The sequence below is a fragment of the Molossus molossus genome, unplaced genomic scaffold (genome assembly GCF_014108415.1).
Source record: "Molossus molossus isolate mMolMol1 unplaced genomic scaffold, mMolMol1.p scaffold_m16_p_3, whole genome shotgun sequence".
In the NCBI taxonomy this organism is placed as follows: domain Eukaryota; kingdom Metazoa; phylum Chordata; class Mammalia; order Chiroptera; family Molossidae; genus Molossus; species Molossus molossus.
Genome location: NW_023425366.1, coordinates 10,539,015 through 10,606,962, shown reverse-complemented (window position 1 = coordinate 10,606,962; position 67,948 = coordinate 10,539,015). Strand labels below are relative to the sequence as shown.

At 44.2% G+C, this 67,948-nt stretch overlaps 1 protein-coding gene across 1 annotated transcript; it reads right to left on the bottom strand.

Moving 5' to 3' along the window:
* Nucleotides 1-7,215: 7,215 nt before the first annotated feature.
* Nucleotides 7,216-59,118, bottom strand: DAB2 (DAB adaptor protein 2). The gene is made up of 15 exons (XM_036280751.1): nucleotides 59,075-59,118; nucleotides 29,294-29,484; nucleotides 28,002-28,141; nucleotides 27,283-27,381; nucleotides 25,456-25,587; nucleotides 24,870-24,950; nucleotides 24,347-24,373; nucleotides 24,059-24,112; nucleotides 23,598-23,660; nucleotides 18,136-18,771; nucleotides 17,000-17,162; nucleotides 12,193-12,825; nucleotides 11,524-11,627; nucleotides 10,846-10,916; nucleotides 7,216-8,863 (listed from the first exon to the last, which is right to left on the bottom strand). The coding sequence occupies exons 2-14, from the start codon at nucleotides 29,382-29,384 to the stop codon at nucleotides 10,851-10,853; spliced, it is 2,289 nt and encodes a 762-aa protein (XP_036136644.1). The 5' UTR covers nucleotides 29,385-29,484; nucleotides 59,075-59,118; the 3' UTR covers nucleotides 7,216-8,863; nucleotides 10,846-10,850.
* Between the last annotated feature and the right edge of the window lie 8,830 nt (nucleotides 59,119-67,948).

Here is a 67,948-nt window from a genome sequence, read left to right as displayed (position 1 = left end):
TAATACATAGAAACAAATACAAGGAAGCAGCCAAAACGAGGAGACAAAGAAATAGGTCCCAAATGAAAGAACAGAACAAAACTCCAGGAAAAGAACAAAACAAAATGGAGATAAACAATCAATCAGATGCAGAGTTCAAAACACTGGTTATAAAGATACTCAGGGAACTTAGTGAGAACTTCAACAACATGAGAAAGGACCAGTCAGAAATGAAGGATGCACTAACTAAAATAAAGAATAATTTGCAGGGAATCAATAGTAAAGTAGGTGAAGCCAAGAAGCAAACCATTGCTTTGGAATGTAAGAAAGCTAAAAACACCAATCAGAGCAGCAAAAAGTAAAAAGAATCCAAAAGGCAAAAAAAAAAAAAATGAGGATAGGGTAGCCAGGCTGGTGTGGTTGAGCACTAACTCATGCACTGAGAGGTCGCTGGTTTGATTCCTGGTTGGGGCACGTGCCCGGGTTGTGGGCCAGATCCCCAGTGGGGGGCATGCAGGAGGCAGCCGATTTATGTTCTCTCCTATCGATGTTTCTGTCTCTCTCTCCCTCTCCCTTCCTCTCTATCGAAAATCAATAAAGAAAAAAAAATGAGGATAGTGTAAGGAGCCTCTTAGACAACTTCAAACATACTAACATTTGTATCATGGGGGTGCTAGAAGGAGAAGAGAGAGAGCAAGAAATTGAAAACCCACTTGAAAAAATAATGACAGAAAACTTCCCTAACTTGGTGAAGAAAACAGACATACAAGTCAGGAAGCACAGAGAGGCCCAAACAACATGAACCCAAAGAGGCCACACCAAGACACAGCATCATCAAATGTAAAAGGTTAAAGACAAAGAGAGACTCTTAAAAGCAGGAAGAGAAAAACAGTTAGTACCTACAAGGGAGTTCCCATAAGACTGTCAGCCAATTTCTCAAAAGAAGCTTTGCAGGCCAGGAAGGGGTGGCAAGAAATATTCAAAGTGATGAAAAGCAATGACCTACAACCAAGATTACTCTATCCTGCAAAGCTATCATGTAGAACCAATGGACATATAAAGAGTTTCCCAGACAAGAAAAAGCTAAAGAAGTTCATCACCACCAAACCAACATTATATGAAATGTTGAAGGGTCTTCTTGAAGAAGAAAATAAAACATATGAACAATAAAATGGCAATAAATACATATCTACAAACCAAATGAACAAGCAGAACAGAAACAGACTTATAGATACAAAGAATTTTTTGTTGGTTGCCAGATGGAAGAGAGTTTGGGGGGATGAGTGAAGAAGATGAAGGAATTAAGAAGTACAAGTTGGTTGTTAGATTGAAGAAGCTCAAAGGGAAGGGTGGAGAGGGTGGGAAGAGACAAACCAAAGAACTTATATGTATACATGCATAACCCATGGACACAGACATGTGGGGAAGGCAGGAGGGGGTTGGGAGCAGGGAGGAAGGGGTCAATGGGGGCAAAAAATGGGGGACATCTGTAATACATTCAACAATAAAGAGAAGTTAAAATAAAACAAAACAACACAAACAAACCTGCTGTTGGGTCAAACTTGAATTAGAGTGGACTAACTGTGAGGCTGAATTGATGTGTTGCGTTTAGAATTAGAAAATTCAAACTTTGAAGTGATACTTAATCCATCCTGAAAGTGAGCTCTGGAAAGGACAAATGGGGATTAACTTGCCAAATTAAAAACGAATGAAAACATATCTTTTTCCTCCATTTTGGGGACGGGCGTATTGATTATAGGAAGTGTAAGAAGACTGCTAGAGAGGATGGAATCTTGGTGAGTGTAAGATAGGCCACCGCAAGGGGAATGAATGGCGTTAGTTTGGGAGGCAATGGAGTGGTTAAGAGGTTAATTTGAGGTTAAGTGCAAGGACACTGGAGACTGGGGTGGGATTTCACGTAGCGATGTACTGGCTCGATGACTTTGGGCAGTTCCTTAAGTCTTCTGTGACTCAGTGTCCCCTTCTATGACATGGTGGTGGTGCTGGTTGCAGCCCATCTCATGGAGTTGATATGAAAATCAAATTCTTGATTATAATACATTCAGAATAGTGCCTGTAGGTGATAAATGCTGGGTAGGTTGCTGTTATTTTTACTTTTGTTAATCCTCACCCGAGCATATTTTTCCATTGATTTTTCAGATAGAGTGGAAGGGAGGGGGTGTAGACAGAGGAGAGAACGAGAGAGCAAGAGAAACATTGACGTGAGAGACACATTGCTTGGTTGCCTCCCACATGACCCCGACCAGGGCCGGGCATCAAACATGCTCTTGACCAGGAATCAAGCCCAAGACCCTTCATTCCAAGGGCTGAGGCTCCAACCACTTAGAAACTGGCCCGGGCAGGTTGCTCTGATTATTCAGTGATTTCTGTGACCAGTCCTGAATCCACCATTGTTGTTCAAACCCGGCAGTATTGTGTTTGCAATGAAGTAAAATTGAGAATTAGAAAGCATTTTATTATTTTTTTTACTTTTTTTTTTTTATCCTCACCCGAGGACATTTTTCCATTTTTTGTACAGATAGAGTGGGAGGGAGAGAGAGGAAGAGAGAGAGAGAAACATCGATGTGAAAGGGACACATCGAGTGGCTGCCACCCGCACGACCAACCAGGGCCGGGGACAAACTGCAACCGAAATACGTGCCCTTAGCGGGAACCGAACCCGGGTCTCTCCGGACGTAGACGGACGCTCCAACCGCTGAGCCAAACCGGCCAGGGCGAAAGCATTTTATTTTTTAAATGTTATTTTATTTACTTATTTTTTCCATCACCATTTATTCCCTCCAAGGTCCTTCCCATCCCCACCCCCACCATCCCACAACCGGGAAGTAAGAGCTCAGGAGTTTTACAGTCCTCAATATCCTTCCAACGGAAATGGCACAGTCCTCTGAGTTCAACTTAGGTTATGTCAACATTAAAGCCTACTTGCAGAGGCTTTGGTTCTGATTTTCATCGTCTCCGATGGTCCTCCTGGTACTAACACACAGAACAGTCAGTCCTCGGCTTTCGCTTTCTAGTCCAGGTCCCTCACCACGGGCTTCTCCTGGCTCCTCCGTGGGTATGCTGAGTTCTGCCCACAGAGTCCAAGACTGTGATCTGCGTTTAGAGGTGGGCCGACCTTGGGCTAAACTCTCATCTGGGCATGTGGGAGTCACACTGGCTAGTCTGTCCCCCACTTCCAAGACCTTCGTGCCCAGGCTGGCTCCCTGGGCTTGCAACCCACGCAGCTCGAAGGGCCAGCACGCAGAGGATCCCTACTCGCTTCAGGCTCACTGTTGCCACCTTGAATTTCTCAATTTTATGTTTGGAGTTCTGTTTTGAAAGCAAAACCTGATGGGAAAATGAAGCGTACCCGTGAACAGAGGAAATAGGCATGGAAAAGGTCACCCCATTTGCACACAGTGTTCATGTTGCCCTGTGAACTCGAAATTCAGGCGAGTCTAAGGTGTGTGGGAGTTCAGTAACTCCAGGCAACAGTGATTACAAGGTTCGTGCATCATGTCCGTGACCCAGTACCAGCTCTGAGAAGTCACGCTGTTCCTTTGAACCAGAACTTGCTACCGACACAAAAAGCAACGTAAGTGCCCAAGAAACACCGTCAGACAGACCTTTCTTACTGTTACTTCCCTGCATTAACCATCTCCTTACGCTGAAACTAATGACAAAGAAGGAAACAAAAGGATAAGAGAACCCACTCACAGTCCCCTCTCTTTCTTTCTTTTTTTTAAATCCTCACCAGAGGACATTTTTGCATTCATCTTCAGATAGAGCAGGAGAGAGAGAGGAAGGAAGAGAGAGAGAGAAACATCAGTGTGAGAGAGACACATCGAGTGGCTGCCACCCACATGACCCCAACTGGGGCCGGGGACAATCTGCAACCAGGGTACGTGCCCTTAGCGGGAACTGAACCCGGGTCTCTCAGGTCTGTGGGCCGCCGCTCTAACCGCAGAGCCAAACCGGCCAGGGCGTCCCCCTCCTTCTTTACGCACCGGTAAAGCAGGGTGTCCTGCAGGAGGCGGCGGTGGCAGGAAGTGAATGCAACAGCGAGTCAGCTGGTGCAGGGTCTCCACTGGTCTGGCAGGCGTGAAGGACACGGGCATGTCGAGCTGTGAAATGCAAATGGTGTGATGCCCGCGATTCCACTTGTGAGTAAAAGATTAGTGGTAAAATTCAAGCGACCACTTCAAATGTCCATTTTTCTTTCTTTACAACATCAAACAGCTGATAAGATACATCCGAATGCGGAGCGATTACAGAAAGAGCAAAGGAAGTCCGCCCTTGATGTCCGGAATGGCACGCTTTCCGGCTTTGTGAAAAGTGGAATTTTACTTTGCCCTGGGCTTCACCAATGATCTAGCCAGCCATGCCTCTTCCGGAACTGCCTTCACTATAGAAGCTGATAGAACCGTACACAGATTTCCCAACCCCCCTCACACCTAGCACTGACCCCGAGACATAGCTGCAGTCTACTGGGAACCCTCGGGAGAAATGCCCAGTGCGAGGAGAAGACACTGAACTGTACTGTGTTCCCCTTTTCTGCCTCCTTGTGTGGTGCTATGCAGCCATTTTGTGACCATTAGGAGCCAAAAGGCTACAAAAGTGGGAGTGAAAAGCTAGGAAAAAGTCTGTGTCCTTGAGAGCCTTGTTGAGCTCGAACCAGCAGCCATTAACCTCGATTTTTATGTGAGAAGAATTCCCTGCTACTGGTTTCAGGCACGGTGAGCCTTTCCGTCAATGTAGTCCATTTTTCCTAACACGCCAGCTGTCCAGGGTCTTTCACCGAACGAGGACAAGTCCTCCTGCCTCTGGCCCCGTGGCTTCCACCATCAAGGCTCTAAACCAGTCTCTCAGGGAGGAAGGCAGGGAGGCAAATGTCCTCTCAACTCTCCCAGGTCATATCCAACCCTAACACGAGGTTCTGTGATGATCAATCCGTGTGAGCAGTACCAGGTGGGGGCGGCCTCGGGCACCTCAGAAACACCCACAGCTGAGCTGCGGCTCATCAGGGCGCCGTGTCCTTTTAGAATGGCAGTCACTTCCCTGTCTTACAGAGAAGGCAAAATAATGGTGATTGAAGTCAACCAGATGGAAAGGGAATCGGCAGACGCGTTCATGACTAACATCACGAGGGACACTGGTCATGAACACTTTCAGGAAGGGTTGCTTTCCTCTTCCTTTTCAACCGCCTCATCTCCAGGCAGCAGAGGCCCGGCTCTGTGCCACTGAGTAGCTCATACTGTCATCTTCCAGAGATGTCCTATTTCAGCACGCGGGGGAGGGTCAGTGATCAAGTACACAGTTCGAGAGAAGTAGGAGCAAACAGGAGCCCGGTCCCTCACTGGGTCACTCGACACGGGGCTGGTGCTTGTCCACCAGCATTGCTGCCGTCAGGACACGTCAATGGGCTGCGGCAGGGACACAGCCCTGCGTGTGCTCCTGTCTGGCCTATCAACTCAGAGCATGAGTCTTGGTTATTTTTAATTGCAGGGAACTAGTTCAAACCTCTTCCAGTAGGAATTTGGTGTTTTAGTGTTTAGCAATTTCCCCCAGTGATAAGAGCTTAAATATTTGCCAGGGACTTTTGGGGAGCTCCTATCTCTGACCGGAAGACTTTGTATGGGACCTTTCTGGGAATGTGGGTCAGAGTCCACCGACTCCCGAGGTCGCGAAGTGCTCCCCCTGCCTTCAGCAAAGGGAAGGCAGCTGTGCTCTCTGGCTCTCTGGACACCGCAGTTCACATTCTGATGGAAGGGTTGAAATCACTGACGGAAAAGATGTCCCTCCCACAACGCAGTGTCACAGTCAAACACCACGGCAGCCTGAAGCGGCAGCGTGGATTGCGGCCACGTTGACGCGACTGCCGTTCTGGGTGCGATGCAGCAGGGCGGCCGTGTCTGCAGAACGGAGTCATGTTGTGTGAACGCAAAGCACCTCGCGGTGCAAGATTGTCTTGAGAAAACCAGCAGCTCCTCTCTTTGTATTGCCTTTATGTGAGAAATTTGGGCGTGTTCTGCCGGCTCAGGTTCAGCTTTTAGCTGAGGCCTCTCTGATGCCTCACTGAAGCCCTCTTCCTGGTGGAACAGGGTTCCCCTAAAAGCTGAACTTCAGGCACACAGCTGTGAGCAGCACCTGTGACTAAAGAGACGATAAAGAAGAGGCCTGTTTCCACTCTGCTGGGACATTCCCTCTGCTTGGTCAACAGTGCTTCCGACTATGCTGAAGCCAATGCCTTCCCCTCGGACACAGGAGCAAGGGTGGACCTCTGGCACGGTCTTACAGATTAAGCCACCTGGAAATGGCTCCCAGCTCAGCCGGTTAGACACACTGCAGAGCCCCTGGGTGTGCCAGGTAATTTGCGTGACCCCTTTTTATCAGCATCGGCAACCTTCTCCATCTGTGGCTTCAAGGAAGCTGCTTTTGTGTGGAGTGTGTTTCTCTACATTCTACTCACTGTTGTCAGAAAGAGACCAAACATTTCAGGTAAGGGGAAAGGTAAGACAGTAAGATGGAACATTCTGTAGCAGTAACCAGCAATCGGTGACACCCCTGCCACCAACGCCAAGTTTGTCTTATTCTTAGAGAAGTCAAGCGTAAGACTTGACTAAGACTTCTGGACCCAAGCAAGGCCTGCCTGGGGGTCACCTTCCTCATACATCTAGGTCTTCTTGAAAAGAATGAGAGCCTCGAACTTTTATACAAGGGAGTGTTTTTAAGTGCCCCAGTGCTAAAGATGTCTGATCCCCTGCCAGCCCACCTCCTACAGAACCTCTCCAATGGCCTGCACTGGCCTGGGCCAGTCCACGGCTGTGTCTTGGAGAGGTCAAACACGAACAAGAGTAGGACAATGGTAAAAGGAGTGTACCAAGAGTTCACTATTGAGTGATTTTTATTCCTGAGGTCAGTTGAGGTTGCTCCAACCCAGGTACCTGGCTTGTCCACCGGACCCCCATTTAACTCCCAGGAAGGGGGGATGTAGGTGTGAAAGAGGAGAAAAGGCATTGAAAGATGTCAGACGATAATTTACCTGTGGCCCTATTTAATGCATTTCCACTGTCTCTTCATCTTTGTGACTATCCATATTGTATCATAGCTAACCTTTCCTTGCCTTAGACAGGTGTACCTTGGCCCTAACACGTCAACACAAAACAGGGTTATATATTAGAAAACTGATGGTAACACATGAGATGCTGCCATTCCAGTTTATTGAAATGAGTAAATTTATAGCTTTATTTGCATACAGAAAAGTGCACAAGGAAACAAGTATGTATAAAACAATTGTGTGGCTGATCATCACTTTTAAAAATTTTTCTACTTTCAAAAATTCAACTACCTAGAAATAATTACCTCCAGTTTAGCACATTTAGGTATTTGGACATACAAAATACTGTTTCAAGTCTGTGTTGATGATGACAGAGTAGAAAGCCAGATGGAAAATTATGCCAAATAGAATGAGCTGTTACCATGAAACATAAAACCACAGGACTTCAGCTTGGACTGGTTGGGGCTAATCAACAGAGGTTCACCATCTTCGTTAGTCACCCTCTTCTTCCACCTAAAGGTTACGTTATACGGTTGGTTGATTAACACCCACAAGAACCTGAGCATTAGGGGTCAAGGGACAACATTAAAAACCCGACATAAACAAACAAAACTCATTCTGGCAAGAACAAACCCTTCAGAACTGTACTAACAATAGGACCGACAATGTACCAGGAACGTTTCCAAGGTTATGAAGAGAAAAAATATTTCAGACATTAGATGTTCAAGGGTAGAAGCAAATAACTGTTCTGCAGTTTTGTTTCGTTTTCCTATTTATCTGCCAGCTAACTATGAGATTGTGGCTTCCCGGAAGTTTTCCAGTTACTTGATCGAGGTCCAGCATGACCCCAAATCAGCACCTAGCGTGTTCGGCACGACCATCTCTGACGGGGTGATATGTGGTTCTTCACCGCTGAGTCGGGGCAGGTTTTCTTCGACAGCCGCCTCTCTGCTGGAACTTCAGCCCAAGGATGGTGCCCTAGTCCACAGGAAGCATAAAAGCTGTCCCATTTGCAATTCCAGTTACTGGGATTAGCATTGCTGAGAAGGTGGCGAGAGTTCAGGTCTGTGAATCATTAGATATTTGCCCCATAAAAGTCCACGTCTTGTGAAAGGGAGGCGAGAGCACATGAACCCGGAAGCAAAACTGACGGGAAAGAAAATCCGAGGGAAAAGGGAGCAGAGACATGAGGTGTTTCCCTCCAGGAGCCAGCACGCTGGAGAAAGAACACCTGTGCCCTTGAGAACAGAACCATCTTCAGAAAGAGGAGAAGTCCTAGCTTTCCAAAGGTTCTTGGGTGTGTCGGGCTCCAAAGTGCCTATGGAGAAGTTGGACTCGCTTCCATTTGACTTTGGAAGGGATGGTCTAACGCAAGATTTCAGACGGTGCCTTGCTCTACTAGAAAGTTTAGGTTTTATGCTCTGAAACGGAACCCCACACATGAACAGTAAAGATTTTAACATTCATTCAAAGCAGTCTGATCTGAGGGGTTGTGGTGGTGCACCGCCCAACCAGAGGGTACATGGTAGAATGTTCTAGAAAGTTTTAGGGACACAGTAGGCAGGGGTTCAGGTAGGGAAACTACTTCATTCATATTTAAGCTAGAGAGTGTAGGTTCTTAATTTATTTAAAGCCATAGATTCAGTTTAGCTTTAACCTAAACAGAAAGTGAGAGACATTTTATAAGAGGCAGCAAGGAATAAGGCAGCAGATAATATGTCAAAGCCGAAACAAGAACAGAAGTCAGGACTCCATCTGCTATCAGCTTTGTCCTTGACGACTAAGGCCAACCTTTCTGTTCCTCTGCATAGCCAGCAAGCCAAGTTCCTAGAGAAGCATGGAGAAGGATACAACCTATGGTTAGAATCTTTGGATTGAATATCAATGTATTAAATATCAAGTCATTATTTAAAATGTCAGCGATAGTATCTCCTAGGGCTGATGCAAGGAGATTCAATAAGATAATAAATGTAGAACCTGTAATAAAGCAACCAACACGAGTGATCAATAACGTTGGCTACTCTCTCCCATGGTATTTCCCCTGCTTCCTTCGTGACCTACAGAACACAGGGCCCCCAAAGAGAACTCTAGTCAATTCACTTCAGTGCACACAAGCCTCCCACACTCCTAGCGTAGTTCATTTTGTTCTATTTGCTCAGTGCCTCCCCTGGAGAGGAGGGTGAGAATAAGTTTCTGCTAAGACTTCTAGCCCTTCCATTTATTACAGTGTCTTATTAGCACGAGAAATCACCTGGACACCGGATGAAAATCAAGCTTCTCTTCTCAGCACTAGACGGATCTTTTAGGGCTGGGGTGGGGCCCTGGGATTTGCCTTTTTGATAATCTCACCCAGTTCTCTGAAGCAGATTTTATGAAAAAGCACTTCAAGAAACACAGTAGCTGCAGAAATGGATGGAGGGGAAATGAGCCAAATGGCAAATAAACTCAATATTACTGTTGTCAGATTGGAGATGGTTCTTTTTACTGTTTCTGTTGTTCTCCCCAACCAGCGATGCCCCCTCCTCTAACATGCAGACAAGTCTCCTTTCCTCCACTATCTGCAACCTTTGGCTTCAAAGTTGCTTCCACTCCTGTTGAGAAAGGGCCCTGCGGAGCCCTCCCAGTGGCCCAGCCTCGGGTAGCTGCACCAGTAGCTCCCGCAGGGTGAAACCCACCGGCAGGAAGAGTCAACCTGAGATTCTTCTGCACTTGACGCTGCCTTTGAAGGAGGTATTATTGGCAACGCTACCACTTTGGGATTTCATGCCGTCAGACTGTTTCAGACTAACTTGGAAGGCCCTCACAAAGAAATCAGTACTAATCTGGGAGGGACAAGTGTTAAGATCACCATCTGTTTAGCTGACCTATTTGGTGGCTTCAGAAGGTCCACAGATTTTGAACCTTCTAGAGCAGTGATTTTTCAACCTGTGTGCTGCAAGAATTTATAAAACATGCAGTACCTGACTATTTAGTCAGGGGCACTGACCTCTTCTCCCTTAGATTGTCACATGAAGAAATGACAGCAGCCAACACAACAACAGCTGTCTGGTGTGAATGAATCATAATTATACATATTTTTTAATTTAATCAAAATCACCTATATTTTTTTGTCAGATAGGCAAAAATATATATTTTCGTGTGCTACAGGAGTTTAGTAATTAGTTTATGTGTGCCATGAGATTAAAAAAGTTGAAAATCACTGTTCTGTAGGAACCAAGAAATTACCAGGATGCTTTGCAATCTCGTAAATGTGAAGGTTAAAAAAAAAAAGAATACACTTGAAAGCTGTATGTGTTATGTTGTGTTTACTTCCATACAGAACTGAAAAACAAAAACAAAAACAACCCCAGGATATGATAGAAATCTATATGCCTAGCAGTCTACTACTATTTTTTTTTTTTTAGAAATCCTCACCCGAGGATATTTTTCCATTTATCTTCAGCTAGAGTGGGAGGGAGGGAGGAAGAGAGAGAAACATCGATGTGAGAGAGACACATCGATTGGTTGTTTCCCACATGACCCCTACGGGGCAGGGGAAAGAACTGCAGCCAAAGTACATGCCCTTGACTGGAATCGAACCCGTGACTCTTTGGTCCTCAGGCTGATGCTCCAGCTGCTGAGCCAAACTGGCCAGAGCTATTACTATTTTTGATATATATAAAAATTATATTCTTAAATGCCTAGGCTAGTCATTATCAAAGTAGCTAAGTGTAGATTTCCCCGTTTATTACTTCTAAATGACAGAGATTTAACCTCCCCCAATTCTAAAATTAAAGTGCCCCCCTCACCCGCTGTACCACACTACTTACAGAAGTTAGGCAAAAGGACTTCCAAAAGGATCCCTATATATATCAGGAGATGCAGGCTGAGGAGAAGACATCTATGGAGATACAACCAACCAGTCAATAAGTATAATTATAAAAAAAAAAACAAAAAAAACGCTTATCATAAAACAAACAAACTTATACGTAAGACTTCTCTAATTTCTTTAAAAATCACTTAGGTCCCAGAAGGCTCTACAATGACTTGTGTTTCCCAGCATGTAAATGGTGGTGTATATTTATTATTTCCATTAAAACCAAGGTTCAGGTAAATGATGTTTGCCTCCCCAGAATGGGAAATATTATTTTTATGAGCTAAAGAATCATGGGTGGGCAATCAGGAACTTAAACCTTTGAAAGCTTTATTTCTTAAGATAGTATTGCGGTTTGATTTTCTCCCAAAATGCTTTCATAAGCCAGGTTCAGTGAGATACACAGGGCTTTAAGCTACACGACATTCATTTCTCAGGTTCAGAACAGGCATCCCTGCGAAGTTATCTTCCCCCAGTTGGAGTGGATGTTTACACCGAGCTGGTTCTCAACGACAGATCTTATTCAAAGGTCCTCTACCGTCCAGGAGTCCTGACGCCTACCCGCAAAGCTCCCTGAGGAGGCGGGAGACCCGGCTCGTACTGGGACTAGCATCTTGTAGCAGTGGATACTTACAGAGGCTTGAGATGAACTGAAAGAGTTTTTAGGGTTCTCAAATGCATTGTCAGAAGATTTGGTAACTGGCGGGGCACCTTGTCTGGGAGCTGGCTTTGGTGGTTCTGGAAGGTGAGAAACCCGAGTGGTCAGGAGACAAGCTCTCCCCAAATATAGGCAGAAGTCCCCGGTCAGGCTTATCTTAGAAAGTAAGTTCTGTACTTTGGAAATTAACATTAATGGGACAAAAATCACCACCACCAAATCCTAGGACTCCCGATTATTACAGGCACATTCATCCCATCTCAGAGGAGGATGCCATGCATAGTTATCGACTTGAAGTGGAAGAGAGTCAGAATTCCCTCCCCGAAGGCGGTGGAGCCTGGTTGAGGCTTTATTATAAGGCCTCCAGGTGCCCTGGCCCGGCCCATGTCAACAGCCCTTGGCAGCCCTTCTAAGATTTGCCACCAGAGGGCAGCATAGGGCCAGCCCTTAGAAAGAGCTAAGGAATAGCTTCTCAAGGTAAATGGTTTTCTACAAACCCACTGATTACAAAAAAAAAAAAAAAAAAAAAAGCAAGAGTAAGGCTATTGATGGATGGGAGAGGGTTCCTCGGAGGGCCCCCCTCTGTGGGCCCCAGGACAGTGGAAATGCTTGTTGGTATGGTGGACAGAGACGTGGGCAGCTCACCGTTGATCTTCTTCAACAGCTGGTTGGCATCGAAGTCGTCGTGGTCTGCGGTCTCCTGGGGAATGCCCACTTTGCTGTTGAAGTAGCTGGAGAAGGCACTGGAAGTGCCCGGGGAAGCCTGGTCTCCCTTCCTCGCGGGCACCACCGGAGGCTGCCGCAGCTGTAAGTCCTTAAACATCTCCTTCACTTCCTTGACTTCTTTATCCCCCAGCGGGTCCAAGGCAACGAAGGCGTCGGTGGAGGTGTCCTTCGGAGGCCCAGTTCGGGGCGGGGGCTGCGGGGGAGTGACCAGGAGAGAGGAGAGCATGGGAGGGGGCTGGGCAGACACAGCCGGAGCTGGGAAAATATTGCTCTGGAAAGGGTTGCCCAGGGGGCTCGCTGATGACCAAGTATTGGCTGACACGGATGCTGAGGGGCCCCACACGACAGGGGCTGCCGGGGACGCTGAGGCTGCAAAGGATGAAGGCTGGTTCCAACCTGCCACCGCTGGGCTTGTGGTGAAAACCACCGGCTGGCCGAACCCTGCAGGCTGACCCCCCATCAAGGCTCCTGGGACCATTGCAGAGGGCTGACCGAACACGAGGGCGGGCGGGCTCCACGGGCCCGCCTGGGGCGGTGTGACTGGTGCGCCACCTGGAGGGAGCGAAGGAAACGACATCTCAGGAGACAAGCTTGCAGAGGATTTTTGAGTTTCAGGAAACACAAGGCAACTGGAAGCTTTTCTATAGCATCTGTGGCAAAGGCCTCCATTCAGCATTGAGGCCTCCGGGCAAACGAAGGCTCAGGTCACTGACCCCAGGGCAGGACAGCCGGCACTCAAAGGCAGATTGCATGCTGAAGCTCTTTCTGCACCGGTTTTCCTCATGCAGAGGGTGATACAGTCCCTCAGTACCTGGTCATGAAAAAACACTGGCCCTTATCTTGCATACACTGATGTATGTTTTTTTAACTCCTCACCTGAGGATATTTTGCCGTTTATTTTCAGATAGAGTGGAAGGGAGGGGGAAAGAGAGAGAAACATCAATGCGAGAGGGACACATTGACTGGTTGCCTCTCGCACGACCCCGATCAGAGGAGGACAAACCACAACCAAGGAATGTGCCCTTGACCGGAATGACTGGGATTCTTTGGTCCACAGGCCAAACCAGCCAGGGTGCGCTGATGTATTTTACACAGCAGAACTGAGCCCTTCAGTACGATAAACTTATTTGTTGAGTGAATCATCTACATATACAAACCATGCTGATTATGAAGTAGGTAGTTAAGATACTCCAGGGGGTACTTTGAGTCACTGATCCCGTCTTTGTGCTTGGCAGCTGGCTCCTCTCGGGTCTACGGGACACAGCTATCACGCGAGTGCCTAACTCAGCATGCGTGTGCCCTGAAGAGACCATGTCAACGCTGCCTTGCTTTTAAATGCTGCCAAGGTTGATACAGCTATATAAAAAGGATGATAACGTTTGGTTGGTGCCCAGATAGTTTTAGGCTTTTATATACACACACGGAGGAAAGGCTGGTTAGCCTGGGAGGGCTGTTTCAGATCAAGTGCTTCCTGCCACGTGTCATTTGCTGAACTTTGCCAGAAGTTAGAACAGAGTATTCAAAAGAGGAGGGGAGGAGAAGACCCCCGTGAGGCAAAAACACCTTGCAAAGTAACTGATGGCCCGCGTCTGGGGGTCTGATCCCCGTCCGGGCATGGCTCCACGGCCTGCTTCCCTGCCACGTGGATTAGGAATTAGGGGAACCACTACAATTCAAGTCTCTCCGATGTCTGCCCCTCTCTTCTTGAGAAGCTCATTCCCTACATCTTGTTCAAACATGCAGGGCATTTTTTCTGCTGCCTCTTCCCAAGGGTGTTAGTGACCCAGTTAAACTGTCACCACTAACAGACCCCGTCAGGAACAAGCCCTGCTTGCCCTGAGTTTGGGACCAGAGCATCCTTTCGTTATGAAAGTGCTCTAACCACATGAAGGCCCTCGGACCTGGGTTAGGAATGTTTTTATTTTCCAGAGTGAGGAATACGTTGAAAATGGTATCCAGGGGCCGATGGAGTAAGATAGTCTATCTTGAATTCCCCTAGAAATGGAGATGGGTGTTTCTTGATGCCGCTCTATCAACATGAACACCAGCTCTCTGGCCATGCGCGCTTGTGGGGTGCTCGTGGAGAGCGGTGGGTTTCAGAAAAGGTCATCTTACTAAATCACATGCTTATTTTTGAGGTGAGGGAACTAGGTGCACGGATATTAGTTACTAAAGTGGGGACAGCCACCGTGTGTGACAGAAGGCACTAAAACTCAGGCACACGGGCTCTGACCCAGCAGCCTGTCCTCTGCCCTGCCTCTTTGGCAGTTGGGAGGCAGGACTATTTTTTTAGTGGAATGTTAATTCAAATATTTATAATACAGCCCAGCCGAGGTGGCTCAGTGGATTGAGCATCATCCCAGGGACTGAGAGGTCCCCGTTCCATTCCGGTCAGGGCACATGCCCGGGTTGTGGGCTTGATCCCCAGTAGGCAGCCCGTCCATGTTTCTCTCTCACATCGATGGTTCTATCTCTCTCTCCCTCCCTCTCTCTCTAAAAATGTCAATTAAAAGACCATTTAAAAATATATATACTTATTTTACAGATATGGTTTCAGACTTCATTCACACTAAAGTACATACATATTTCTTTCACCACTAATCAAAGGGAAAGTTCTCTTACATTGTCTAATTTAGGCTCCCAAAAGTGAGTTGAGTTTGAACAAAGTTATGTCCAGCATTTTAAAGCAAATTTCTTTAAATTTTATTAACTGAACCCAGAGTCACTCACCAATAATTTACACCAGTTGGATGTTCAAATTGGGTAGAATTGTATTGTCTTTCATGTTGAACGACTGTCCCTTCCTTAGAAACATGTGTGGCTTTAGACGTGGATGGAATTAGGGGGGTGGCAGTAAAAGAGAAAAATATTACATTTGCCAGGAAATGAAGACTTTCCCAGTATATGCTTATACCAGCCTTCATCCCCATCGACCAGAGTCTATGTGTTGTATTTCCAAGATATTTAAAGCCCCTCTGGAAAATGTAGAGGCAAGAGGTGAAAAAAAAAGGAGTTTCAGTAAAAAAAGTTAATTTTATTACCTTCTGATGTTGGATGAAAACACAGTGTAGGTAGTCAGAACTAAAGGGGCAGCTTTCCACAATCCATACCCCGCTCCCTGCCCCCAGTTCTCCAGAGGAGATGGTTCCCCAGCTGGGTCCAGCGGAAGCCAGACCTGCAACCTTCCAGGGTTTGGCGGAGGATCCCTGCTAGTGGACAGGGGCTATACTGTGGAGCTCAGTTTGAGTCCCATGTCCAAACTTGGAAGAATCATCAGTATTCTGCAGTTGTATACCCCAAGGCCTCACAGGGGCACCTAGCCAAAAAGCTTCACTTCATCTGAATAAATTAACAGTTATAGGGTCCAGCTGTATTTTCAGGCTGACTTGTTAAATATTGGCTGTAGAAATTCTTCGGGGCATGATATTAGGCTACAAAGCTTTGTGATGTGATCTGGTCATAAGCACAATCTGCAAGCTCCCTACCCTTCTGTAAGGAACAGCATCAACCCGCTCCACTTGGGGGTGCAGGGAAAGGAGCGGTGCAGAAGGGGGGAGCCCCCAAGAGACATGAAGAGCTCAGGGAGAGTCTCTCGATGGTACCAATGCAAGCAGAGCCCTGGGAGAAGCTGGCTTCTCCGTCCGGCATGGATCTCAGCCGTTTGCTCTCATATAACAGATATGATTAAACACATTTAGTACGACAGAACCACAGTAAGTTCCTTTGCAGGAAACAGCAGAGAAAAACACAAAACAGGGTCCTGATGATTGACTCTGCAGGAGGCAGAGTAAGATCCCTGATCAACTTTTACAAAAGGAGGAAGAGAGCCCCCTCAACTCCCTCCCAGGACAAAGTCTGTTTGGAGCTCTTGGTGGTGCCAAGAAGCAGAGAAACAAAGAGAATCCTCAGCAGGACAGCAAGGACTCTAGTCGGGGTTTCGGAAGACTGTCCCACGGAGGCAGAAAAGACCCGGAGGCTGTGGGCGAAGCAGAGCAGGGCCCGTCCTCAGCCCCGTGGCCTCCCCTAGTGTCTTGCCGCAGAGTGGCTCAGGGCTCACATGAGCTAAAGACACATTACGAATGAAGGAGCCAGCGCAACCCCAGGTTTCCAGTGTTTATCTTCTTACTCTAAGACACTCAACTAGCCAAATATTGTCAAGGAGCTGTAAAGGGTTGTGTCTGCAGAGACCAACAGGATATCTGCCTGTCCAGCACCAGCCGATGCCTCCGGGCAGAGCTAGGCTCAGCACCCAGCTCATTCATTCCATGACTTACACCTGCTTCGACCTCGCCTCCAGCCCTCGCAGGGTCTGCATCCCTGCCGGGAAGGCTAGCAGTTGAATTGGGGTTAAGGCTTCGACCTAGTAATGACAACTTACATGAAAGACATACATGTTGTCACTTTTACCATAGAGACGATGGACAAGACCCATCTGAAGCCTGTTTGCCCAGTGGAGCTGGTGTGTGTCAGAATCCCTCAGAACCATCTTCAGTAAGCCGTGACCAGTGCGTTCCAGTCACCGCACCACCGGAAATGCATTTCTTCTCACATGCAACTCAAGGAGCCGAGTTTCACTTACAACCAGAGGTTGCGTGGAAGTCAAAGGGGCTCCCTAGGACGCTCCAGTTGTGTGCCCCTCTCTAGGGACGGACATGCCTCCCCCCACGCACCATCATCCCAGGAGTAAAGTAGCAGGACTCAGCCTGGCTCGAGCTGGGCCCCTTACCTAGCCCTGCGAGCGGTCCCACGGGGGCAGAAGCACCGGTTTTGAAGAGATCTAGAGGGTTGGTCTGTGGGGCTGCAGGTTGTCCCGTAGGTGACGTCTGGCCTGGGGCTTCTGAGTCCGGAGGAGCAAAGATGTCTGATGTCAGCAAGTCATTTGCTGGAGACTGACAGCGCAGAGGAGGACATAAAGGAATTACTCAGCAACAGAGAAAAATGCAGCTGCATTCTGCCTCCTACTCTGCACCTCAAATTCGGGAACCACAAGAAGAAAAACTATCGCCTATTACTGATAGACTACTACGATAAAACAACCAACCAACCAACCCCAAAAGACAAGGATCCCTGCAAGGGGGAGAAGGTTGGGTCTTGGACTCTCAAAGTGAAATCTAATTGACCTATTTACACATTTGTATCCGTCTGGTCTCCTTCTCAGCTAACAGCTTGAAGCTGGGAAAGAAGGGACAACTATAAAGAAGTAGCATAAATATCTGTGGTCACTCCAGCAGATCTGAATCAGTCTGCATAATGTCGCTACAGTAGGCTAATCATTAAGCCAGCCTACATATTCCAACGAGATTATAAAAAAAAAAAAAAGCTTATAGAAACCACATTTTAAATTGCTTTTGAATGAAGTGGTCATAGCAAATACATGTTTCTTTTAAGATCATGGATTATTCTGTCAACTCATGATAGAGAAGACAAACTCAAGAGTTTTACACCACCACCTTGGGCGCAACGCAACATGAGGGGTGCGTGCGGGCATGCGTCAGTGTGGGCGAGGTCTGTACAAAGGGGATCATGAGAACCCTTGCCCTCCGCTCCCAGAACGTGACCATCAAACTTACCAGAGGTACAGAAGCATAGCAGCATTGAAAATGGAAAAAAAACAACGTGTGTTTAGTTAATAATAAGAGACAAGACATGCAAACAGAAAGCAGGCCGTGACATACTGCCAAGTGAGAAGCTTTGCGAGGGGGCGGTTAGAGGAACGTACTCCTGCGGGGCCACCAGCCTCATCCCGCCTTCTGCTTTACAGCCACACGGGAAGCTACAGAGCAGCAGCAAAGACAGCTGGCATCACACCACCCTGTGAGAGCGAACATGCATTCTGCCAACGGACATGCGGAGACAATTCACCTTGGCAGTCCTTCTGCCTCTTCCTGGTTTGGTACTTTGTGGAGGTGGGATAATGGCTATGGAGTCATGTGCTGAGGACTGGACAGAGCTCTCCAAGTCCTGCTTTACGCCATTGGGTACAGGCAGTCCTTTGGGAGGGCTTCCCACGAAAGGGTTCGGGGAGGATTTGATAGGGAAGCCGTTCTGGTCTCTTTCTGACACCCCATTCTGAGTTCTCACTGCTGGCTGGGGCCACGGGTCTGCCTGAGCTTCCTGTTTGCCAGTCCGGTTAGAAATCTGGTCAAACTGCTGACCAAAGTAATCAACATCCCCGTTCAGGGGCCCATTGCTCAGCGGAGTAGACAAGCCACTCAAATGCTCTGTCTTCTGATCTGGAGATTTGCGAGAATCAAACGAAGCGGGTGGTGATTGGTCCTGCTGCGCGAAAGGGTCGTCGCGGAAGGGGTCGGGGTTAGGGGTCGGAAAGAAGTTGAGATTGGCAGAAAAGGCATTTTCGGGCAAGAAAGACGCCTGAGGCTTTGGTCGAGGAAGAGAGGAGGAGGTGATGCCGTTTGTTAAGAATGAATTTTCTCTTAAAGAATTCTGATTGGTGTTGATTTCAGAGTTTAGATCCACTAACAGGATATCTTTGCTTTCCTATCACATTTGGAAAGAAAAAAAAAAGAAAGAAAGAAAGAAAGTGTTAGTCCATGTTGTGAATTCAAATGAGAAAGCTACATAAAATGACCAGGGTCATTAAATTCCCCTTAGACTTTGGTCTTGACAAACCCTTGACCAGGACCTCCTCCCATCACCTCTGTGAGGGCATTTGAACAGGTCCTCCCTGCCCCCCCTCCCCCGCGCCCTTTTACTTATGTCTCAACTCCACTGGCCCCTTATTAGATGACATCTTCCTGGTGTTTACTCTATTCATGTCACTGCTCACCCTTAGCAGCTGGCTGAGTTCATGGTCATTGTTTCAATTCAAATCTTTGAAAGTCTTAAAGGGAATTGACTGTGAGTTACTCCAAATGATTATCTAAGTGTACGGAGCCTGAAAGTAAGACTTGACCTCAGAAGCCTTGCCCAGTTTCCTACCTGATGTCCAGTCCCTTCAACTGTCCCCCCAGTTACGCGACGTCACCTCTCTACATGAGCAAGTTTACTGGCTAAGACATTCATAGTTTCAGTTCTGGCTGCAATGAAGTTTAAGGTCAAATATATCTCCTAAAATTGGTCTTTCCTTGAGGGGGGGTTCCCCTCACATCACTGCCTGTTACGTATGCTTTTTTAAATGTTTAAGGTACTTTTAGAAAGTGCTAGCCAGTTTAGATCTCTCGTCCGCATCTAGACTCTCCTCTGGACACACCCTTCTGTCTGTCTCTCTGAGAAAGTGATAACTCCAAATAGTGATATAATGTAACACAACATTACATGAACCTCTCATTTTTGTGCATTTTTTATAACATAGCTTAAGAGTTGCTTGTGTTGTAACAGTAATCTCATCTATTTAGCAGATAAATTTAACTAATCTTTAACTTATGTATACTCTAATCTTTAATGTATGTAGAAGGTGGAGGAGATGTGGGTTTAAGATTAATTGGAAAGACATATCAAATGTATAACTCTACAAATTCTATCCCCTTTCAATTTCTGGTGTGTTAATTACTTGGGTCCCAGTAACTAGACAAGACATCCTTCTCAACAGAAGAGCAGCAAACTGGTTAATCTGCCATGTCTTTATCGCTCATTTGTCTCCCCCCTGGGGTTGGCTGTCGCACCGACAGACCTTCTCCCGACTGACATCGATCCATTACATTCTTCACTGTGCCAATCACAGAGAATATAAACTACAAAACACCTAAGAAATGGAAGTTGGAATTCTACTATTACCCTGAATAGATTACTAAATACTTTGATCCTTGAGACAAAAACAACCTTAAAGGAATATATAATTCTCAAAAGTCAAAAGGAGGCCTGATGAGGCCTCTTTGGTTTTAAGAGGAAGGGACACATTTTTAAGAAGTTTACCCTAAATCAGACCTAATTGGCATTCTATCTTTTGGCTTCCTCGACTGTTAGGTATGAAACACAATGTTTAAAAACCAGCTTGTCTTTTTATAACCAGAAGAATTTGTCAGAAGAAAGAACCTGTCATTAAAAAAAAAAAATTTTTTTTAATCAAAGAAATAGATTGGAAGAACTCTTAATGTGGGGATCTTTAACAATCAAGCGGTAGGAAAAAATGTATTACGAAAGCTTGTGATTTCAATATTTATTCATTTATTAGGAGCCACCTCTGGTTAGAACAGTTGGGTATTCACAGCTGGTAGAGTTCTCCTTTGCAAATACTTCAGAAGGAGTTCTTAGGACACCAAACAGGAGCCACAATGTTAGACTTCTGAATAGTCAGCCTACAAGTAAAATGTATAAGGCTCTCCTCAGGTCAGGTTTGCTGTTCATTCAAGATTAAGAGTCTAGTTCATAAACCACAGCTGAAAGATGCAAGACGCCTCGTCCACCCCTAGGTCAGAGCTTCAGGAGCTCTTTGGTGGACGTCAGTACTGCACCTACTCGGCCATCGTTGGAGGACCCGAGAGACCAGCGCTGGCCACGTGACAGTAAAACACGGTCCCTGCTCGTAAGGAGCTCAGCAGGAGGGCAGCAGGCAACCGAAGTGGCGTCTGAGCAGCGGCAAGGTCTTCCGTACTGAGCTCCATTGCCTGCTCCCCTCCAGCTAGCTGTGCCCCCCGACAGCCGCCTGCCGAATCCTGGCCTTCCCTGTGCAAAGCTTGTGGTGTCTCCCTGCTACTCCCTCTATGAAAATAAGCTTCCTTAGCCAGACTTTCAAAATGGCCCACAAGGGGACTCAGTTTACTTTTAACCTAACTAACCACTCTCGATTTCCCTACGCACTTCAAAGACCCAACTCAAGTTCAGATATTTACAAAGCCCCTTCCCACTGATCGTCTATTTCAGCATCACTGGTGCCCACCCAAGGCATCTTACTCACAGAACACTGTGCCCCGATCCCACCCCTGCACCAGACTTAACCTCCTTGCTGGAGGACCACGCCTCGTGTTCTTCTCAGAATAACCGTGCTTTTGAATGGTCAACATTTTCAAGTTGGCGCATGTCTTTTTTTCCCTTTTCTTCTGTTTTTTGTTTGTTTGTTTGTTTTTGAAACCAGTGTGGAAGGTGCTTTCCAATAAAAATTACATTCTAAGAAATGCTACTTAGTTTGCAACATGAGCTTTATTTAAAATGTATAAAACTATTTTGTATAAATGTTGTGGGAGGGGCAGGGCACAACTAATAAAGTCTAGGTAATTTAGATTTCTTCCTCTCTTCATCTCTGTCAGAGCAATTATTGTAAGATTTGAATACTTTTATTTTTTCCTCAGCTGAGAACATTTTTGCATTTATCTTCAGATAGAGCGGGAGGGAGAGAGGAAAGAAGAGAGAGAGAAACATCAATGTGAGAGACACATTGACTGGCTGCCACCCACATGACCCCAACTGGGGTCGGGGACAAACTGCAACCAAGGTACATGCCCTTAGTGGGAATCCGGGACTCTGTGGTCCGCAGGCGACACTCTAACCGCTGAGCCAAACCGGCCGGGGCAGATTTGAATATTTTTAAACGTGCTGGTTTCATCAAGTAGAGCTACATCTATTTTGTGACCGATGAGTATGTTCAATCTGTAAGAACTGGCTGGCCAAGTCTGACCAGCACATAATTAGCTGTGCTAGGATTCTCTTACTCATCAGATGCCATCTACTTGGATGGTATTTATTGTTAGTTTAACTAAAACTTGAGTTTTATTTGATAAACCAAACATTCTTAGAATGCATGAAGTCTAATGTCAATAAGGCTCAGGATGACTCACGTTGCTTTTCATTTCCTTTCTCAGAACTTTCTAGAAAGCTACAGAAGCAGATGAAGCAGTCAGTGCTTCCTTGTCTATCCCATGGAAAATCTACTTCATGGCTTGAGTGCTTCGATCTCTTTTAAGAAACTTGTTTGAATGTCAGTTATACTTAGAAGGTGGGCTGTTCAGACATCAATCTACTCTGGGAAGGGGGCTCCTGAAGGAGGAGGGGTAAAGGCTTCAGGGCCAGGAGGGACCTTCCAGGGCTGTCTAATCCAGTATTTCAAAAAGTACGTCCTTGGAGCGGTAACAGACACTTTGGAGTGAAAGTTCTACAGACGAGTAAGGACTCACTGCTAAAACAGCAGGAAACAGGCTTCTCCTCAGGCTTTTCAGGGCCTCTGTACGCTGTTATGCGCGGTGGATCTCAGGGTTGGGGGTGAGGAGGGTGTCGGCAGCCCCTGCCCCTTCCACCTCCTGGGTGTGGGCACTGCATGTGAAATTTCATGGGCCTGGAATTCTCTGCAATGCCCTGGGACCAGTGACACTTACCAGTCCTCGATCTGCTGTGGCTTTGATTCCAATGACCTTCGTGGTCATAGAGGCTTGCTCGGTAATCCCCTGATCTAAATCCCCTGTCCAGATTCCCAGAGACACAGTGATGTCCTTTTTGTCTGGTTATTGCTGTCTTATCTCTTATGTTCAAGTCCAGAAACTCAGAGCTACTAGCTGACTCTAAAACTAGACAAATACCCGATAATTAACATCTACTAATATGCTTTATAACTGGTTTTAGCGTTGGTCTCCCTGCTAGACAGTACGCTTCATGGTGTTATTGACATTGTGCATCTCACTGTTGTGCTCAGCGAATAGCAGGTACTCAAGAAACTGTTAAATAAATAACAGAAGTTGTAAGAAGCCATTCAAGATTACATGGGTAATTTCACTTGAGGCCTGTTTGGAAGGTCTGAGACTTGTTTTTTTTCTGTTGAATTTGAACCTCTTTCTTGGGTAAATGAGTCTTTTTCCTGAACCACCATTTTCTTATCTGTAAAGGCAAATATTGCTCTGTTCTCACAGAGTTTTTACAGTTTTTACAGAGTTTTTCAATATTAAGAAGATTTGATACACTACAATATTCTATAAAAAATGAGAAACTTTCAAAACATAACTGAGCTTCGTATTTAAGTCTTACTTCACACCAGGCTTATGCTAAATCACAAAGAAAGAATAAAAAAATATATGGAGAGGCCAGGAGACTTGCCAGTTTATCATCTAACAAACACACTTCCTTCAAGTAAGTAGGCTTATGCCAAGAATGACTATTTGGCGCCTCTTTCTGATCCTAAGTAATACCAAGAAGGACTACAGTGCCTGACCCATTGCTCAGGTTTAACCTCTAAGCAATATTAACATGTCTGAATTACCGCTGATACATTCCTATGGTGACTTAAGATGCAAATTTGTTCTAGTAGCCTTTTACATTTTATGTAGAAAAATCAGTAGTCACTTTCCAAGTTTCAATGAGATGCTCAAGATTTCTGGTTAATTGCCAATTTGAGTCATAGATGTCATTTCCATTACATTGCAAATTTAAAAACAGACACTTACTGTTGGACTATTTAGGTCAGGAGGTGTAGACATGTCCCCAAACAAATCCATCCGGTCAACAGCCTTAAAAAAGTATTTGGATTAGATTCAAATGTGTCTACTCAAAAAGATTACTTTGTATATTGTCGTAATTGTTTCCTAAACTAAAATTTAGGAAAATAGCTGTCACAACTGGATTTTCATTTACCTAACACAGATTTGATATTGGACTACTTAGGTCAGGAAGTGTAGACAGGTACCCAAACAAATCCATCTGGTCCAAACTCTTTAAAAAGTATTTGGGTTAGATTCAGATGTATTCACAAAAAAGATTACTTTGTATATTGACATCAATGTTATACTAATGTTTAGGGAAATAGTTGTTGCAATTGGATTTTCATACAGATTCTGTATTTGCAACATCTATAGGAAGTAAAACCCATGTTCAGACAAGTCAGAATCATAAAAAGTCGCATACATACCAATTTCAGTTTGTTAGCTTGGTCATCAAGAGTCATTAGGGCCTCGCTTCCATTCTGAAAAGATGGCAAACATTTAAGGATTTAGTTGGCGAGTTTTAATTTCCTTGTGTATTGGCTTGCTAAGCAGTTATAATTCTGGCACGGATCATTCAACTCTACATCTTCTATGACCAAAAGGGCCACGAACACACAACAATAAGCCAGAAGGGGAGCATACTGGGAGGTAGCAAACAGAGGCTTATACGCATCATCACGCACAAGGCACAAGAAGAGAAGATGCACTTTTACCTCTACTGCATTGTTGGCTTCTTCCATCTAAAAAGAAAGATACACATTTAGTGATCGTAATGATTACAGTAAAAGGGAGTTAAAAAAAAGAACAAATATACCTAGGGCTTTGCAGGCATAAGCAAGAGAGACCCTTACATGTTACCTTTGCCTTATATTCCTCTCCCCATTTCACATTAATACTGGACTTGAGTAGAGCTACTGGACTTAAACTTGATAGTCCTATATAGTCTTCGGAATCAATGTGAAGCTTGTAGGGAGAAAAGACAGGAGTCAGGACCTGGAAATCAGACTGCCTAACAGTAACATTACCATTTTGGAAAGAACAGACAATACATTTCTCTACGTTCTGTACTTGGAGATCCACATAGAAATCAACTCTCCAGACAGGCTACATGTTTACATAATGTTCATGCTATGCCTGCGAAACCCTAGGTATATTTGTTCTTTTATTTAACTGCCTATTACTGTGGTCCCGAATACTGTCTTGAGCTTAATAGAACTTGTATTGGGCGGTACTTGCCTTTTTCTTTTCTTCTTCCTTTTTCTTTACATTATAGATAACTTGAAAAAGGTCTTTAAGATCAATGACTAATGGCTCAGCCTGAAGCAAGAGAAAGCATCTTTATCAGTATTTTTATCTTATTGTTTTCTCCCCTTTGTCTCGCATCAGTTCTGATTTAGAACTGTTTCATCCTTTCTCTTAAAGCTCCTTAATCCCCTCTCCTGTTTTATGGGGAAGCACCACCCCGCCCCCCGAAACAGAAAAGACAGCAGGGTTAATAAGTACTTATACTAAACAAGAAGCACCATGATACTTTCCCAAGTCCCTTTGGCATTCCTAGGGATAATTCACTATTATTCTAAAATCATCATTGACCTGTGAGAAAGCCCCTTCTAATAAGTCTTGTGTCACACACTCCATGGGAATCAATGACATTTCAAAAAGATTCCTTAGACCAATACAGATAGTCATCCTTTGAATCATTGTTTATTCCTCCTCCTATCTCCAGTTGTTTCTAGAAAGCTCTCTAGCTGAGTGACCGACACGCCTATGCTCCAGGGAGGACAAGTCTCCCTCCAGGGACACCTCAAGGCTCAGCGCTTACCTGTTGCCCTGTTTTTATGGCAAAAAACTGATGCTGGCCTTCTGCTCCACACACGTAGCCAAAGGCCCGGTTGTCCGTCACATCACGGGCAATGAATGAAATCTTGTTTACCGGGTGTTCGTGCTCTATCACCTGAAAAAGGGATAGAAAAAAAGTTATTTGCCGGGAAAACTAGAATCTATTTGTAGGCTAGCGTGACTAAGCATCGGATACAGGAAAAGGCCAAAAGCATTGGAAGAAGAAGTGTTCTCTGGTGGAAGCTGAAGTTCATTTACCCTTGTCAGGAAGGGCAGCAGGAACAAAGAGTGGAAAACAGAAGTGGGGAGAGCGCTCCTGTTTGAAATATTGAAACTTGCATCGCTCTACCCTAAATAAGCGATGCTGCAGGGCAACGAGGGACCAGGACTGGGGGACCAAGGCGTTCCCAAGTGAAGATGGGACGGGACACAAACGATTCCAAGCAGGTGTCCTTTCCCAAAGCAAAGACACAATCAAGTGACCGCATAAGGAAGGGAATGGAGTTTCACAGGGTCCCTTTGACAATAGCTCGGAGTGGCCAGAGCACAATTACCTAGGTATTATTGGACCAATTATCCCCAGTGCATTCTGGAAGTTACCAAATGCTCTTCTAAAGTACTTCTTACCCTCACTTAGATATCAGCGTCATTATCCAGGAGTTACCTGGGGCAAGGGTTAGTAGAGCCCTCCCTTCAATTCCCCTGCCCCCTCTCTTGGTCCTTTCAAGCAATTAGCAGGGCTCAACTCTTCAGGGGTATCTGTAGGTGTTCAGAATGCGTCTTGGCTTTTGTTCCCAAATGCCTGAGGCCACTGCAAAATTGATAATGGGAATCTTAGGAGGGTTGGGAGTGAGGGCGACTTTGTGAGGAAAACCTGCCTACCATCCTCTTGATGAGCTTGGAAAGATAAGACTTGAGAGATGAGGGAGAATGGGGACAGCAGGTGAGTGAGCATGTGCAGGGTTCCAGGGCCCTAAGTTCAGCCACGGGATTTTGCATATTAGATAAAGAATACCCCAGGAAAGGGATGAATAGTAACTGGAGGTCTCCCCACAGTACCTTGATACAACTGAGTATTTCACAGCAATGAAAAGGAACTACAGACACTGTAAGTGGATGAATCTGGAGTACAGGAAAAGAGAAAGTCCCAGAAGACTTGAGATATGATAGCTTTCCGATAAGGCTCAGTACGCAAATGAACAAGACTGTTCATATGTTGGAAGAACAACAGCGATCACAAAAAATGATCAAAGTTACAACTGTGGGGTGAGGAGGAAAGAAAAAAAGAAAAGAAAACAAAGTGGTAGCTGTGTGATAGGTAATATTCTCGCCTTAGGTTAGCCAGTAAGTTCACATGTGATCAGTACAGGGTGTGGCAAAAGCAGGTTTATAGTTGTGAATACTCGTATTATTATTTATTATTAATACAATACAACTATAAACCTACTTTTCCCCACCCCTATATATTAAAATGAGACCCATGCATAGACCTACAATAGCATCATAAACCAGAGGTTAGAATTAATCTAGTTCTTGTACCTGGGGTCCAAAAGAATACCCAAATGATATTTATAGCTTACCTGTGTTTATAGACTTGACACATATATTAGAGGAAATAAATGTCAAAATAAAGTATCTTGACTCCTCACCTCCTACCCTTTTTTCCGCTTTCACTTCTGGAGAAGTAATATACACTATTTTTTTTTTCCCTGCAGAATTTTGAAATGGAAAACAGGGGAGCTAACATGTAGTTGCATATTGCTTGTTAAATTCAGATGGTCAGAAAGGTGTCACGAACGTGAATCCTTACCCCAGTTTTCTCATCAATTATTTTTATCCCGGACAGGGAAATGTTGACCCAGATCCTTTGCTTGTGTTGTCCCTGAGACCGACCAGCTGCCGCCATACCCTGGGGAGGTGGAAAACAAGGAAAACATCGTTGAAAGTATCCCACAATGCTTCTGACGCTAACAATTTAAGAGACAGCATTGTTTCAGCTTCCTTTACCGTCTGTGAAAGGCTGAGGCCCCCTTCGTAGGAGACCAGGAAGGCATAGAAGACACTGAGCCAGGACATCACTGGTTAGCTCTGTGAACTTGGACAAGTCATTTTAATTCTCTTGGCCTCAGAACATCACTGGTAAAGATAAGCAGACTAGACTAGAAGATCTTCAAAATGTCCCTTCTAGGCCTTGTCTTATTTAATAAGTACTATTTAATTCGCTTCCCATAGTGCCAGCACTGGAATTTAGAAATTCAGGAATCCAGAGGGCTAACACTGAAGAACACGTTTCCAAGGAGAGCCCTGAAATATGATCTGCCCAAAGGGAAAGGCACGTAGGGTCCTGCTATACTAGAGCAACACTCAGAATATGCAAATTCATGGCTACTCATAAAATGATGTCCCATTGGATCAATTATGTGATTAGAAAAGCTTTACTTTCAAAGCACTGACATATAGGTAACTACACAGTTCGAATATAACCCCCTCTGTTGGAGACAGAGACCAGGCCTGCTCTCTGCCCTTTACCTTTAGTTTCATCATAGAATCTTGGCTCATCTTATCTCCTCTTGCATCTGGTACATCGTCAATGCCAATTAACTTGGCCTTGTATTTCACACCATCACCTTTGAATCTGGCCAAAAGATACTCATCTGTCTTTTCTGAGCCTGAGAAAAGAAAGAAATATAGGATAAAGTTTATAAGTTTATTTAAGTATCAGCCCAATGTATCACTAAATATGATCCAGAATCTCCAAACCGGAGTAGTATAAGTCGTGGCCATACTACAAGAGACTAAATGTATAGTATTATATCTGTATTCTCACTTCCGTTGAGTGAACTCATGCTCTGTAATACTGTGTATGATGTTGGATGGAGAGAAAATAAAATCTTAAAGGTGCAAAATGGGCTGAATTACGGGAAACTGGAAATATGTGAGGTAGGACTTGGGGATACTTATTAGAGTTTTAAAAATATCTTTTAAAAGAATATAAGGAGGATAATGCTTTAAAAATTATTTTTTTCTTTATTGATTTTTAGAGACAGAGGAAGAGATAGGGAGAGAGAACATCGATTGGCTGCCTCCTGCATGTCCTCCACTGGGAATTTGGTCCACAATGTGGGCATATCCCTGACCGGGAATTGAACTGGCAACCTGTTGGTGCATGGGCTGACACTCAACCACTGAGCCACACTGGTGGGGTGCTTTTGTATTTTAATAAAAGGAAAATAAGGTACCACACAATGCACTAACATTTTGAATGGTAAATTGGGCAGAAGGGGATTAAGGGTACATGTCTGAAAAGCATTTGATAATTATTGCATCTTTATAACTTCTTTTGCTTCTCTTTAAAGGCCTGTGCAGTCTCCTTCCCATCGCTAAGGTGTGGACGCGAAAGGTAAGCAAGTCACGGGACATCCTCAAACTACGACTGATGAAGGACTCTGGCACTTTCTAGCGGTACTTCAGATCAAGAAAGAGGGTCGAATAAAATAAAGATCTTGATTTTTAAAAACAGCGAAGTGGTAAATAGGTCACTGAAAGATAACCATGTGGTCACTGAGAGACAGCTGCAGTTATCAACTGAACAAGACGGTAGGAGAGTTTCCTGGCAGCACCCACGTTGGGGCAATCACGAGATTCAGAGACATGTCTTATATGTGGAGTGAACCAAACTGTAATCTCTTGTCTAGGACTTGACACTGGGCCAAGGTTGAAGCAAAGCCAGAGCCAGCTCTTACTTTACCCCAAGCTTCTCATTTCTTCCCAGGTCACTACCACTAGCTCCTCTCATTGGCCTCAAGAGGATTTCTCCATACCTTTCTTCTTTTCCTTCTTCGATGGTGCTTTTGGTGCAGCCTGTTGGTCAGGCTGACCATTAGTTGTACTTGTTTCTACTTCGTTAGACATGGCAAGAAGGCAGACAGCAGACTCCAGCACCAGCAGACACTTAGTGACACCAGGCGATCCCTGATGGAGAAGTCTCAAATGAACATAACCGACTAGACACCTGTAGGCAGAGTTTAGAGGCGTAATGAGATCATAGCACAGCAAACCCAGACTTTATGCCATAACAGGCCTACAACTGGTGATAAGTGAGTGTAGTTCTTCAGACTCATTTTGTTCTTTCTCCTCTATTAGACTGAACTGTGAAAGCAGGGGATTGGGAAGTGTTTCCTTTGTAGTTTCCAAAATGGAAAGAAAGTGTTCACCGGAAATTCTCTTTAATCAGTTGGTATCTGGTAACATTTAATGATTATTCAGCTAACTAGTTAGTGTTGGATCTTTGACATAAAAATCTAGTACAAAAGATAGACATCAAAATGTATCACCGAGAAAAAAAAGATTTCATATCAAAATAGAAATACATTGAATGCTGAGCTTGAGAGAAATGCAATTGGCATGGGAAATTGGGTATTATAAATTCTGGCTCTTCAAAAAAATTATTTAATTGTAAAGGCAGTGTCAAGAGTAGAGTTATAAATTTTATCTTATTCATATTTTTAAAAATGTTAGGATTCTGCACATGATTTCCAGGGCTGTCTAAGCACCTCTAAAAGACGTCCATTTTTGACATTAACACTTACAGGTATCAGGAAGAGAATGAAATTATGGGGTGTCTGTTGTACAGTTAATTCACTGAGTATAAATACTTTTATGCTATTATTTAGCGTTACTATCCTAACACAGTTGCGATATGTGTTCTCATAAAGCTCCCCATGTATCACAGTAGGTAAGACAGAAATTTGCAGTCATTGTAAGCACATGGAAGTGAATAATATTTCAAAAGGTTCTTTTACCTCCCAGGAGTCAGAGTTTCTATACTGCTCCTGAGAGAGCTAGAGACAGGTTAACTTCCTACATGGACTGAAGACCAAAGGCAAAGGACAGCTCCTCATAATTCTGTAATCCTGTTGGAATCACCCATGGGCTGGTGGTACACTCTCCCAACCCAAAAGGCCCTCTTAATTCTGTGCCAATAGCACCCATTTATTTGAGCTTTTAAATTCAAGGACCAAGTCTACCACATGAGAATATGTGATATTTGTTAGATAATTAAAGGACAAAAATGAATTTCAAATTTTTGCTCAATGAGCTTCAGTTGCACTTACTTGCTGCATGAATGTCAACCTGTTTTCCTGAAGGTCAGTACTGAATGTTCCCCCCATGAGTTTTTTTTTTTTTTGTTTTTGTTTTGCTTTTTTTGTCTCCTTATTGATTTTATTTTATTTTATTTATTTATTATTATTATTTTTTTTATCCTCACCCAAGGACATTTTTCCATTTTTTGTACAGACAGAGTGGGAGGGAGAGAGAGAGAGGGAAACATTGATGTGAAAGGGACACATCGAGTGGCTGCCACCCGCACGACCGACCAGGGCCGGGGACAAACTGCAACCGAGGTACATGCCCTTAGCGGGAACTGAACCCGGGTCTCTCCGGACCGCAGGCGGACGCTCTAACCGCTGAGCCAAACCGGCCAGGGCTCCTTATTGATTTTAGAGAGAGAAGAAGAGAGAGGGAGAGAGAGATAGAAATATCAATCAACGAAAAGAACATCAATTGGCCACCTCCTGCATGCCCCACACTGGGGTTCGGGCCCACTACCTGGGCATGTGCCCTGACCGGGAATCGAACCAGCAACCTCTTGGTGCATGGGTCGATGCTCAACCCCTGAGCCACACTAGCCGGACCCCCTCATGAGTTTTTAAATAATCCTTATAGTCTTAAAAACACATACATAGATAAATGCATAAATCTATGTATGGTTAATATTATCTGAATTATTTAATTTGGAGATTTACTAGTTAGTTTTGTTCAAAGATTCCTGACTAGTAGGGGGCCAGAGAGAAGTCTCTGCACATTGATGTCTTATTCAATAGATGACTCAAAAGGATTTTTTACTCAACACTTCTTTGGGGGCCAAGCACGATCAGCCTTTTACCTATATTAACTCTAAAAAATTTACAGTAACCCTGAATATTAGGATACAGTGTTTTTTCACTTTTCCTGAGGAAAGCCAAGCACAGAGGTTCTAACCTACACAAATGCAAATAGTAGAACCTAGGTCTAGCCCAGGCTGTTTGGCTCCAAGCCAGAGTTTCTCAAATGTGACACTGATGGATTTCATCTGAGAAATCAATGTGACACTGATGGATTACTAGTGACAGAGAGCATGCGCTATTATACACTTATAGTGGCCCCCAAAAGATATGTCCAGTTCTAACACCAGGGCCTTTCCACGGGGCCCTATTTGTGAAAAGGGTATTGGTAGTTGTAATTAAGGATCTTGATTTGGGATCATCCTAGATCTAGGGAGGACCCTAAATCCCATAACAGGTGTACTTATAAAAGAAAGGCAAAGAGAGAGTTGAGACATACAGACACACCAAGGAGAAGTTGATAGAAAAACAGAGGTGGAGATTGGAATGATGATCCTAAAAATAAGGAGTGCCAAGGATTGCCAATGTCCACCTGAAGCTAGGAGAGAGGCACATTATGGTTCTCCTTCAGAGCCTCCAGAACAAAAACCCTGCTGACATCTTGATTAGGGTTTCCTGGCCTCCAGGACTGTGAGAGAATACATTTCTGTGGTTTTATGCCTCCAGCTTTTGGTCATTCATTATGGCAGCCCCAGGAAACTAATCTAACACCTCTATTTTGTATGCTTTGATTGGTTTCAGTGGCTCCCATGATTTGTTTCCTGGCAATATATGTCTCCCAGTTATATCCATGCTCTTCCAATTTCAGGAAGCTGATAATCATTTTCTTAATTTCAGAGAATTTATTACAATTCAAGGGATATTACCCACTTTAGCTGCGTCACGAGGTAAGACTAAGTTCTGATCCAAGGAGATTGACATTGACATTCATCCTTCTGCATCCTTACCTTCTCCCCAGTGGGATATTTCAAATAAGGAAAACAGTTCTTGTGACCCTATTGTCCTCTTATTATCATCTCATGATCCTTTCATGAAGAAACATCTAAAATAGATGGTGCAGGGAGAAGGTAAATGCAATATTGCCTCCTCCCACAAGCACATCAGAATTACAACTAAACTACAGAATGACCATCATTTAGAACCACCTGAAATCAAGCTGAATGGAAGTCCTACAACTACAAAATTAAAGAAGAAGCCACATCAAGACTGCAATCAAAACTCAATTACAACTGAAGGGTGTAAAGTCCACACAAGAGGTGTACCTCGAGGGCCCAGCTGGGAGGCAAGGGAGGCTGTGCCACTGGATCCTACAGGACACCAACAACAATAGGCCACCTAGGAAGCCTAAGAGACATAGCAACTCAACCTAATACATAGAAACAAACACAGGGAGGCAGCCAAAATGAGATGACAAAGAAACATGTCCCAAATGTAAGAACAGAACAAAACTCCAGGAAAAAACTAAGTGAAATGGAGATAAGCAATCTAATAAATGCAGAGTTCAAACATTGCTTATAAGGATGCTGAATGAACTTAGTGAGAACTTCAACGCCCTGGCCGGTTTGGCTCAGCGGTTAGAGCATCGGCCTGCGGTCTGGAGAACTTCAAGGAACGTAGTGAGGACATCAAGAGCATAAAAAAGGACCAGTCAGAAATGAAAGAGACACTAACTGAAATAAAGAATAATTTACAGAGATTCAATAGTAGAGTAGGTAAAGCCAAGAAGCAAACCATCAATTCGAAATATAAGGAAGCTAAAAACACCCAATCAGAACAGCAAAAAGAAAAAAGAATCCAAAAAAATGAGGATAGTGTAAGGAGCCTCTGGGACAACTTTAAGCGTGCCAACATTTGCATCATGTGGGTGCCAGGAGGAAAAGAGAGAGAACAAAAAATTGAAAATCTATTTGAAACAATAATGATAGAAAACTTCCCTTACTTGGTGAAGGAAACAGACATACAAGTCCAGGAAGCACAGAGAGTCCCAAACAACATGAAACCCAAGGGGCTCACACCAAGACACATCATCATCAAAATGCAAAAAGGTTTAAGACATAGAGAGAATCTTAAAAGTAGCAAGAGAAAAGCAGTTAGTTACCTACAAGGGAGCTCTCATAAGACTGTCAGTTGATTTCTCAAAAGAAACTTTGCGGACCAGAAGAGAGTGGCAAGAAATATTCAGTGATGAAAACCAAGAACCTATAACCAAGATTACTCTATCCTGCAAAGCTGTCATTTAGAACTGATGGACATATAAAGAGTTTCTCAGACAAGAAAAAGCTAAAGGAGTTTATCACCACCAAACCAGTATTATTTGAAACACTGAAGGGTCTTCTTGAAGAAAAAGATAAAAAATATGAACAAACAAAATGACAATAAGTAGGTATCTATCAACAACTGAATCTACAATCAAAATGAACAAGCAGAACAGAAACATTCTCATAGATACAGAGAACATTTTGTTGGTTGCCAGATGGGAGGGGGTGGGGGGAATGGGTGAAAAAGGTGAAGGGATTAAGAAGTACAAATTCATTGCTAGACTGACAAACCTCAAAGGGAAGGGGGATGAGGGTAGGGTGGGAAGAAATAAACCAAATAACTTACATAACCAATGGACACAGACAACAGTGTGGGGAAAGGCAGGAGGGGGGGCAGGAGTGGGGAGGAGGGGGTCAATAGGGGAAAAGGAAGAACATCTGTAATACATTCAACAATAAAGATAAGTTAAAAAAATAAATCAAATGGATGGTGCCTTTTCATATTCCCTTCCCTTCAAATGACTGTTCCCCTCAATTCTAGTTTCATAAAGTCCACTTCAGCTGTTGATGGGTCTCCTGACCAAATCCAATTACTTTGCTTTTCACCATTTTGAGTTTATCTGACTGCATGTATCTGACATCTATACCTTTCTGTGAGTTTCTTTCCTCCTACTTTTTGCTCCCATGACAACCTTGAAACACTAGTCCATGGCTTGTGTTTGCTGAATTGGGATAATCTAAATTTCTTTTTAAATAATGAAGTTATTCTAAATTTTAGAATACTGTTGGATTCTTTCCTGCTTAGTCTTGTGTTGGCTCCTCTTTTATTTAGGACAAAGATAACAGACATTTTGGTTTTGTTTGTGAGACTCAAATATTTTGCTCCTCTTTATCTCCAATTCTCTTTCCTTTCACTCTTGTATACCAACCCCAAGTTCTTCATTTATTTTAGAGCACTTTTTGTTTTATGACTCCTTACCTTTTCACATTTTCTCTGCTCCCTTATCCCCCACAGCCTGCCCATCCAGTTACCTCTTTGTCCCTGAGGCCAAGAGATAAGACCTCTCCCTGACGCTGTCCCCTCCTCCCCTCCAGGTCCAGCTGAAAGGTAACTTGGGTGTAAGAGTTTGTTGACCGTCTCTGAACCCTGACATTGTACTTCTCTGCAGTATATTATTTCTGACAAGAAACAACTGAGCTCGTTTTATTGTCAAATTTTATTCTAAAGCGAGAATATTTTAAAGGGATTTGAGAGGTGCCACAGAGCACTTTGAGGGGCTTGGCGAAGGGAATAACACTGTATTGATCAGTCATGGAAGTGACATGAGACACAACAACCTCACAACTCGAGAATAGCTGTTGGGATGAGTGTTGGCCAATTGGGCCACGATGGAAGGGTTCTGGAGTGAGTGGTGCTGCTTTGCTTTTATGGCAAAAGCTTCTCTTTTCAGGCACTTAAGTACAATTTTCCATGACGCTGGCATTGTTTTAAAGGTACTCAGTGTCCTTTCATTTATTCTTTCACTGTTTGGGGGTGAGTCGTTACAAGGGTCAAGAGAAAAAGCTTTTTGTTTTTTAATATAAATTCCCTGGAGAAAAAGTATGTGCTTGTTGGGTTGCAATGCCTAAGTGTAAGTCTCCACTGTAGGCCATACAATCTAAAATGTACTGAGAGCCCTGGCAGGTTTGGCTCAGCGGTTAGAGCGTCAGCCCGCGGACCAGAGGGCCCCGAGTTTGGTTCCCGCTAGGGGCATGAACCTCGGTTGCAGTTTGTGTGGGTGGCAGCCAGTCAATGTGTCTCTCTCACACTGATGTTTCTCTGTCTCTCTTCCCTCTTCTCTCCTTCCCACTCTATCTGAAGATAAATGCAAAAAATATCCTTGGGTGAGGATAAAAAAAAAAAAATTAAATGTACTGAGAGTCCCTGAAGTGATCAGAAAGTAGACTTTGTCCATATGGGCCTTAAGGCTCAAAGACAACTCCTCTCTAAAATGTTAGAGATTTGTTGAAAGAGTTTAACAAAAGTGTACATCCAGTTAGACATATACCAGAGTGATAAACATTCACCTTTGCCCTAGGTTTAAAGAGCAAATGCCCCATCACAGACTTCCCAAATGTCCACGTTACCATTTGACATGTGTTGACAAGTCTTCTCCCAGACTTAAGTCCCTCCCTAGAGAATAATAAACTTAAGTCCAACATTCAAACCTGTAATCCTTGCAACAATGTTGCAGAATTGTCAACTGATTCATAAAACCTTTAGCAGGTTTTATCAAATTCTTTATAAAGAATTGATTTTGGATAAGGATTTGGCCCTGGAAAAGAGATCGTAGGGTCAAAAGATACCCTAATTATTTCTTTTTTTGTCCTCACCCGAGGACATTTTTGCATTTATCTTCAGATAGAGTGGGAGGGAGAGAGGGGGAAAGAGATACAGAGAAACATCGACGTGAGAGAGATACATTGAGTGGTTGCCATCCACATGACCCCAACTGGGGCAGGGACAAATGCAACCAAGGCACATGCCCTTAGCAGGAACTGAACTCAGGACTCTCTGGTCCGCAGGCCAACGCTCTAACTGCTGAGCCAAACTGGCCAGGGCCTAATTATTTCTTTTTATTTACCTTCCCAGCTAGGCCATAGCTAAAAATAAATTGTTTAGATTGTACTGAACTACTGGGTCTGTTTTAAAGCTCTGGAAAGGTAAAAGAGCTTGTATAGGGGGAACAAATGGGTATAAATCTAGGAAGTATATAGTCTTGTCATTCATTGGGTTTAGTCCCTGGGACCCTTCTAACAAAGAGTACAACATTAATCAGGAGACATACAGTGAGTGTTAACATAAGGTAGGGGGTCACAAATTAAAGCTCAAACATACACCTAGCTGGTTCTAGTTCCTAGGGACAGGCTGTTTCCTTCCTTAGAAGCTTGAGCAGAGAAAGAAGAAAATACACCTGGAACCAAACGAGGACCTAACATTATTGCACATTCTTGACTCCTTCTTAAGGCCTAAGGTAGAACAACAGTTGTAAAGGAAACTTGGCTAAGTCAATACAATTTGCTTCCATTTGAGCGAAGATATCTAACTTGGATTTTGGACTTCACAAACCTCCCTGAAAGAACGTGGAGACTTCCCATTTCCATGGCATGGAAATCAGATGACTAGGAGAGATTACGGGGCTTGAGCAGCTTTTCTGAGAAGCCTCTGAGAAATGTAAACCAGAAGACTGCGTGAGTCATCATAAGACAACTATGTCCTTTGCACTAAAAAACAACAAAACAAAAACCTGCTAAACTTTGTTTAGCCCTTGAAGTTATGCATGTAAGACATCTAATAGTTAGAATCCTGTAATGCTCAGTATCGGGACAAATTTGCATAGAAGCAAACTTGGCTGGCGCCTTTTTATTCTTGCTAATCTTTTCCATCAGTAGAAATATATTGGTTTCAACAATGATAAAAATTAATAATTCCAGGATTTTAATTCAATATCCTGACACCAGCTTGGTTCATTCTACTCAGTCTACGTCTTAACCTTCATTATGCAGAGCAGAAAAGAAATTGCTTGGTCAGGCTCAAAATGCTGGTAAAGGGAGTAACTTGAATGAAGGATTTATTTAATGGTGGACCCATCCCACAAAGGGTAGAGAATCTCTTTGTAATGCTAAGGGGAATGAGACAAACGCCAACCTACCCAGCAATGAAAACATTTAACCCGACAGCTCTATGAAATAGAATGTGTCTCTATTTATGAATGATGGAAGACTTAGTAACGCAAGAGCCATTGCTAGTAAGTCGCTGGGCTTGAAACTGAACATGATCTGTGTGCCTTTTTCTACTACATATGCTGCTACTCTTTTTTTTGCTACTCTTATTTTTGTTAAAGCTCCCTGATTTTAACCCATATTTTATTTAATTAAAAAAAATTTTTTTTTCTTTATTGATTTTAGAGAGAGAGGAAGTGTGAGGGAGAGAGAGATAGAAACATCGATGAGAGAGAACATCGATTGGCCGCCTCCTGCATGCCCCCCACTGGGGATCAGGCCCACAACCTGGGCATGTGTCCTGACCGGGAATCAAACTGGCGACCTCTTGGTGCCTGGGTGGATGCTCAACCACTGAGCTACGCTAGCTGGACTTAACCTGTATTTTATAAGCTGCTTTCAAAGTCATAATCCCATTGACTTTAAGATATCAGTAAAATTATCAGGAAGAGCCACAGAAATAGACACAGGGAAGGGAATTAAGGAGAGTCAAGAACAAAGCCACAGAAATATCTTTAACAAGAGTGTCCAGTACTTTGTACTGGTTAGAGAATGTGCTTCCTTGTCCTTTAGAATTTTATGCCTGTCTCAGCTGAGTTCCTACAGTAGGGCATGTGAAATATTAACCTCTCGGCAGATCTCAGGGTCCAGGAGGGCAGCAAACAGCCTTCGCCACTCTTTTCAAAGTAGCCTTTTGAGAACAGGGAAGGTTGCCAGGAAAGATGCAGGGAAGTTCGGCTGTTTCTGAAACTTGATGGAACCCCTTCCTCCCTTAACTGCGTAGATTCCTAAGCCTTTAGGAAGGCTTACTCCACTCCACAAGGGCCGGGTTGAGCAGACAGGAAGGTCTGCAGCCTGTGTAAGTGGGGAGGTGGGACGATGTACATGCACACTGCAAAACAAGCCTGTAGAAGGTTTCCCTGTAAATGCTGACACAGCAGTAGGGGCCTCAGTGGCAAACCATGCCTGAGTCAAGGAGGGATACACAAGTTAGGCATTCACAGAGAGCACGTGTCTTTGCTTTTAACCCTTGGAAGAGATGCTGCGGGACTCAGGGAGCATGTGAAGCCCTGGGCCAAGGAGCTTGCCCTATCTTTGGAACCCAATCAGACCTGAGTTATGAATCCCCTCTGTGGTTAATTGTGAGTTGAGGTGAGATGGTATAGCAACTGAGAGTTCAGGCCCGGGGATCTTAGATGCCTTCACTATCTTTTAGCTCTGTGGCTGAGACAACTTAACTAATATTTATTTCTTCACCTGTAAAATGGGAATATAGTTTGCAGAGTCGTTATAAAGAATCAATAAGAACTTAGGTAGAGACCTCAGTGCCTTGCATATAGAGAGTGCTCAGCCAATGGTAGCTGTGGTTGAACCAAAGCTAGGTTTCATAGATACTATGTAGTGTGTAGTCTTATGTTGCATCCAACATTGCTTTTCCACAGCAAGTGTTGAAACAGTTGCAGAACAACTGGGACCCATAAGTAAACAGCCAGTAAATAGAAATGTGGAGAGATGTAGTACTTTAATTAGGAAGGCCCAGACGAAAAAGTGAGAGGGTTTGCCAATGTTGGAGTCACCTCCTTTCAACTCTGGCCTCTGAGCCTATAGAAGGCAGGTCTGTTGGAAACAGGTCTCTGGGAACAAAATCTACTCTAAGTTACCCAGAGAAGTCTGTCCTAATGGCTCCTGAGTCAGATCTAAGCCTACAGTTGTTACTGCTGGCAGTTGAGAAGGCTGAACTCAGATCACGTGGAGAAAGTTTACTGGAGAGTTCTGAAAGTCAATGTCCCTGCCGCAGCCGAAGAAATGAAATTAGAATCTCTGGGGAAGAGATGCAGGCATCAATATATTTTAAAGATTCCCAGATGATTCTAATGTACTGACAAGTTTGAGGTCCAATGGTCTACTTCCATAACTCTTTGTCCCCTTAAAGATATAACAAGTGGGTTAGACTATTGAGCTGAAGAAACCTAGGGAATAATTTGGTCACACCCTTTCATTATGAAGATTAGGAAACTAGGGACAAGAAAGAATGTATAACTTTTCTAATTGTTACATAGCTGATTAGGGATAGAGTTGATACCAAGAAGAATCTCGAGCTTAACATGAGACTCTACTAAATTATTCCTAGAGATTATGAGTCAGTTTGTTTCACACTATATTTTAAGAAGGTTGTACAAAGCCCATTACCTAGAGACTGAACTTCCATTTAGTGGATATACCAAGCAAAGAACAGGAACATAGCTTAGCAGAATAGTTTGAAACGAAATTTCACAGATGTTTTCTGAACCAAAACAGAAAAAGGATTTTATGTGGTCTAATTATACATCATTGCTGGATTCTTTCTTGCCTAGGTTGCTGGAGTCCTACTTGGTCAAACTGGCTCATTAATGTTGATTTGGCTGCAGGGAAGAAAGGATTTGGCTAGCTTTGAGACACAACTTTCAGATCAAAGAATTCAAATTTATTTCAGTACATTCTCTACTATTCAGTGCCTGGCTTTTCAGGGTTTATTTATTTATTTATTTAGCATGATAGGAAGTTTGAGCTCTCATGTTGGCATACGTTCTTATTCTGAGTCATCATGACCTCTCCCAATTCCGTACTCACGTCCACCCATTTTGTTTCTAAAATAAGTTTTTTTTTTTTTTTTATTAAGAATCTCCCCTACTAGACCTAAAGAACAGTCATCATAATAAAGTGTAGGAGAGTTTAAGCTTTAAAAATGAGCTTAATGCAACCCAAATGAAAGTCTGTTTTCTAGACTGTGCAAGCCAACCAATGCACTAGAAATGTCTAAAAGTTGTTCACAGGTTGAACTGATGTATTACGTTTATGGTCAGCTTTATAATCGCATCACTCAGCTGTTTCCATACAACGACAATTGTGAACACTTAACTGTACCAGGGTTAGAAACAGTAGAGGGTGTAGATTCATGAGAGCTCGCTCCAGCCTCTTGGGAAAGTGGGGTACCAGATAATATGTGTGCATGAAGAACAAAGACATGCAGAGGGGGGTGAGTCTAGAACCCTTCCTTACACTTATTCAGACTCGAGGAAAGGAAGTGGTGTTGGAATACCCCTGAGGCCATTTGACCATGTAGAACTTGTGTGAAGATGAACACCTGAGGCTCGTGAGTGGATTAACTAGAAGTAGAGAATATATCCATCTCTACTTTAACACTCCGGCCAATCATTCATTCCCCCCCAGTTCTTGAGTATGACTTCTTCTAGCTTAGACTCAACACAACAGGAAACCTGAAATCCATCTTGAGCTTTTAAGTCACTTCAAAAAAAGGAAGAAGTGACATTGAAGTTTTGGTGGTTCAGAAATCACCTTTCCACCATTGCTTTACATTGTTGATGTTGGGTCATCTGAGCTGCGCACATGGCTCCGTCACGCTATGGCATGTGTGCTCTGTGTATCTCAAGTGAGCTGGGTAGGACAACAAAGGAGGCATAACTTGACATGGCAAAGGGGATGGGGTGGGGGTTTCTGGTATAGTGTTCAGTATGTTTCAACCCAGGTTCACCAGAGCTTTGCATTTGGGGGTTATTGGTCCTTGATTCTCCTAATAATATAGTATTTGTTTTCTTTTCTGCTGCTGTCTCTTTTTAATTGTCATGTGGGAAACAGACTGACACAGCAATGACTGCATCCTTGAACTGAAGGTCATAATATAAGTACGTGTTCATCAGCCAGTCCTCTTTCTAATAGACAGATGCTGAGTCAACTGTGGAAGGAACCATGCGTGATTCCCATGAATTCTGAGGCAAAACGATTGGGAGTCCACTGCTTTGGGAGAAAGGATAATACGGCTTTTGAATTGGCATCTATATGTATAATGAATAATGCAGAAAAGGTCGTCAGAAAGCTAAGACGTCAAGGTGAGAGAAAATAACCTTCAAGATACCACTGACTTCCAGGCCGAAATGCTGACCGCATCCACACCCTCTTTAACCATCCCCCTCACAGCTACGTATATTCACTCAAACTGACCTGCCAAGATCTCATTGTTTGCTCTTCTATCCTTTCTCAGTTGGGGTAGATAATTCTACCAAAACGAAATCCTCTACCTAGTTCTAAGCTAGTAGTGAAATACATCATACAAACGAGTCTAAGGAGTTTGTTTCTTGGAACCCACACCACCAAGTCGTGCTTTCTCGTTCCCAAATGAAACCATCCCGAATGCAGTCACCTTGGATGTGCCGTGTACCGAGCGTGTGGGCTTTGGGATGCAGTAGTTCATTCTCTGTGATTTCACCCATGATGCTCATGCACATAAACCGGTTAAACAAGCCCCACTTCCCTCAAGCGCCGTGACCAGCGACACCTTGAAGATCAATGTGGATGTTGGAAGAGTTTGAAAACCGTATCATTTAGAAGCATCTGCATTTGAAACAGTAAGCTCTAAACCCTCATAGAATTATTTTATGACATATCCACATCTGGGCACTTGGAAAGCGGGCAGGTAATCCTAACATTTTCTTCTTCCAGAAACCAGTGCAAGAAGCATGGCCTCATATTTGGTTTGTTCTTTAATTTGGCTGAATTCTATCCGATCCCAAGGTTGCTTCCCTTGCAGGCGGAGCTCCACATGGATATAATCCTCTAAGTCATTACTTGAGTGTTTCCGCACTCCTTTGCAACTCACATTTCAGATACATGCTGTGTTTCAAAGAGGAACCCAGCTGCCTTGTAACATCAGCACAGAGTAGTCACATTGAGGTTTCTATAGTAATTGGCTATAGACAGGTGGAACTTCTTTTTTGATACATTTCTGTATATAGATCCAAACAATGAAAAAAGTTTTGTAGAGTCTACGCAAGATTAGTTCAAATGATCTGATTCCAAAATACTGTCTCTGGGTTCTAGGAAGCCTTTGCAGTAGACAATGCACTTTGTTTTAGTATTTGATCTACCCTTGGAGTTGGCATTCACCTTCCATGAGAAACTTGCCATTGGCTCCCATTTCCACATCTGATATAATCCATTCTAGTTGGGCAAGATATCGGCCACCAAGGAGGCATTTAAGCTTCATCTCCAAGGAGAATGGTGGCCCTCCCTACAACCCCCCATTAAGAATAGTGTTTTTGTTTAAACCATTAATGTTTACTAGTATCTTGTGTGCTTGATATAGTAATGATCACTTTAAGGGCGATTCTTCATGATTTAGCTGATTTCCCTTAGAGAAGACTTGGTTGCTCTCAAATAAGACAAAAGTAAAAGGAGTCATTTAAAAATACAAAGGGATATTCTAGTTATTTGTTGAATTTCATATTTGCAGAGAACCAACAACCTGATAACCAGCACTCTCCCCTCCTGAGACCAGTGTTCTGGCATGCTGAAGGTTAAGAAGTTTCCAAAACTCTATCTAAAAGGCCAGGGGAACTCGTCTAGAAGAAACAAGAATACAGGCTTATTTGCTTACTTCTTGGTTTCTGGCCAAAATAGATAGGTTCACAGATAAGAAATCTCTAGGCAACTTGAGGTTCTGGTATAGAAGGGAGAAAGGTGAATCTGCCAACTTGTTTTCCTGCTTCTTCAGGTGATGTATTAACACCACTCGAGTCTTAAAAATTTAGGATACAGGATCCAAAAATGATCATGGCATCACTAGCCTACCTGCTTGGAAGTTGTACACACAGTCACCCAGATGCCTTTAAGTTGCTGCAGAGTGAGTTCGGGCTGGGCAAGGTGGCAGAAACGCACGCACCTTGAGCTATGTGCATTCTCCAGGTTCATAATGCTCATTATTCACTCACCTTTTGGGAAATGCTATTGGACCAAGTAAGTACGTGGGAACAAGTAATGCATTTTTAAACTGAGGAATGAAAAATTTCTCAAGAGCCGCACATTCACCCATGCTAAGTGAAACAGATTTGGGATTTTAACTGCTGCACAATTGAAACAACTACACTGAACAATAAAGTGTTCTGAGGTATTGAAATGTCTGTGTACAGTTCATTCATTGCAGAGAATGAGCACAGGCAGTTCCAATTACAACAAAACCCCTGCCACTTAATATCAGACTTTTGCTCATAGAGTGTGAGACAGGTTTTGTTGTATGACTACTATATATAATCCCAAGTTAATGCAACCAAAAGTATACCTGTTGGAATCCTGTAAGTCATTACCATTAATTGACCCTGCCTTCTACAAACATGTCTAGACATCGAATTTAGGAGTCACAAAGCACCATCGGTAAGTTTGGAAGAGTAATTCAGGGACCCTTGTATCCAGTAAAGCTTCCAGGGAAATGTCACTCTTATGTGATCCCAAATATTAAAACATTGTTACTAATCTACAGAAACTTTCAGGAAGTCAGTTTCTATACCCTCTTTGGCAGGTCATTTAAGGGACTTCTTTGAACAAAATTAAAGTGGATGGTGGTGGTTCAGAGAACTAAGGAAAGAATTCTTAGGAAATGAAGGTACAGCTCAGTGGTCATCTTTCTTGGTTGTAGATATCACCTTACTCTGTGTAGATGTCAACAAGTTTATTCTGGGATGTAAAGAAGGACTTCAAAGATTTTCTAACATATATATTCGACTGGATTGCTTTCTGAAGACATCTCTTCTAACTTTAAAATCTTTCCAGGGCTGGGGGAGGGGAAAAAAAAAAGCAAATTTGTACCCACGGCATAAAAATAGGATATCTAAGAAAACTGTTCTTGTTAGGTCATTAGACAACATTTTCAAAGGTTCAAATCTTGAATACTTCATGTCCTCGCCTCACCCCCCTTTTGTAAAAAAAAAGATGAGCTCTTGAATTGGCATTAACCAACGACTATGAGGAGCCTAGAAAAATGTTATTTTTCCCCCTCAAACCCAACATAATTTTTTTCACTTTTAATCTAGATATTATTGTACAAGATAAAAAAGTAATTAGGGTCTCAACTTTATATTAATATGAAGTAATATCCAACACAATATGTTGTTTCTTTTCAATGTTATACTGCTAGCCTGATAAACAAATCAGCTTGGACATTTTAAAAGGCAGCAAATGCATTAACTAAACAAATCATCAGTTCACAATGCCACAGAAATTGCTGTTTCCCAAAGGGCTTAATTTATTTGAAATGATCAATTTGCATACCAGGACTATCTAGTTTTTCTGGTTTTCTAGACTATCAAGATGTTTATTGGATCTACCTCTGTGTCTTTTAAAATGTGTTACTCAAAATCAGCTCCAGGTGCAGAGTTCTAGAGTGAACCCAGTGCTGGGGGACCCTCTGCCCCCTCCATGGTCAATGAATTTGATTCAAGTTAATGGTGAGGTTATTGTATGGTCTAATAGTTGTACTGAAAACCTATGATATATCTATATCTATGTCTCTCTCTCTATATATATGTAATTATATATATTTAATATGTATGTATAATTTTTATTTCTCAGAGCTTTGGCTAGAAACTGTGTTGAGTATTTGTCCTTTGCATAAGTTATTATTTATAAACCTGCCCAGCATTCCAAGTCACAACTATCACTTAATGATCAAGGCTTGGCTTTAGGGCAAAAGGTTGGTTAAAAATCTACTTCACCATGCATGGGGAGACTTCCCAGAATAAGCGGGGGATGGGGTTCTTTCTTGTCCCAGGCCTGTTGAAAGCATACCACCCCTAGAGACTTTCATCACCTTTCGGAGATGACAAATCATGGGGGTGTCCACTCGGCCTGTTGGTTTAGTGTGGCATGACTGAGCAGAAAGGGTTGTGCACTGTCTGCCACTTTGTTGGACTTCAGCTGAGACCTCCTGGCCCATTATGAGATAATCAAATTCACAATGAATGGCAGACAGGCTGCTGGGTAGACTACAGGAGAATGTCAACATCAGTGCCTCACGGTCAAGGACGTTTCCTAGGTTCACAGAAATACGTACTATTGAAGTAAGGCAACAGCTCTCAGAGCGATCTCATCTGTTCTTTGGACCATTAATGACCTGCGGCAGAATTCTGTTCCTCTAAGTAACTGGACACAAATACTTAAGGAAAACAGGGAATGGGTATAGGTGGTTAGATAGGGGCTCCACTTGTAGCCTCTCTCTGTGATCTCCACCATGGTCATTAAGTAAAAGTAACTTGAGTTGGTCCTTGAAGCTTTAGACAGATTCACTCCACTGTGGCACCTGCTATTTTCTAGTTTTCTTATGTGGGCATTTTTAACACCAGAGAATGCAATTCGATCATTTGTTTCCTCGGCTGAACTCTATAGCCCTGTGCAAGGACAAGGCTTCTCTGAGAGCCACTGTTCAGTTCCTAATCCCAACTTTATTAAAAAGACTCAATCCTCAGACAAGGAGGTTAAGACAGAGCCTCAAAAAAGTAATAATCGAGGCCTCTTACACATCACAGAAGCCTTCAATGTAGCAACGCTGGAAATTGGGAATATGTTTATGGTTGTAATGTTTTAGTGCACCTTTCCACAAACTGCAGAAGCATAATTAGTTCCACAAAGGAAACAGGTGGGACAAACACCAGCAACAAGTTTTCTTGGTCCCTCTAATCTCATCAAAGTTCTGCTTGTAAAGCTAATGATCAGAAGTGGGATGTGAATAAAGTTTCTTTCTCAGAGTCACCCTCTCCCATGTTGAGATTCCCCACCTGAAATACATTCTACACATGCACCTCCATCCAACACGTCCCCTTGAGGGACAAGTACCATCCCTTCTCACTGTAAGAGTAGGTCCTTGACGGGGCACTGCCTAGCAGAATGACCACGCAGACGGTAAGCCACTGGCTACCCTACACTTTGCTCTGAAGCCATGCTATTAGAAAATCCGAAACACCTTCAAATATTGATAGCCTTTTCTTTGTTCAGAGCATAGGGGTTTGGTAATTGGTCTGCTCAAACCATTTTAGAGACTGGAAACAAAGTTTGCCCCTGAATATCAGTGATCAGCCTGCCAACAAGTTAGTTCATGCAATAAATGTACGTCCCTACTATGTGCCAGGCATCTGTACAGAGTTCGGGATACGTCAGTGAGCAAAATAAAGATCTATTTCCTTGTAGGGCTCACACACCAGCTAGCAGGAGAAACACATACATGGGTTATAGTCTTTCAGAAGGTGGTAAATGCTTAAAAGAGAGCAGAGTGGATTGGCAGGACAGGGTTGGGAACAGCTTAAACAGATTTCTTAGAAACACAGAAGGAACACTCTATTTTTAGAAGTTAACTGTATTGAAGGTTTATTATAGACCGGGTGTGTTGTCAAGACTTTCTCACTTGGTCGTATGGGGAAGGTGTCATCAGCCCTACGTGACAGGGGTGGAAGCTCAAGGACAGTTCACCAGCCCCCTGAAAGCCACAGGGTCTCCCCATAGGCTCTGAACGCGTCTGTGTCAGAACAGCACGTGCACGGAGAGCTGAGCTAGTTCCTCAGATGGGTGACATGCGCATCGCCCAGAAAATACATTTGGGAAAGAGTAATTGACAAAAGGATATTTATGTCAGCTTGGCTGGGTTATATATACCCGGGGAAAAGGTTGAAGTGTGGGTCAGATGGGATTATATTTTGTCTAGGTGGTACTGGTAAGACTGTGAGGGTGGTGACAGGTCCCAGAACAGGGGCATGGCATCAAAGAGTCAGATAGATTTGTAGTAGGGTGGTTGCATCCATCTGCCATTTTAGGTGATTCAACACTGTTGTTTTCTTTCATTTAAGTACTTGGCGAATCTTTTGGAAACAGAGCCTTTTAATTGAAAGGTTAAGGTCTAAAAATCTCAAATGTCAGAGTCAAGGTTATCCCAACTTGCTAAGTTATGATGCTCAGCAACCTTCAAACCTCAACCTCAAATAAACAGTGTCCTGGAGGTGGCTCTAAAAATAGTTAAAGGCCACTGCGTCTCCTAACCTTCATTCCAAGATCCATTTCATCCTCAAAACAGAATTTCCATTAGATCAGTTTTACAAAAACTTATATAAGTAAAATGATATTTTGAAATATGAGCACCTAAAGGAACATTTTTTTTTTTTTTTGGTAAAAGGCAGCTATCGACTTAAATAATCAGTGAGTTAAAATTTAACTCCTTGCTTGGACCCGAATGTATAGCATTTTCCCATTTTATAATGTTTCCCCACATAACTACTGAGAGACGAGAAAGAGCAGAACCAAGAAGCGCTGACGAAGAAGGGCGTGGCAGGGTGCGAGACACATGTCTGCTCCTTACACATTTACAACAGTGATAGTGCAGTGACACGGGCCCTTCTGTGTTTTCACAGTGAAATTCCTTAGAGATATGCTAATCTGCCAGCAACACTGAAAATGCAGGTAAATCTGTCGTCTCACTGGGGTAGAGAGAAACAGAAAGACACTCTAGGTTCAGTTCCATTAAATTACAGGCGAAGGCTAAGAGAACCTACCAAGTGAACATGTCTGAAAGCAAAGAGATCGCTGGCCACAGTGAGCTGGTGACGCCCCGTCTTAGACATCAGGAGTCGATGCTTACTACCCACAGTTGTTGAGAAAAGCTGTTGCTATATTAGAAAATGAACTGTAAGTTTTGAATGAAATGCTAACTGGGATTTGGAAAACCTCTTTTTTTTTTTCTTTTTTAATCTTCACCCAAGGATATATTTTTATTAATTTTAGAGAGAAGGGAGAGAGAGAGAAAAACTCCGATCAAATGGGCAACCTAGGTATGTGCCCTGACCCGAAATCGAACCCACAACCGTTTGGTGCCTGGCACAATGCTCCAACTGACTGAGCCACCCGGCCAGGGCTGGAAAAACTCTTTGTGCTGGAATCGTGAAAGTTGATCGGGGCACCGTGCTGCTGGTCCCCCGCCTGGTGCTGGAACCTTGGGCGTCGTGCAGACAGCAATGAGCTGTCAACCTGATTTAAGCGTTTTAAAGGCCTAATGGACATCACATCTTTACCTGTGATGCAGCCACACATGCAAAATTAAAAGAACAGGTCTCTTTGACTTGGGCAGAAATTGTGTTAAGTCAAAAATGATAACACTAATTATCCAGTGTTGAGCCAAAGGTTTCATCTATTTTCTCAATTTTTATTAGTTCTTTAGTAGACAGTTTAGTGAATATCTTTAAATAGGAGAAACAGAAGGAGAATAAGGAGTTGTCCTTGGATGCAATATCAGGTGGAAAACTATTCGCCATTATTATTATTAGCCAAGTGATTGTACCATTGGGACAGACAGATGCATGAGCTCTGAGGAGCACTCCACCGGGAGACGTTAAACCAAGGGCTTGCAAAGACCGCACCATCTGGAGAATTTCAGCAACAGCTTGTCTGCTTTTCTCAGGCCCTGAGCACATATAAACTAGAGGAACATATGGATAGTACTCATTATAAATAACCTTAAAGTTTAAAAATAGGACTCAGAACTGTTTTACTAATACAATAGATGATAAGGCAAGCTGAAGTTCCCCCATTGTGCTTCCTCTATAAGAAAACTTTACAATTAACGTTTAAATGGGTAGCTTGAGTCACTCATTCACCTGGCCACCTGGCTATTGTTTACTGAACACCTACTTTGTGCCGAGGACTTTATTATGCTGGATATACAGTGTCAAAATAGACACGGTCTTTGATCTCAGGGGCTTATAGCATAGGCGGGGAGAGAGAACAAACAATACTTAAACATTTTTTTTTTTTAAAATTGATTGTTACAGAGAGAGGAAAGGAGAGGGAGAGAGAGATAGAAACATTGATGAGAGAGAACATTGACTGGCCGCCTCCTGCATGCCCCTCACTGGGGATTTGGCCCACAACCTGGGCATGTGCCCTGACCGGTAATCGAACTGGTGTCTTCTTGGTGCAGGGTCAACGCTCAACCACTGAGCCACACTGGCTGGGCTGGAATGAGCAATACTTTCAACTAAGTGCTTTAGAGAAAATGTTTCTGATCAGGGTAGAAAGTTTCACAGCCATTAATAATGTCTCATAAGAGCAACATTAGTGCTACATACTTCAAGGACATTGCATATAAATTACTTTCTTAATAATACCAACCATGGAAAGATGCAAATTTTCTCTGAAGGGCTTCATCACCCTCCTCAACAGACAGTTTTAAAATTATGACATTTACTTGAAACAGTCGTTAGATGGGGGATATGTACATTTCAAGGTTGGGAGTCTCTGTGAACCAAAGTGTAATCTGGAAGAACGTGTGACGGAGACAGTGGGAAGAAAGAACCTTACGATACACTAGGTTGTGGAAGACCAGTGACGTGTCCTGCAGGGTTACCTTCAAATCTGAAACTTTGCATCAACACTGTTTTCGCAAACATCAGAGAGAAGCGCTATGCTCATCTGGCACTCAGTATTCACACTTCAGAAGGCGAGCAATTCAGAGATGACACAAACCTTTATGTTCTAGAACCAAACGTGTTCTTTGGCATTGTGAACGGCCAGATGTTCTAAGTACAACAGCATAACTTTGAGATCAGGCCAGACTACTGAATTTCAATGAAGCAGTATTATGAGAGTGTGCTGACCACCCTTCCCAGCACCCTGTCGTGGTCTTGGTTATTTAAGGAGCTCTAGCTGGTCGCAAGAGCTTTGGCAAGGTAGCGCTTGGGTAATGGGAGCCTTCAAGAGAAAACGGAGCTTAGTATCACCCCCAACAGTAAGCCTTCACTCAGTGTGGGCTGCAGGAAGTAGTAAATGCTCCAATCCTAAAACAGGACGTGGTTGCATCCACTGTTTCTATTAAAGGGTGTTTGTATAGAAAACTGAACATTTGTATCTCCACACACTATCTGAAAACAGAAGTTATTTTGCACGTGGATGTACCTAAAAGGTCCGCACCAGGATTGTCTGTAGCTTAGCAGAGAGCTAAGATTTTATTACAGATTGTTCATGTTTCCTGAAACTGGCAAACCTTTGACCCTCCCCTTCCCATTATTACCCTTTATTTTCATACCTTTCCTTCCTCCTCTTCAATTTTTTCCTTAGTTCTAGCATTCCTCCCCAATTCTGCCTCATCGCCAGCCCACGCTCCTGTTTCCAAACAATCTATACTATCCTGACCCTCACAATGAACCAACTCATATTGCAGGGTTATTTTGATATTTTTCAGACACATGGTGTAAGTAGCTTTGAATATATTTAGAACAGCTGAGGAAAAGAAAATTTTTGTGTGATAAATTCTTCCTTCATCTTCTTAAAATTTCAATGAGAATCACGTTGTAAGAGATTCTAGTCGTACCTGACCTACATTGATGGCTGAGTTATTGCGGTGATGTCGTTAGACACCACGGCCTTCATAAGTCTGTATTAACCAGGCATCAGTGTTCATTTCCATGAGTCACTGTCAACCTGAGATTCAAAGCCCTCCATAATTAGAATGCACAGTATAATAGTACACACGCGTGCACACGCACCTGTTTCCTGGGGAAGCTAATTTCTTCCACTTATTCTGGACACACACACACACACACACACACACACACACACATACACTCACACCATATTGTCTTCCTTTCCTGTAATACCTGTAACACTTACTGCCTTCACCTACTTGAATTCCTACCTGTCATTCAGAGTCCACTCAAGGTGTGCTGTCTTAGGGAAGTCTCCTCTGACCTCTCACCAGCCCTACCATTCATTTTTCTATAGTTGCTGTGACCTATTGTTGCCCTCTGATTCATGTACAAGTTTTTCCCCTATTCAGTGGAGGTTTGAGGTCAGGGAATCATTTGTCCTACTTTTCCAAGCCCCACACAGTCTGGTAAAGAGCAGTACTTAAAACATTAAGGATAATACATAGTTTCCAATTTCTTAATAATTCAGGTATGCGAAACTTTTCTCTACTTTGATTGCTGATTTTTCATGAGATACAAGTTTTTCTTCAACTGCTAAGAAATCTCCATTCACACTCATCCTGCCAATACAGCCAGGTGAATGATCTAAGTCAGCATTTTGTCTTCTGATTTAACAAAGAGACCTAATGCTTTGCAAATAAAGATCTAATTTACACACACACACACCTGAGGCTCAGTGCTATACACCTCTCCTTTCCAAGTGATACCACCTCTTACCTCTCTGCCACCTGTACTTTCTCTTGGCCAAGCTAGCTGTGAACACAGTCATATGTCAGTCATATGTAGTTCAGAGCCGAGGCATTTTTATAACTTTTAAATTGATTTTTAGAGAGAAAGGAAGGGAGAGGGAGAGAAACATCAGTAAGCTGCCCCCTGCATGCTCCCTACCAAGGATTGAGCCTGCAACCCGGGCATGTGTCCTGACCAGAAATCAAACTGGCAGCCTTTCGGTGCACAGGATGGTGCCCAACCAACTGAACCCCACCAGCCAGGGCTCACAGGCCAAGCTGTTAACCTCTGACCTATGTTGCCTCCTCAAAGCCAGACTTCCAATTTCTCAGACACACATTTGCTTATGTGCGTCTTCCTATCTGACTTCCACTATTCCTGTAAAGGTCAAGTCCATTACCACACCAGTGTCCATTTTTTCCTCTGGACCCTAGTCTGTGTCACTTAATTATGATACAACTAGTTGAGTTGTTGCCATTTTCTCGAAATTTCTCATAGGCAGCAATTGTTGACATCTATGTGTTCACCAGCAGGTGTTAGGTAAATATTTCCATCCAACTTTCAATTACAACCAACCTTTAGTCGTTGAGAACCTTAGGCCAGCTGGATAAATCAGAAATCCCCAAGAACAAATTATCCAGCAGGGAAGCAAGCCTCTGTGCGTCAAGATATCCTTCAGAAGACAGCTCGAACACGGAATAAGATTACCATTTCAGTTCAAGTACTTGTATGTTTCTTGAATTGAAAAGCCTCAGCTATATTGACTCTTGGACAGAAATCAATATCAAATCTCATCATCAACCAGGTAAAGATGGACGAGCCTGTTCTATCAGTTACATATTTGTTTTCTACTTTGGTATGGGGTTGCATTTAAGATGTTAACTTTAGAGGCAAAGGTTAAAAAAAAAATCCAAAACAAAAAATCACCTTCCTCCCCCAATACTGATATAACTAATGAACAACTGAGACTTTCTTGTGAAGGACAGATATTTGAGGACCTACCATGTGTACCATTCTGACTTCTGAGCCTCTCATCTGGAGGTCAATTATACGTTTCCTGTCTCAGTTAACATTGTGCTCCCAAGCCAGACCGCGTCAGCATTCTTCACACGAGCGTGCCGGCCCTCTGAGACAGGCTCAAACACTCTTGGCTTACTTCTGCTGCAGTCAGTGGGACCAAAAAGCACTTTAGCATTTGTATTACATATTACAGAAAATTAGAACAGGTCTTGGCCCCCTAACAGGACCCTTAAAATATGAAAAATAGATGCGGTCATTGGGGTGAGATGTTTAGAACAATGAGGGCAGCCGCATCCCATATGAGCACATTAAGTGAAGTGATTCTTCATTTTCCAGTTCTTGGGGTATGGATTGACTCTAGCCCTCAGGGGACTCAACTGTCCTGCCCACATGAGACTCAAGCGGTACCTAGCCCTCGTGTGCTTGTGCTGATTCACAAAGCCTCGCCCCACTTCCCTGCTTCATCCTGACATTTCACAGTTTCAAGATATGTAGGAAAGACGGGCTTCTAATTTTCAGCTTGAATGTGCTCACCTCTAGATTGTCGCTGGTCTAAAGCTCACAAACGACGAGAACGAGACCACTTGTTAACGTCGGTTTAGCTACTCCATAGAGACTGAAGTTCAGGGCAGGGACCTTTCTGAAATAGCAGCCTTGAAGAAGTATTTTTATTCAGACTTTTTTTTTTTTTTTTTTAATTCTTTTTCAGATAGAGCGGGAGGGAGAAGGGGAGAAGAGAGAGAGAGAACCATCGACGTGAGAGAGATACATCGAGTGGTCGCCACCCACACGACCCCAACCGGGGCTGGGGACAAACTGCAACCGAGGTACGTGCCCTTAGCGGGAACCGAACCCGAGACTCTCTGGTCCACGGGCCAGTGCTCTGACTGCTGAGCCAAACCAGCCAGGGCTGAAGAAGTATTTTTTAATGGCTTCCCCTTTCATTTGAATTTTGAGGCAACTCGTTTCACTGATGAATAAAATGAAACTCAGATGTTATATCTCTTGTCTTACAAGGCAAAGCTGGTTGTGAACACAGTCATTTGTGGTTCAGAGTCCTTTGTAGCTTGGAGCCCCTAACTTAGGAGGCCTCCTCAAAGCCAGACTTCCGGTTCTCTGCTTCTACATCACGTCCTTGCATTTTTCAGTCTCAGGTGTGAGTGCAGCTAAGCCTCAGTCTCTAATTAACATCAGTCTTCCTTAGAACTGTTCTGCAATGTGGGTGAGGCAACCAAGGGTCAGAGACGTCGAGTGGCATGTCCAAGAACGCCAGGCTCATGTTCTACATGCGTTGCTTTGCAGGGTGTAGACTTTCTTCTCAATTTCTACTCACTGGAAGTTCCTCCATTGCTAAGCTAGTATATCTTCACCTACTAGGGACTTAGTAAGTACTCAGACAAACACCAAGATTCTAATCATCAAAAATTCATGCTCGGATTCTGGCTCTACCACTTAATGATATTACCTTGGGCAAGCTGATATCTACTGATCTAATTCAAGTTAAAAAATAGAAATATCTTCTCTACCTTAAGTTATTTAAAGTGAAAGTCAAATGGGAGAATGGAACATTACTTCATAAATCCTATAAAAACCAAGTGCAGTAGATTCATTTACCAATTTGGAGGGGCCTTCATCTGCTCTCTGGGCATGGCATGAAAAACAAAATAAAAAGTTTTATAGGTTAGAGAAAACCATCTGGTTCTAGGGTAATGATCTGGTTTACTGGAATCTTTTCTTAAAGAAGTAATTCGGACAGTCTCCTAATAAATGGAAATTAATTATGATCTTTTAAAACCCCAGAGGAGGGAAAAGGATTTGGAAGTGAGGTGATAGTAGAAAATTAAGGAGTACATAGGTTTTTCTAGGGCCCAGAAAGCAGTAGTTGAGATAGTAGGAAACATGTTAAGTTCTGTGCTTTTTCATCTCCCTGCTCCCAAGATTCAGTTAAACTGGGCTATAGTCAAATGCTTTGCTTTATGTCCATGACTGTAGGAAATCGGATACTTTGTTTTGCTTTCCACGGAACAACTGAATTATAAAACAACTGAATTATGAAAGTTACTCTTAGATCATGTGTTGAGGTTGTTGAAATACAGTTGGATGGACCCTAGTGCTAGAGTGTGGTTCAGTGGTTTGGGGTGGGAACCAAGAATTTGCATTTTTAATAAGTTCCCAAGTGATGCTGACGTTGCTGGTCTGGGGACCACACTCAGAATCACTGTCTTAGATGAGTTCTCTCAGGCTGTGAAATACACACATCACAAACCAAGTATCCAATGTTGAAGACTCAATTAATTTGATTCTTACATGTGAATTTACGTCAGTTCATTCATCACGTAAACATCTAAGTCTTCTGCATTGTAGTACTTTGCATCACCTTGAAATAGGGCAGCTTTGTACCCAGAGGAAACCTTGGACCACCTGCCCTTCACCCAAACTCCTTCCAGGTTGCACAACATTTCAAACCTAGATTTCTCAGGACTGTTACTTTCTACGCTACCTGCTCCATTTACTCTATGGTTACCACAAAAACTCTAAGTGACAACCCTCATGCACTCTACCTCCTGGTAACTTCCCTACAGCGGGACACACTCTCAGTCTGGCCCCGTTGTTCGGAATTCTTTCCAGTTTTAGGCAGTTCAAGGTTACGTACCCTAAGCTATACATTATGGTAGCAGAGAAAAATTGCCAGGCTGCTTCTATATTGAGGCAATAGCTTTCATGTTCCTGGAATGTCGTAAGTCTTGATGTTTCGCTATCCTGATGATGTAAGAATTAATTACGAGTCAGTCAACTAAGTAGCAGGGGTCAAATAACTTCAGAAGAAGAGGAAAAGGTTGAGGTGGGTAGAGAGAAGATTCTACCTCCCTTAATTAAAACAAAAAACAAAAACAAAACAACTTCCATTTTTAGAACAGGAAGCAAGTTGTTCAGATTTTCTTACTCTGGAGTGCCAGGCTTCCTCCTAAGGTAGGAGGCGGATTCGAGAAGGGGAATAACCGTGGCAACCTGCCCGGCCACGTGGGCACCGGCAGCATGGGGCTGCCTGGAGGGGAGGACATTTTATTCTAGCCTAGTCGCTCCGTGTAGCACGGATGGGCCCTCCCTTCCCACTTCCTTCTGCTATAATGCTGACTTCAGGGGGAAGGGCTGCCCCTCTCTGCAGGGAGTCTCGGGGGTGGGGGGACTTCAAGGAGACCAGAGGAGGTCAGCTTGACCAAACCCACTGCAGGTCGCCAGGCAGAGAACAGAGAGTAACTTCCTGCCTGCCCTTGAGTGAACACAGCCACCACACTGGCTTTGTTAATATTAAGTGCCTGAATGACTAACATCTTTCAGGTAGACGAGCAATGTCCAATTTTGACAAAGAAAGTCTCCATTCTGTCTTCGGCTCTCACAAAGGTAACATAATTCAGTTGTTCAAGGGGCAAAAGCAAGACGAAACAGAAATTTCTAAGTCAGACAGAATCCAGTATTTTAAGCATGTTAGATTAAGTCCTTCCCAACAAACCTAGGGGTAGGTACAATTATTTTCTCCAGATAAGACAGCTTAAGTACAGAGAGGTTACGAAATCTGCCCGAGGTCAGGTAAGCAGCAGTGCTGTAGAAGGGATATGAATGGAGGTCACGGGAGGCCGTGGGACTCCAGAACCCACGCTCTCACCCACTCCCCAGTCATTCGAGGAGGGAGGCAGAAACCGGCGTGGGCCAGCCCTTCGTGTCCACTCAGCATCATTTGAAACAAATGATCAGAAGTTAATACGGTTTTGAAGGAGAGGAGACTTGATGACCCGCCTCCCTTCTGACTCACGCGATCAATCAAGCCGGGAAATGTTCCCATGAGTTAGGTTTCCCTTAAACACATTTCCCTGATGCTACAACCATTTCATCGAAATGTGATTTGGGCCGACCTCTGACCAATTCAGTGGCACACTTCAACATGAGAACCACGCAGCAGCACCGGGGGGGATTTTAAATGGCACTCAGGCGTTTCATTTAGTCCTCATGCTGGTTCTTGTTGGAGGGCAGAAACCCGATGTGTTAGGTCAGTTACCAAACCCCCCCCAACCAGTCTGCTTTCAGGCCTTGTTACCTGGGGAGGCATGTTCTGAGGACCATGAGGGCAACTCAACAACCTGGAGAGCCCAGTCTGCAGCAGCCTTCTCAAGTAGTTCAGCATCTTAGCTTTGTCTTAAGAAAAGCATCAATTAAATCCTCAATTTGGGAGAGACCGAAGAAGAGAAGCACATGAAGTCTTCCAAACTATCCGGGTAAGAAGCACTGGCGGTAGCAGGCTTCAGCTTACAGACACATGCAGGTAGAATTAGAAATGAAGCAGCTGTACCCTTCTTGCCTGGCCACCAAGAACCGACATCTCCACAAGCCTCCTGCCAGCGAGGAGCCACTCAGCAAAGCATTTGCTACCCTGCTCTCTTAATCTTCAGGGAATTGAGGCACGACCAAGCAGGCCAATAGCTATCACCCCCAACCATCTGGCCAGCAGCTTCCAGAGACCCCTGTTCCACTTTCATGCCAACTAGTGTCTTAAAAGCGATTCCCTTCCATCCAAATGAAATGACTGAAATCCACTCAACCTTTTGAGCAAGGCAACAAATAAGCTGAATGCATAAGAATTTAGACTTTTAGTTGAATCTAAAACTATAAAAAGTCTGGAGTGGAAATGCAGACTGGGTTGTCTTTAAGACATTAGGCAAGGCTTCTAACCCGCGCAGTCCTCAGGTGAAGATCAACTGTGTCGAAGATCATGAGAACGGCAACTATGTGTCGCAGTTCAAAGCTGGAAGACACTCTCTACCATCCACTTGTTCTGGTCACACATTAAAACATAGGAGGGCCTAGTGTGAGAAGAACTGGTTTCTAGGGCAGGCACCAGATAAGAAGGGACAGAGATGGCAGAGGGAAAAAAGGGAAAACTTAAGTTATTCAATGACAACAGGAAAAAGAATCCAGTCTGCTTTAGGAGAAAACTGATTCAGAATTTAGAAGAAGAAATCTGTCCCCGAAACAGACATTGAGACACACCACTAGGTCTCCTTCGTGCTTTCTCTAGACTGTCCACATACTCGGCGTTGTGTTGTGTGGCATGGTTTCCTGCCACATGCCCAGCCCTGCACCCAAAAGGCCCTTCCCCGGAGATTAAGGACAGCTCGATCCCTAGTACTCCTGACTTCTCAAGACAAGAAACGCTCTTACCGTGTTATTGAGGCTTACCTGCCCTTCAGTGAGGGAGAGAGGGCACCTGGGACGGGCGGGCACCAGACCCAGACAAGAGCGGCTAATCAAGGTCTGGCTGCTGGTGTAAGAAACCCGCATGGACCTGTCATAGAGCATGGAGACAAGCCATGTGGTGGCTGTAACGTTCTCCCATCCCAGCTAGTTCCTCCCTCCCCATCAGCCAGTAGATGCTCCTGGGTGGGGAGCCAACCTCCAGGCAGTAAGGGAGGTCAATTATACTTCCCATCAAAGCCATTCCAAGAGCCTTATCAGATGTCTTGAAGGCAGTTTTGTAACTGCCTGCTTTCCTTAGCCACTCCTGTTGGAGTTACTTCTGTCTCCTCGTTTCTCCCCGACTCCCCTGCTTTGCCTGATTAGGGCCAGAAATTTTTTCATTAAGTCACTTTATAGTGCAATAACAACATTTACTATTCATGAAGTCGCCCCTCCATAATTTTTAAGTCTTTCCATGTGTCTGGAAGCTTATTTCTGCTCTGCTCATTTTACAGAGTGCCTCTCTTCCTTCCAAACACAAACTAAAAAGAAAGAGGAAAAGGTGCAGGGGGGCTGGGGGTGCCGGGGGTGGAGATAACAACCAGATTCTTTAAGTGCTTTTAATCCAGTTAAATTTCCCTTTGGACGCCAACAGCTCCCTGCTGAAACCGACTGGGGACCTGCATTCCAGGCGAAGAATTAAGTCAAGAAGAAAGAATCGCAGAAACAAATAACAGAGTCGGCTCTATGCTATGAAAACCGCTATGCGGACGCAGCTCAGGGGCTTTAACCCATTCATTCTCCCCCCAGCTTCAGGAACTCCTGCTTCGCCTTCTCAGCCGGCTTACGGCAGGCAAACACCCTGCAGCCGCTCTGGGCTGCGTGGATTTAAAACAAGTTTGTTCAGTTTCCTGGGCAGATGCTTTCTTCATGCGGGCGTAAGACAAAGTTCACATTTTCATGCCATACTGTTGTCAACCAGCAGGAAAAAGCTTCTCCTGGGCACATCCCGAGTCCCCAGCCTTCGTCACGAGGCGAAAAGAAACACCCCGGAGGAGTTGATGAGGTGGTCAGCAGCCACCCCGGAGGGAGTCCTAGCAGGGTGCCCGCAGAACCTTCAGACAGGCACACAGACACACACACCACAGGCGGACGCTTGTGAAATGTCACCAGCCGGACCTGGAGCCCGACCCCAAAGGTAAACGCATTCCGAGGACGCATTCCTGGGATGTCAGGCCGCCGCCGCCTGCCCCGCGTCCGCGGCCGGGCTCTCAGATCCCCCGCGGCCCCACATCTGCACCCCGGGGGGAGGGGGGGAAGGGGGGAGGAGGTCGCAAAACATGGGGCCGAGGGAGGAGGTGGGGGATACTCACCGGCTGGCCAGCGCCTCTGCGAAGCGAGCCTGCCCCGCCGCGCCCGCGCCCCGAGCCCCAGGCGGCCGCCAGCCCCGCGGCCGCGCTTAAATAGCCGCCGGCCGGGAGCCCGAGCGCCACTCCCGGCAGATATGGTTGTAATCAGATGCTGGCAGCGGAGGACTCCCCAGGAATGCGCCGGGATGTTTTTGCTGCCTGGGCTCGGTAACTCCCCCTCAACGTGTCTGCTGAGTCTTCCAAACTTAACTGTTTATTAACTCGGGCTGCAGCCGCGCCAGGACGGCCGCCCGCTCCGAGCCCCGCCAGCGGGGGGCGATCGCGGAGCCCGCGGGGCGCGGGCGCGGGCCGGGAGGGTGCAGCTGAGGACAGTCGGGAGACTCCGCAGGGAAGGGGTGGGACCCCGACCTTCGGCCCACCGATTCCCGCTGGGTGGCCGCTCGCGGGGTGCGGCGCGGAGCCATCCTGAGCCGCCGGGTCCCCGCGAACAAAGGGCGGCCCTCAGGCCTTTCCGGGCAAGAGGCTCCCAGCCCAGAGCGCTGTTCTCCGCGCTGGCCTCCTTCAAGGCCTGGGGTCTCTTCCCGGGCAGGCGGGGTGCACTTAAACCAGCGGGAAATCCCTGTGTCTATGTAAAACGTACTGTATTTATGTATGAAATGTGACCCTGTATATACAGATATAAAAACAATACTCTTTCATGAAATCGATATAAACAGAAATGTGCGTGTCTATAGAACCTATCTAAATAAGCTCTATACTGGCCTAAACTGATTATGTACCAGCTTCGCCGGCGGTATATAACATCCATGTGTAGACAGCCTAGCGGGACTTCATCCGTACCCATGTCCATGGTGTTTCCTACTCGTCTATGAAAAGTGGGAAGCGTGAGAAACAAAATGTTTGAAAATACTGACATACAGTGCCGAGCAGGAGAAGGCACCCCATGGCACATCTTAGCGAACCTTCAGGAGCTGGGAATCCATTTTCTCCCCATTTTAAAATCATGGACGCTTGCAAAACATCCCTCAGAAGCTCCGGTGCTTTTTAAGAATCGTGATGTTATTCTTGTGAACATCATGTCTCTGTCCTTCCCCCCACTTTTATTCAAGTTGGAGATGGTGTGCACTACATGTGAACACGCCACACTGTGAGTTGGATGGGAAGGGGTTATTGATTTGATGGAGTAAGCAACACACAGCGGATTCGCATTGTACCTCTGGAAACTGGGGGTTCAAATCGGGCTCATGGGACACCAAGGATGTATTTTGTGGTCCAAGCCTGGCCCCGACTGCAAAGCCACTGTGTAATTTGGGGCAGCTCAATGTGAGGGGCAGCCCCTGCTCTCAAGTAGGTCAGACCTGGAACAGCCGGGGTGCTGGGGGCATTGAGCAGCCCAGCCTGGAGACAATGACCGCCTCTCCTGGGCTCCTCTGTCCTGCCACCTGTCTTACCCCCTCGCACCTGGGGTACAGCGGTAAGGGGGCTTCACTGACAGTTTCCAATGTTCCTCTGAGGTAATTTGCTATTATTTAAAAAAAAAATGTAAACGACAAGAGGTAAATTTTAGTCTTAGGATGGCATTTTTAACATTTATGCAGAAAAGTTTGAATCTGGTACGTCTCAAGACATACAGTTGACTTTCCAGAAGGCTGGTTTCACTTCTCAGGTTAAGCAGCTGAAGAAATGACAGCTGATTCCAGGCAAATAAAAGCTATGACAATTAAAAACAAAAACGGCTTTCTATGAACCCTCAGTACAGAATACTTTCTCAACTCAGAAGTGACCACCCAAACCTAGTTTTTAAATCAAACCACTCTGACTGAGAAATGTTAACTTATGTTTGCTCTACCCCACCGAATGGAAAAGATTTGTCTGAGAAGCCGGAGGAAGAAAATGATTTCATCTGCAATGAGCTGTAGTTTGAAGAAAAGACTTTGATAAAAACAGTTCCTTTAGCAGTGGGCTCACGCGTTCAGCTTCAAATGGACAGCTCTGTCATTTCACGCAGAAATCTTCAAGTCGACAGAGGAGAACTCTATTTGAAGTGTCTTTTTATTCTCTAAGGCGCTGATATTGCTTCTGGCAGTACTTTAGTGTCCTGCTCACGAGGAAAAAGAGAAAATCAATTTAACCCTTCTTATCCCTGGTGGAACACAATCTTCATTTCTTCGGAGTTGTTCACATTTCCAAGGTCTAAAATGAACATCCTTGCAGCGGGAGAATCACAGCCAAACCACCCAGACGTTAACCCGGCCTAAGCCGTGCTCTTTTCTCAGCACCGCAGAAAGGAATGTTTAGAAAATGAAGGTGAGGAAAATTCAATACAATGTTTAAAACTCTGGTCCTTGCATGACTCTTCTGTGCACAAAACCTGCCTGTGAGGGAGAAGGAAAAAATGAAACTGACGACTGCATTCCCAGCCTAGGAAAGGGGTAGTTAATCCCGTGATGGCTTGCTGAAGAATGCATGGTTTATTATTAAAGTAATCTCTTAAGATTTTCCTGGAATGTGCTTCCACAGCAACTCTGCCTGTGTGAGCTATCCTATGTGTGTGTCTTTTCTTCTATAATTAAGCTGGTTTTTCCCCCTTTAGCTCCCAGACCTAACGCTTTCTCTCTCCCCTCTCCAGACCTCCTTCTACCCCTTTTCCTACTGCTCTTGTCTCCCTTAAACTCTCATTTTTCAAACCTGCCATTTCCTAGGAACTTTAAATGGCACTTTGGACTTGGCCATAGGTAAATTGTGCACCTCGATGCCTTGCTGGAAACTTAGAGATGTTCAGATCAAACAAGAACTGGGCGAAGTGTGGGTCCTAGCAAGGTCACCCCACCCCACCACCAGGGTCATTAAAAAAAAAAAAGAGAGAGAATAGCTATTGTTCTCAGAAAATGTTCTTTGACCTTGACTGGTCTTGCATATTTATAGATGCAGAGAAACTGGCCCTACCAGATTTAGCTGTTGGCAAAGCAGGACAAATATTGGAGGCTTTTTATCTATCTATCTATCTATCTATCTATCTATCTATCTATCATCTATCTGAAATCTAAAATATTGGGAGGGTAGCCTCATTGAAGCAGCCTGTTTATGTTTTGATTTGTATGTTGCTTCTGTTTGTTTCTTGGTTACACCAGTATTGCACCAGAACTCAGTATTTATTATTTGCTTGTGATATGAAATATTAGTAACACTCAAATAGTACTTGAAAAGTTGGAATATTGTAAAATGAAGAACGTGTAAAAATTCAATACGATACATTTATGTAACCAAATACATTTTTTGCCAATGCATATTTCTATAATGAGAAGTGTAAAGGTAAAAGAGAATACTCATATGAATTACTAGTTAAAATATTATCTTTTTGGAAGGCTAGCGAGATAGAGTTGTTAAAAGTAAAAACACATGTAATATAATATGCAAAATATGAATATTAATTATTACATTAGCAAACACATGCAGTTTTTATCCTATGTTTAAAAGTCTATCCCCTAGAAATGACATACATAAAAAATACAAAGATGTTCATTGCCGCATTGTCCATAGGAGCAGACTCATTGAAACAAATGTCTGTCAGTAGTAGAATGATTGAATGAGTTACGATTCATCTGTATGAAACCATGGGCAATCATTTAAAAGAATACATTGGAGTTCAACCTTATAATGTGGAAAGATTTTTATTGGGTATTGTTGAGTGAGAAAAACAAGATACAGAACGCTGCATCTCCCCATCTAGGTGTGAGGACGTGAGTGTGCATGTGCGCACGCGTGCTCACAAGGGAGGCTCGAGACTGGGTTGCGGTGCAGATTACTGGGACCTGCAGGAGATCAGAGCAGACAGTCGTGGAGAGAAAGGGGGTGAACGGGGTGCAGAAAGAAAAGAAACAAAACTAGCCTGTATGCAGATATAGATCACATTTATACATCTACGTGAAATGATATATGCACAGGTTTGCATGACTTTTTAAATTCACCAAATGATTTTAAGATAAGGAATGACAAGAGTTGTAAAAGGAATCCCATAAAACAGCTTTCATTGACGTGTTTTCCGCAAGGTCTTTCGAAAGTGAGTATTCATTAGTGTTCTCACGTTCTAATTTGGTCTCCAGAGAAATAGTTCTTAAACTTGAATGTTCAAAACAGAGTTCCTGGGAGCTTGCTACAAGGGCACATTCCTGGGCCCAGCCCCAGAGACCTGGACTAGACAATGTGGGGGTAGCTTGGAGGGAGGGGGTGAGGTGCCCGGGGAATCTGCTTTTCCCCAGCACTTTCGGGCGAGTCAGATGCTGTAGTCCTGGGGACCACACTTTGACAGACCCTGTTTCTCCCGCTGTGGGGAGGACATGATTTTGTTCTCTGAGCAGCAATGAGAACAGTGTTGCAGGGAGAACCACAAGGTTAGGGAACCGCCCGGCAGGGCCCTTGTCCTTGGCTGCTGGCCTCTCTCCCTCGGGCTCTCTGCAGCCTCCGTGTGCTGACTGTGGTGGTGGCACTGGTAAGAGCAGCGACAATCTTTTCTATTTTTGAGCAGGTGGAAGCAATTGTCACCCCAACCTGCACCCAGCTTCAGCTTACCACAAAGAGAGGAGTTTATAGGACTCCCCACCCCTGGGGTGACCTTCTACTGTCCCCAAAGTCATACTACATCTTGGCTTCAAAGAGGCCGTTGGAAAATTGAAACTGAAGATCACGTACTTGATTGCCTCTACGGTTAACGGAGAAAACAGGGATTCAGCATCAGATCCGGGTCAAAGTCCCGGCTCCGTCTCGCACTGACTGCACAACTGAGAGTAAGTCGTGTGATTTCTCAATGACTCGATTTCCTTATTGATCCATTGGACGTGCCTGGTTTCCCCGTCTCGTTTTGGCTTTTGGTGGGAAGCAAACAAAAATCATATTTCTGAGAGGACTTTGGAAAGTTTGAGACTATATAAGTATTATAAATTATGTGAAAATTATGCCCCCAAACCCCATTATTACTAGAAAGGGTGTTCTTGTCCCAAATTATTTCCACCACCAATATTCCAATATCAGAAACTCCATCGTTAGTACTTTCTGTGTTCAGGTGCCTATGCTGCTTTGGTTGTCGTGACCTTTCCTAAGGCTGACCCCTTGTGTGGGACAGCATCAGACCCCGATTCCCTAGCGTGTTAGTGTGGGTTACTTTGCTGGATCAATTTCATCCTGCCAAAGAGAGAGGAGTGTGTTTCTGCTGAAAGGGGGAGATTAAAGAGGGGTGTGTGTGTGTGTGTGTGTGTGAAGAAAATGAAAAAAATGAAAACTTTAAAGATCTGTAGCTCTTCCTGAGATAGATGCCTCCCCAGCCACAGACGCTCCATTCAATCCAAAAAGCGTCGGCTCTGGCCCAGCTCCGGCCTCATCTGCGCGGGTTCCCGGGCCCGCTTCACGGCCTCAGTTCGGAGCTGCAGCAGCCACGTGTGAACGCAGAAGGAACACTCTTTGTTGAACTCATTTAGTGCTCAGGCTCAATATTGCTTCTTAATTAGAGAGCAGAGAGAAAACATGTCTGGAGTCCAGGGTAACTTAACCTCCTAGTTAATTTGAAGCTCATGCCTGAGTGTGCCTCGTGCTTACGTGCACTTTTGGAGGAGGTGCACCCTAGATCCCACTGCATCATCGGAGGACCCCATGGCATCAGGCGAGGTTAAATTCCATTGCAGTATGGGTGCATAACTCAATTCTTCTCAGTTTTTATCTGCGTCTTCTGTACCAATCTGATATTTGTCCTCACACATTATTGTCAAACAGGTTAGGACATGTAGTCCTTTTTCTGAAGGTTAAGAAATGTAAGCGCAGAAGCCTTGATTTACTTTGTTTACAGAAGTAGGGACAGAGTTACAACTGTTGCTCAACTCGCCAGGAATGACACAGAACATACGGCTCAAGCAGCCGTGGCTCGGCCGTGCTCACCACGCTGAGTGACAGCCCTCGGCTTCCCTGCATCCTGTCCCGGTCTGTCCACACCTGGGAAAGAACACCTGCTGTGGATACCCCTTCATGCGAAAGACACTGGCAAACGGAGCGGTGTCCAGAGCAGGGCCACCTGGGCAGTGAGGGCACTCTCCTGGGGACGGAGGACTGCTGGGGGCTGTGCCGAGGGGGCCTGATTGAATCGGGCAGGTGTAGCCTGGGCAAGAGACACCTGCGGCATGTGAGGTGGGTTAGGGAGCTGAGGTCCATGGAGAGTGGAGCTCTTTCCAAATACCCTAAAGTGCGTCACGTGAAAGTAGATTAGACTCCTCTCCACCAACAAATGCAACATCGACATCACGTGCCCCCTGATATGATACACCGAGGAAGACACAACATCATTTTTGTGGTATGTATGCCCCAAATCTCACAACCTCAGCCCAGTCAGGAGAAAACCTTGGACAGGTCCAGATTCACCGGCATGAGGCCTGGGCAGTGCCCCTCACCAGGCGTGAAGGACTGGAGGACTGTCACAGACAGAACCACGGAGACCCAGGGCGAAATGCCACGTGGGCTTCCGAATTGAATCCTGGAGTAGAAGAAGGACGCGACAAGAGCAACTGGTCAAATCTGAATAAGGTCTGCAGTTTACAGTTTTATTTGAATGTCATTACCTAGTTCTGCTCATTGTTCTTTGGTTCTATAAGCTGCTAACACTAGGGGAAGCTGGGTGAAGGGTATATGTGAGCTCTTGTATTACTTTTATTTAATTATTTAAAATAAGCAGTTTTAAAAATCAGGTTAGCCCAGCTGGTGTGGCTCAGTGGTTGGAGCGTTGACCCAGGCACCAAGAGGTCGCCAGTTTGATTCCCGGTCAGGGCACATGCCCAGGTTGTGGGACCGATCCCCAGTGGGGAGCATGCAGGAGGCAGCCAGTTGATGTTTGCTTTCATTGATATTTCTCTCTCTCTCTCCCTTCCTCTCTCTCTAAAATCAATAAAAAAAATTTTTTTTAAATCAGGTTAAAAAAATTAGATTCCTGTCTTTGGCCATAGATGGGGATCCTCAACTGGGCTGAACAATGTCTCCCCAAGATTCACGTCCACCTGGAACCCAAGAATAGGCTTTATTTGGAAATGAGGTGTGTGTCGTTGTAATCAGTCAGGATAAGGTCACACTGGATTATATGAAATCCACCTCCAGTGAAAACTTTTTAACTGCCTTATGACACTATTTGGTCAGAGTATCTGAGCTTTGTATTATATTCTATTTTGCATTTAGCACAACTTGGATCCAGTATGTCTAGGTATAAATCCCAGCTCCATGGCTCACCAGTTGTGTTATCTGTGAAAATTGCTGAACTTCTCTTCTATAAAGTGAGAGAAATAATAGAACTTCCTTCATAGGGTAGTTCTGAGTTCATCTGTTAACCTAACGGACTCGAAGTAGTTGTTAGCACATAGCAGAGTGCTGATGATAATGTGAATTTATCTGAAGATCTTAAATGAATCATTTAGAAATGTAGATTTGAAAATACATGTACCCTAAACATCAGAAATTGCACTTCTAAAACAGCATATAGAAACTTGGACTCATCTGCCAAGAAATGTCTAAGAATGCTTAGAATAGCAAAGAGTAGAAGCAACCCAAGTGTCCATTAACCGAGAGCAGAGAAATCAGTTTGGGGCATGCATCCCTGGCAAACTCTAACTCCAATAGCAGTGACCTGAAGGCGTGACCCAGAACTGCTTGTATCGACGTGGATGAATGGAGTGGGCAGAGCCAGCGTCGGATGACTGCATAAAGCATGATGCCATTTATATGTGGTTCAAATATGAAAACTGAAACCTTCTCATTACTTAGAGAGACGACTATTCATCTGAATGAATATAAAGATGCATGGGAATGACAAGAAGCAAAATCAAGATGGTGCTTTCCTTTGAGAGAAGAGAGAGGGGTAACTGAAGAGGTGATTTTCCCCCAAAGGCTTGGTACGTGGGTGCATATTGTTTTACTTTTACGTCTTTTTTTTTTTTTTCTTTAATCATGCTCTTCTAAGCACTTTACTGCTATTAATTTATGTAGTCCTCATAATAATCCTGTGAGTTAAAACTTATGGTCTCTATTTTACAAATAAGGAAACTGAGGAAAGTGGTTAAGATCACAGAGCCAGCGAATGGCAGAGCCAGGCTCAAACCCAGGTAGTCTGGTTTCAGGCCTCGGACTTAACCCCTACCCCACACTGACTCCCGTTAGAATTTTATAAAGAGGCGACGAGGCTGTAAGTGAGGGTGACTCTCCCACCCAACCTTGGGACACACAGTGTCCCATTCCCTTGCTTGTCCCCACTGACTTTCTGCTCCTTTGCAGGCCCCGTGTCCTGCTGCATCCCACGAGGACTCGGTCCCTCTGCTCCTGTCCTCTGCTCCCTGGGCCACGGCCTCATTGTGATTCATGCTTTGGCTTTGACCATGACCTCAGCCCCCTTTCCAGGTAGCACCTGGTGTCTAGACTCTAACCGTAGGAGAAAGTCCTGTCCTGACCCGGGTCTGGCCCTGCTTGGGCAAGGTCCGTGAGAAGGAGAAGGAGAAGGGAGATGAGAGGTCGGCAGTGAAGAGCCACCGAAGAGCCGTTTCTCTGAGGAAGGTTTTAACAAGGAGTAGGTAGAAGTGGAGGTGGTAGCGTGTGCGTGCGCGTGTGCGCGTGTGCGTGAGTGTGTGTGCTGGGTCAAGGCATTAACCGCTGTTTGTCAGAAGAAATACTGGTGGAAGATATGAGTTTTGGGAGTGATCCAAAATAACCAATAATCCTCAAATGATCTTCGTGGCTTGCAGGTGGAATCAGCCATCTTCGTGGAGCTGCCCTGCCTTTTCCCATGGGGAGGACATCTTACGTATTTTGACTGATGTGCAGACTGAGTCTCCCCTCTCTGTCCTGGGACAGAACATTCCT

What these genes read in the sequence shown, in the direction of transcription:
- DAB2 (XM_036280751.1), bottom strand. Translation starts at nt 29,384, where the DNA reads ATGTCTAACGAAGTAGAAACAAGTACAACTAATGGTCAGCCTGACCAA. An exon ending in GAAGAAGGAAAAGAAGAAAG is followed by an intron (nt 28,142 to 29,293) that starts GTATGGAGAAAT and finishes TTCTTTTCTCAG; the next exon opens with GCTCAGAAAAGACAGATGAG. An exon ending in ATTCTATGATGAAACTAAAG is followed by an intron (nt 27,382 to 28,001) that starts GTAAAGGGCAGA and finishes CCACCTCCCCAG; the next exon opens with GGTATGGCGGCAGCTGGTCG.